The following is a 71,533-nucleotide window of genomic DNA, read 5'->3' as shown; positions in this document are numbered from 1 at the left end:
GCGCACGCGTCGCTGTGCAATTCTTCAAATCACGCGTACGCGTCAGTCACACACACGCATTGCCATGGAAAGCTCCAAATGATGCGCACGCGTCAGTCACGTGTACGCATCGTTCCTCGCTGCCATCTCCTTTGATTCTTGTGCTGCAGAAACTCCACCAAATCCAGCCGAATGCTACCTAAAATAAACAAAATTGCAAAAGACTCAAAGTAGCATCCATATTGGCTAAAAGATAATTAATTCTTTATTAAACTCAATAAATTAGATGCAAATTCACTAGGAAAAGATAGAAAAGATGCTCGCGCATCACAACACCAAACTTGAATTGTTGCTTGTCCTCAAGCAACCAAACTAATATAAGCTTAGGATGTGAATTTGCATGAGAATGAGAATTCGATTAAGCTCATGTCTCTTCTTATAGTGCGGTTTACAACTGCAATCCTGAATAATTTTGGCATCTCACTCTCCTTTGAATCAGAAGAATGTTACTGTCATCTGGAATTAGAATCCAGATAATATTATAAATTCTCTGATCTTTTGTAACTCAATTTTAATCCTTGAACACAGCAATTTTTTTCTTTGGTGCTTTGCACCTTGAGTCTAGCCGTGACTTTAAATGTTTTGTCTCAAGCTTTACTTGACACAGAAACACACAAGCACTTAATTGGGAAACTCTCTTTAAGTTTTAAATATTTTTATTATTTTTAAAAAAATTTTTATCCCCAGATAGTGGTGCTCAAAGCCTTTGGCGTACTCTGCAATTGATCTCGACTCTAAATGTTTTGTCTCAAGGATTACTTGACACAAGAACACCACAAGCATGTAACTAGGGAAACAACTCTTTGAGCTTTTAATCATGTCTAACCTCCCTAGTCATTGATGCTCAGAGCCTTGGACCTTGCTTTTATTTTTCTTTTGCTTCAAGGATTAAACTTTCATTAATTTCAGAGAAATCATAATAATTCTTTAAATTCCTGTTCCTTGTACATCAACATTCTTTGATTCAAATTTAAATATGCACTGTTCATGTCATGCATTCATAATTACAATTAATACCACCACATTTAAGTAAATAAGACTACTCTTCAATATAGACCCACTTTCTCATGCAATATGTCACTCCTGTATTTTTTTATTTGGATTCAAGCTCAGTGAGTAATACATGAGACATCTTTTCAGAATTTAAGCAATTAAGCGAAAACTAAACTAGACCTAGGATTCTAACTAATAAAGGAGCATGCAACAAACAAAGCAAAATAGCTGAAAACCGGAATATAGCATAGAAAAAAAGGGGAGAAATATAGAATGAAAGGAACTCAACCACCTTAGTTATCCTAGTGGTCGTTTTATTCTTCAGGTTGTGCTCCTCTGTGAAGATAATTCGCCTCCCTTTGGTGCCATAAGAATAAACAGAAAACTTCTAAGCGAAGCGTCAACACCAAACTTAAAGGTTTGCTTGTCCTCAAGCAAAGAAGAACTGAAAATAGAAAGAGACAAATATTATGATGAAAGAAAAAGAAAAGAATAAAAGAACAAGAGAGAATTAGGATTGGGAGAGGGGGAAAGAAAATTAAAACTGGGCGGCAAACTAGTGTAGTTGTGCGGCACAGGCGACGCGTACGCGTGGGTCGCGAATTTTTCTTAATGACGCGTGAGCGTCAAGCACACATCCGCGTGTCCTGGGTTTTGTGCAATTTGCGCGAAGCTAGCCGCGCGCACGCACAACTCTCTGTTCGCGTGGCTTGGTCACCAATATTTTTATACGACACGTGCGCGTCATGCACGTGCACGCGTGGATGAACATTTGTGCAAATGACGCGCATGCGTCAGAGACGCGTACGCGTGGTCAATTTTGTGCGTCTTGAACACTTCCAGCCCCAAACCAGCACAACTCTCTGCCCAAACACATATTTACGTCGAATTTCAAGGTCATGCATACGCGTCACTGACACGCACGCGTAGAAGGCAAAAAGTGCAAACGACGCGCACGCGTGGGTTACGCGTACGCGTGATGCGGCTTGTGCTTCCAGCATGCTTCCTGCGCTACTCCCGCTCAACTCTCTGTCAATTTTTATTTTTCACGCACATGCATATGACGCGTACGCGTCAGCGACGCTTGCGCAACATGTGCTCCTTCTCTCTTTTTTTTTGAATTATCCGGTTCCTGTTGAAATTATCGGGTTACTTCCCGACAAGCGCTTCTTTAACGTCACTAGCTTGACAGTTAGTTCTTCTAGTTCAGCAGATGAGTGGACCTCTGGCGATCAATATCGCCTCCAAGATAGTGCTTCAACCTCTGGCCATTCACTGTAAATTTCCTACCATAATTCTTTTCCTGTATTTCCACATGACAATATGGTGAAGCTCTAGCAACCACAAACGGTCCTAACCATCGAGATTCAGCTTCCCGGGAAAGAATTTGAGCCTTGAATTATATAGAAGCACTCTTTATCCTGGCTCAAAGACTCTGATGGAAATCTTCTTGTCATGCAGTAGCTTGGTTCTCTCCTTATAGAGCTTGGCATTCTTATAGGCTGAATATCTGAATTTATCAAGCTCATTCAACTGAAGCATTCGCTTGATTCCTGCAGCTTCTGAATCAAGATTCAGATATCGAATTGCCCAGTAAGCTTTATGCTCCAACTCAACTGGCAAGTGACAGGCTTTGCCATAGACTAACTGATAAGGGGACATGCCAATGGGAGTCTTGTATGTTGTCCGGTATGCCCTGAGAGCATCATCAAGCTTCCTAGACCAGTCCTTTCTTGAAACATTGACGGTCTTCTCTAGAATCCTCTTAAGTTCCCTATTGGAAACTTCAACCTGTTTACTTGTCTGAGGGTTATAGGGGGTTGCCACTTTATGATGGACTCCATATCTCTGCAGAAGAGAGTCCAGCTGTCTGTTACAGAAGTGGCTTCCACCATCACTAATGAGTGTCATTGGAACACCAAACCGGATAAAGATATATCTCTAAAGGAAGCTCATTACCACCTTGGCATCATTGGTGGGTAGAGCCACAGCTTCCACCCACTTGGACACATAATCAACTGCCACTATAATATAGTTGTTTGAATGTGAGGGTGGGAAAGGTCCCATGAAATCAATACCCCACACGTCAAACAACTCAACCTCAAGGATCCCCTGCTGTGGCATTTCATGGTTGGCAGGGAGATTTGTGGCTTTTTAACATCTGTTACAGTGTTTCACAAATACTCTTGAGTCTCTGAAGAGAGTCGGCCAGTAAAACCCGCTCTGAAGGACCTTTGTAGCTGTCCTTTCACCACCAAAGTGGCCTCCATACTTAGAACCATGACAGTGCCAAAGAATCTGCTATTTTTCTTTATCTGGGACTCATCTCCGGATGATTCCATCTGAACACCTTTTAAAAAGATATGGTTCCTCCTAAATGTAGTACTTTGCATCAGTCAATAGCTTCTTCACTTGTTGCCTACTATACTCCCTTGGGATAAAATTCATGGCCTTATAATTTTCAATGTCTGCAAACCATGAAGCCTGTTGAATGAGAAACAATTGCTCATCCGAAAATGTCTCAGTCACAGCTGTGGGTGGTTGTACTTCTACTTCAGGCTCAATTCTGGAAAGATGGTCAGCTACTTGATTCTCTGACCCATTCCTGTCTTTTATCTCAATATCAAACTCCTGAAGGAGCAACACCCATCTGATTAATCTTAGTTTAGAATCCTGTTTGGTTAGAAGGTACTTCAAAGCAGCATGATCAGTATAAATAATAACCTTAGAACCAAATAAATAGGACTTAAAACTTATCAACAGCATACACAACAGCTAATAATTCCTTTTCTGTAGTTGTGTAATTCTTTTGGGCATCATTTAATACACGACTAGCATAGTACATGACATGTACAAGCTTACCATGCCTCTGTCCTAAAATAGCTCCTATAGCAAAGTCACTAGCATCACACATTAATTAAAATGGTAGATCCCAGTCAGGGGGAGCTATAATGGGAGCAGAGGTAAGGTTTGCTTTCAGAGTTTCAAAAGCATGCAAACAATCAGAATCAAAGACAAAAAGAATATCAGCAACCAACATGTTGCTTAGAGGTTTATCAATTTTAGAAAAATTCTTTATAAATCTTCTATAAAATCCTGCATAACCCAAGAAACTCCTGACTACCTTAACACTAGTTGGTGGTGGTAATTTTTCAATTACCTCCACCTTTTTTCTATCAACCTCAATTCCCTTACTTGAAATCCAGTGGCCAAGAACAATACCTTCTATAACCATAAAATGACATTTTTTCCAATTTAAAACAAGGTTTGATTCTTGACACCGTTTCAAGATAAGAGATAAATGCTTAAGGCAGGATTCAAAAGAATTACCAAAAATAGAAAAGTCATCCATAAATACCTCAATAAACTTTTCAGCCATATTAGAAAAAATTGAAAGCATACACCTCTGAAAAATTGCTGGAGTATTGCAAAGTCCAAAAGGCATTCTTCTGTAGGCAAATACTCCAAAGGGGCATGTGAATGTTGTCTTCTCTTGATCTTGAGGGTCCACTGCAATTTGATTATATCCAGAATATCCATCTAGAAAATAATAAAATGCATGACCAGCTAACCTCTCAAGCATCTGATTAATGAAAGGTAGGGGAAATGATCCTTCCTTGTAGTAGTGTTGAGCCTCCTGTAGTCTATACACATCCTCCAACCTGTGACTGTTCTTATGGGAATAAGCTCATCCTTTTTCATTCTTGATCACTGTCATCCCTCCTTTCTTGGGAACTACCTGCACGGGACTTACGCAAGGACAGTAAAAAATGGGGTAAATAATTCATGCTTCCCACACTTTTATTACCTCGTTTTGGACCACCTCTTTCATGGTTGGATTGAGTCTCCTTTGTGGTTGCACAACTGGTTTAGCATCATCTTCAAGGAGGATCTTATGCATACACTTGGTTGGACTAATCCCCTTCAAGTCACTAATGGTCCACCCAAGAGCTGTTTTATGGCTCTTGAGCACTGAAATAAGCTCCTCTTCCTCTTCAGGCTTCAGGGAAGAGCTAATAATCTCTAGATGTGAGTCATTCTCACCCAAGAACACATATTTCAGAGAAGGAGGTAAGGATTTGAGCTCAAGCTTGGGGGCTTCCTCCTCTGCTTTAGGCGTGTGAACCATAGCCTTCTGGGGTAGTGAATTATCAATTTCAACTAATTCATACTCAGAGATAGGATCCAAAATGTCATCAAGCACCTCAGCTTTCAGTACCTCTTGAACAAGTTGTTCAATAACATCTATTTTCATACACCCTTCAAAATTATTAGGGTGCTTGAGAGCTTTAAGAACATGAAGGACCACCTGTTCTTCATTGACCCTCAGGGTCAATTCACCATTTTGTACATCAATCAGAGCTCTACCTGTAGCTAAAAAGGGTCTACCAAGTATAATAGAAGATTTTACCTCCTCTTCCATGTCTAATATAACAAAATCAACATGAAAGATGAATGGTCCTACTTTAACAAGTAAATTCTCAACAACACCCACAGGTAATTTAATAGAAAGATCAGCAAGTTGAAGAGAAATACGAGTGGGTTTTACCTCCTCAATTTGAAGCCTTTTCATCACTGAAAGTGGCATGAGATTGATGCTAGCTCTAAGGTCACATAAAGCTCTCTGAATGGTGACATCTCCAATGGTGCAAGAAATTACAAAGCTCCCTGGATCTGGCATCTTCTCAAAAAGGTTGTGTTGAATAATGGCACTGCATTCCTTGGTTAACACCAATGTTTCTTGTTCCTTCCAATTCCTCTTGTGGGTCAACAGTTCTTTCATAAATTTAGCATAAAGAGGAATTTGCTCAAGAGCCTCTGCAAAGGGAATGTTGATCTGTAGCTTCTTGAAGACATCTACAAATTTAGAGAACTACTTTTCTTTGGAAGCCTTCTGAAGTCTCTGAGGATATGACATTTTTGGCTTGTATTCAGGAGCCCTTGGCAATGTAGGATATGTGTCTAGAGAGTCAGGGAATGGGTTGTCTGCACGCTTTGGAGGGGCGTGCTCCACTTCTTCCTTTTTCTCCTATGGAGCTTTTTTTTCAACTGGTTCTTCATTGGCCCTTGTCTCAGAGCCAGCTGTTTTACCACTTCTCAATTGAATAACCTTGCAGTCTTCTCTTGGGTTCACCACTGTATCACCTGGAAATGTACTTGCAGACCTCTCAGGTATTTGCTTGCTCAGCTGGCCCATTTGCACTTCTAAGTTTCTAATGGAGGCTCTGGTTTCCTGCATAAAACTCCTCATCATCTCCCAATTAGAATCTTCCTTGGATTTAGAGTTAGCCTGCTGAGGCTGAGATTGACGGTTATTATAATTGTTCTGTTGGAAGCTGCCCTGAGAATTATTGTTGAAATTCTGAGGTCTCTGAGGTTGGTCTCTCCACCCAAAATTTGGGTGATTTCTCCATCCTTGATTGTATGTCTGAGAATAGGGGTCATTATTGGGATTTCTAAAACCACTCCCCATGTATTTGACCTATTTGGAAGAGGATTGAGCATAATCATAGTTATCATTTTGCACTAAATTTCCTGCCATGTCATAGGAGACCTCTTGAGGTGGATTTTGGGTGTTGATAGCTGAGACTTGCTTGCCACCCATGTGTTAAGTAAGTAGACTTATTTGCTGAGACATAAGCTTGTTCTGAGCAAGAATAGCATTAAGAGCTTCTACTTCCATGACACCCTTCCTCTGAGGAGCCTCAGAGTTCACATGATTTCGGTTAGATGAGTATAAATATTGGTTGCTACCAACCAATTCAATAAGCTCAATAGTCTCCTCCGGTGTCTTCTTCTTGTGCAACGAACCTCCTGCAGAATTGTCTAAGCACATCTTGGACATTTCACCCAAGCCTTCATAAAAGATATCTAGTTGAGTCCATTTGGAGAACATGTCCGGAGGGCATTGCCTAGTCAGTAGCTTGTATTGTAAGGCCCACATCAGTTGGGGAGGAGAACGAAGCATGCCTTATAAGGGTGTGGATACCTCTCCTAGCATGATGCGTTTTGACGAGTGAGTGTGGGGGGCTTTGGCTAGCATCCCTATCGTCAAAAGCAAAACCGTGAGGCCTTGTGTGCCAAAGCGGACAATATCGTGCTAGCAGGTGGTCTGGGCTGTTACATTATGGTATCAGAGTGGTCTTTCCTGTAGAGCTTGAGGAATGGACTGACTATACTTCAGTTGCATACTCTGAGCGTTTGTCATGTATTAAGTCTTATCGAATGACGAGAATTAGAGCTTTATGCACATGACGATCTATTGATTAACGCTGTTAGTCTTGCATTGCATAATTCTTGGTATTAAGTTTGGCCGTCTTAATACTAGTGAATTATGTATATGAAGGCACTGATGGGTTATTATAGATGATATACGAGTTTTGGGTAAAGCGAATCGCGGGTTTTGAGAACGTTAGAAACTTTTTCTCGAGGCTATTCAGTTGTGTGCCTTGAATTTAGTTTGAGTCGACCTGTTCTTTCACAGCCTAACTTGAGGTTCTTGTTTGCTAATCCTTTAGAAAGGTGGTTTGATTTTCCAACTCTATTCCTCTATTCATATGCATTCTTGTTTGATCTTAAAGTGCATGTGCTTGTTTGAAACCCTTGTTGTATCTATCTTTCTTTGTTTGAGTCCTTCTTGATTCATGTATTCCTTGCTATAGCTTTGAACATGTCCTAATGTGTTGTGCATTTTAACTCCGAATTCCTAGTCCATTATTTGAGAATTTGTTGATTCAGTCTTCCTTTTATTTGACAGTGATTACAACTAATTTTGAGATTTTTATAAAAATTGTTGTTGACTAGATATACACTTATCTATATGTGGAACTTTGAAGATTTCTTATACAGTTTAACAACTATTTATTTCTAATACTTCGCCTGTGCTTTTACTGGTTTATGGGACTGCACTTGCTTAAAATATAATTTGACTTTTTAGTAATTTTACTATAGTTCCAATGAGCATCTTCATTTGATTATGTATTTGGGTATTTTTAAAATTTTGAAAAGAAAGGATTTTTCGCTCTTACTCCGGTTGAGTTCCATTTGATAAACATCACTTGATTTATTTTTGAATTGAGTTTGATTTAGCATACCACATTGTTTGTGCCATTGCTGTTTCTTTTGAAAATGTTGGACTCATGGCTTTCTTCTTATGAACAGACTAAATTTTCTCTTAAGCCTACCATCTCCACAAATGTCATACTTGACTTTGCTTTTAACTAATCTTTTACATATTTTGAACATTACCATTGATCTTGGTTTTCCTTTTCTTGTGAATCTCATCCTTATATGAGTCAGCTTGATTTGTTTCAATTTTATGCATCGTTTATTCCCTCATGGTTTCTACAAGAGTTTTTAGTCAAGAATTTATCCTTGAAGATTTACTAATGATTGAGTTGTCTTTTCTTATGACTTTGTATTCTTTTGGATCAATTGAAATCTTGTTTGATGTCTTATGTCTAGTGAATCTTGTTTGAACTGTCTTGATTTAAGATCCTTTCTTGTATGGCTTAACTCTTTTTAAGTACATTCTAATCTTCTTGGATGTCCTTCTGAGATGGTGATTTCAAGAACACTTTTGGAGTCTTGTTCTGAACTTTTTAAAGAAGTTTTGAGTTCTCTTTGAAGAAATACTAGATGGAATTTATTTTCTGTTGCTTGGTTATGATTGAAACCATTGTTTAATTTTGACAAAGTTGATTCAAAGTTGGCATGCGCTATTTTAAATGAAGTTTTGAATAGCTTCGTTGTTTAATGGAAACCTGTCCGTTTGTAACGCACCACTTATTTCCTTTACCAAATTGTAAGCAAATTTTTACCTCGGAGTTCTTTTCTGAAAAGAGTTTGACTTCCTCTTTCGTCCTTGCTATACATGCTATACACGCTTGTTTGAATATGAACTTTGGGAATTTTTGAACAAGCATTTGATTTTTCTTCCAAGTCTTCTGAACTACTTTTGGTTAAGATTGTGCACCTAACCATCTTTCTGAAATATTTGAGGAAATATTTTAGCTCTTAGCCAAACTTGTGTGTATTTTGTTTTTAAAATTCTATGATCTACTTCAACATGAACTAGCATTAAAGCAAAGCCACGATTATGCTTTTGTTACTCTCTTGAAAGATGTTGTTACTTAACCTTTCTTTCAGACTGCAAGATGATTTTTCCACAAGTTTTCGATTCTTTTATGAACAATGTATTCGGAAGTATTTCAATTATGCTCTTGAGTTCTTTGAGCTTTGCCTTGGGTTTGAGATATTCTCTCCTGTAAACCTCATACTTTTTCGACTCAGCTTGAATTTGTTTCAAACCAATGCGCTGATTTTCTTCCTATGGATCCTATTGAATTTCTTTGATCCAAGGGTTATCTTTGAAGTTGTCAATTGAATTGTGTCTAGCAAACTTCATTGCTTGAGCATCCTTGTTTATCTGGAATTGGATACATTCTCTCAAATCTATGAGTACTATCCTTGACATTTGACTCTCCTTTCTAAATCTTGTATCCGTTTGAGTAGACTCGAGAATTGTTTTGATATCACGTGTGACTAGTAGACGTAGTAATGCGATGCGTTAGCTCTTTAAGACGTGATATGTGTATACGAAAGTTGAAGCAGTAGGTGTGCAGCGTTATGAGTTGTGGGTGTTTTGTCCCTTGCGAACAGGGCTTGTGGTCGTTAGGCTTATGATCGGTTATGGGGATTGAAAAGTGCTTGACGGAGTTGGAAAGTTGAAGCCTAGAGGTTGATATGAGATTGGTGTGCGAATGTTAAGCACGTCGTTTTAACCCCATCATGTTTTATAGCCTTCAATGCTTACTTTACTATCACATGTTTGAGCCATGTCATCTTTGCTTTGTGAAAGCCTATCTTGATTTGCACCTTATTTTGGCACCTCAAGTTTTTGTAAGGCCTTAAGATCATATGACCTTGTGTATTGAGCCTAGCTTGTAACGTTTGCTTTGCAATCACACCCCTACCTTTGTATCCTTATGCATACAACCATCCAAGTATTTGAAAACCGTATATATGTTTATATGTTGAGATATATTTTTGCTTCTTCCTTAAATGTGTTCAAGGGTGAACTGTTATGAAATTTCTTTCATTTTGTATCAATTTTTGAGGGCAAAAATTTTTATAAGGTGGGTAGAATGTAAGACCTAGAGCTTTTGAAAAAGGGCTATCATGAGCTAATTTCAAATTTAATATTTCTGTAGCTTTAATTTCAGAAATTTCTTTATTAAAGAAATTTAGAGCAAGTTTTGATTAATTGAATTTGAAATCAATTAAGATTATTATCCAATTTTATAATTATTGGATTATTTTCTATATTCAAATTATAAAATTGATAGTTGTGAAATAATAAGGATTTTATATGTTTTGGATTAAATAATTAATATTTTAAATATTAATACTGCTACTTTGGAAAATAAAGGATTTAATTATATTATTTCTAATTATTTGATTTGGACATTTCCTTGAAAATAATTTGTAAAAATAATGAGCAAATAGTATTTTCTATATACAATTAGTGTTAGATATAATTTGGGTTTCAATTACTACATTATTCCCAATTTTATTTGAAATTACCAAAGTACCCTTAACCCTAAGTTTCAAAAAATGAAACCTTAGTCATCCCCCTAAACACACATACAGCCGCAGCCTTCCCCAATTCAACCAGTAGCAACAGCTACGAAAATGGAAGAAAGAAAGAAATAGAGAGTGAAGGGAGAAACGGGATCCGTGGAGGAGAAGAAGGAGAGGAGGGGAGGAAAGAAACTGCGCCGCGTGCTGGGCTTCTCTGCCACCGCGCCGTCGTCTGGCCGAAGAGGAAGGAGAGCATCGTGTCGTACCATCGCGCCGCCTTGGAGTCCACCGTCAGGTTCGAGGCAAAGAGAGAGATAGAAACAGAGGGCTACGCGAGGAAGAGGGTGGTCGTGGGTCGCCTTTCTGCCTCGCCATCGCCACTGAAGCCACACCCAGTCCAGCGCGCCGCCGTCCCTGCACCGTCATAGAGCAAATCGGAGGTGAAGGAGAGGACCGCGAAGGGAAAAAAGGGGTCGCGCTGCCCAGTCGCCGGATTGCTCGCCGCCAGCGTCGCCGGTGCTGTCGCGTGGAAGAGAGGGGGAGCCCCACCGGAGGAGAATCGTCGTGGAGCTGTTCCTGCCGCTGCGCTCAGTTGCTGTTGCGGGCCTTGTCGCCACTCATGAGGGTGTGCTGGTAAGCCTCTGCCGCCAGAAATGTCGCTTCTGTCGCCGGAAGGCCTCGTTGATAAGGATTTTAAGCTGGTTCTCCTTTCCGTTGAGTTTTGGGAACCTCATTGTCACTACATGTTTTTCAGATCAACGCTGCCGCTTGAGGTGGCTGCCGGGCTGCTGCCAAACCAGTTCAGAGACCGCCGCTATTTCGGTTCAGCCGCTCTTTCTTCGGTTCGGTAAGCGTTTTGATTTGAAAGCCCTTTCGTTACTATCCTGTTATCTCACACTGAGGTTTGTGGAATTAATTATTATACGATTGAGTTTCGGTTGTTGTATGTTGGGATTAGAGTTGTTGAGACTGTTGTGAAAGTGGCTTGGAACTGAGATTTTGGCTGCCGGGATTTTGATTGTTGATTTCGGGTCGAGGCGGAAAGGATTCTGTGACGCGTTTGGGCTATGGTTTTGCGTTTTGAGGTAGGGGCACTTTTCAAAACTATACTTTATGTATTGGAATTATTACATATAGATACTGATGTGAGAAAATGTGTATTTGGTGATTGTATCGGCCTTATGTATTATTTGATTGTCTCGAAAGCTTATGAATGTTTATTTGGCTGAATTGTTGTGCGGCTTTATGAAATGTAATGTTTTGAAGTTGATTCTTTAAAGATTTGAAATATGAGTTTAATCCGTTGAGGATTGGTTTGAATTGAGTCAATTATTTTGATGATGTGAAAGATAGAATACTCTTGAAATTCAGCCTGGGTTGATTTAATTGATTTGGTTTTGATAAATGATTTATTCCTGAACCGATTCTTTTAAATTTTAGAAATGAGTTAAATCGGTTGATATTGAGTTGATTTTGAGATGGTTTCCTTGAGATATGCCACTGAGGCGACTGTTGGATTTAGCTTGCTTTTGAATTGATTTCTGGTTTTGAGCTGTTGAAAAGGAATGAGAAACTGTTTAGTTGGGACCCAAACCGGGTGGCAAAAGTCCAAGTTTTAGGGGAGGTGCTGCCGAAATTTCTATAAAATCCGAGTCTTTATTGAATGTTGTCTGGAAAAATGACGAGTTAAAGACTTCTACTATTTTATCTGAATTATCAAGAAAAGGATGATTTGTGCTTTTGAAATGAATTATTAAAGAGGAAATTGTGATTTAGTCTTGCTTCTTAAGAAAGGTATTGTATCTCTTTCAGGAGAAAGTTACTTAGATGAAACTTATGTTTTAAAGCTGTTTTAAATGTGACAAGGGCAATGCCTTTAAATTTGACTTGAGGGTTTCAATTAGAGGAGTTTCAATGACTTTGAAAGAACTTGAATGTCTTTTGACATGTTTCATTTTGAAATGTTTTGAGAAAGGTTTTAAGTACTCTTTGAATTCTGAATTCTTGCAAGACTAAAACAATTTTGAACAGTTGAAACGTTCTAGAATTTATCATGGGGGTTGAAGTTGGTTTTGCCTAAGTAAAGGAAACGGATTTGAAAGAAGTGAATGATTACGTGACTCGGTTTGGATTAGATCCCGTTTTATTACTCAAATTGGAAAGCCAAGGTTTTAATGATTTTAAATGAATTTGGCGAACTGAGCTATATTATTCTCCCCTAAAGACTTGAGACTCTGCTGAGAAACTTTTGTTATAAAATTCCCTTGTTGGATGGATGATTTTGAATGTTTCAAAATAAATCTTTAACTTGCCATGGTTATGGAAGTTGTGGAAAGAGGATGCCGAGAGTGGCATTGTTTTTAAAAGGGAAACTTACTTTGAGTAAAAGTGGCTTATGAGTCTGAGATGATTTGAGAAATGATATCTTTAAAGCCGAGGCTAAAAAGAGTTGAAACTTGATTTCAAAGTGAATGAATTGAGAAAAGTGATTTATGGCTTGAATGGCGATCTATGAATTTGATGATGTTGAGTGGTGGAGGTGCTATTTTGTTATGAGCCGGAATGGCTGTGTATGATATTGATTTATGGCTGATTGCTGAATGAGTTATGGGCCGTATGGCTGACTATAAATTATGAATTTAAGCTGGATGGCTGAGATGGATGTTGATCCATGGCTAGAACTGAATGAATATATGCTTGAGCTACCTGGGTAGTAGCAATGGTTGTGGTTCATCCCACTTGTTTCAGGTCAGAGACTGTGACGCCTGGTTAGTAGCGGTAGTAGTGGTGATTCCACTCGCTCCAGGTTGAGCTTTTAAACACCCGCCTGGGTAGTAGCTACAGTAGTGGTTATTCCACTGGCTCTAGGTTGAGCGAATAGTAGCAATGGGGTTGTAGCTCAAACCTACTTGCTCCACGATGGGTGTTTCTGTCCATGGTTAGCTACCAGGACGTGTCAGGTTGGCTGTATAACCGACAGATGATATCATCAGCTACTAGGACAGGCATGCATCATATGCATCTATGTGACATTGTTTGGGTGTGCATATTGTACATGGTTTTCCTTTGTGATTAACTGTTAATTGTTCTACTTACTGTAACTGTTTGTTTGTGCTTGAACTTCCTATCTGTGTTTGCATCTGGGACTCTATTGGATTGTGGGGATTGGTTGATGGTTAGATTGTTTGGGCCTAGGGCCGTGGTTGAAATGAGATGGACCGATGATTGGTTTTGGTTTTGTATTTTTGGTTTGAAAAAGTATGAAATGCTAATTTGGTTCAACATGGTTAAACCTTTTTGAAAGGCTTTTGAGTTTTTGAGAATTGAACGGTTCCTCTTTTAGAAAAGATTTCCGACTTTACTTTTATTGTAAAGCGTTGTTTTTGAAAAGAGGCATAAGACGGTTATTAATCACTGGTGCGGTTATCTTCACGTATCCTATTGCAGTAATTCCTAAAAACTCTCTACTGAGAACCCTTTTGAGGATGATGTTCTCACCCCCTACATTTTTTCCCTTTCAGGATATGGGCGCAGAAGTCACGAAGAGTTCATTTAGTTGTTGTTGAGATGCTCTGTATTGTTTTAGTTATGGGTTATTGTACGCTCGCCGTTATCTTGATATATTCTATAAGAGGGATCGGAATTATATTGATGACTGCTTATAGTATTATATATATATGTGTGTGTGTGTGTGTGTGTGTGTGTGTGTGCGTGCGTGCGTGCGTGCGTGCGTGCGTGCGTGCGTGTGTGTGTGTGGATGTACTCTTTATGAGTATTGTAAGTTGTATGGTATCTATGGATGTACGTTATCGAACAAAAGTTTTTTTTTTGGGAGCGGTATTACGGTTTAAAGTTTTAAACAGGCTCATATTTTAGTATTAAATAGTATAAGTGTCGTCGTAATGTCCGAGCTATCAGAGTTGCGCAGCCAGAAGCGTGAGCTTTGGTAGTTAGGGTGTTACATTATGATATCAGAGCCAGAACCCGGATCGATGTGCCAGCGAGGGCGCTGGGCTCCCTTAGGGGGTGGATTGTAAGGCCCACATCGGTTGGGGAGGAGAACAAAGCATGCCTTATAAGGGTGTGGATACATCTCCCTAGCATGACGCGTTTTGACGAATGAGTGTGGGAGGCTTCGGCTAGCATCCCTATCGTCAAAGGCAAAACCGTGAGGCCTTGTGTGCCAAAGCGGACAATATTGTGCTAGCGGGTGGTCTGGGCTGTTATATGTATATCTCCAAGCTTCATACAGAGTTTCACCATCCTTCTGTCTAAAGGTCTGAACTTTCACCCTAAGCTTAGTCAGCTTCTTTGGTGGGAAAAATTTAGTGAGAAACTCAGTAACCACCTTGTTCCAAGTATCCAAACTCTCCTTAGGTTGAGAATGTAGCCATAGCTTTGCTCCATCCATCAGAGCAAACGGGAAGAGCATGAGTTTGTACACCTCTGGGTTTACTCCATTTGTCTTCACAGTATCACAGATTTGAAGGAAACTAGAAATAAACTGATTTGGGTCTTCGTGGGGAAGACCATGATACTGGCAGTTCTGTTGTACCAGGGTGACCAGTTGTGGCTTCAACTCAATGTTGTTCGCAGCTATAGGAGGCACCACAATGCTTTTTCCATACAGATCTGCAGTAGGAGCAGAGTAAGAGCCAAGTACTCTTCTTTGTTGCTCATTCCCATTCAGATTTGCCACATTGGGATTAGCGGCATCATTAGAATCCATAATGGATTCTGCAGCCTTGTAAAGTCTTGCTTGTTGTAAACGTTGCCTGAGGGTCCTTTCAGGTTCAGGATCAAAGTCTAAGAGATGTTCTTTGTCTCTGTTCCTGCGCATAAACAAATAGAAGACAAGAAAATATGAAACTCTCTACGTCAGAGTGCAGAGAATTCCTAGTGAGGTAACCTGAACTAGGAAACACCAAACTTAATTTCAGAAATTACTAAAATTATTAGTGCTATTAAAATTTTTAATTTTTTTCTAAAATATTTAAAACAAATTTTAAATAAAAAATGAAAAAAAATAAAACGCCTAATCTAAGCAATCAAACAACTAATAGTTGTTAATCACTATCAATCCCCGGCAATGGCGCCAAAAACTTGATGCTATTTAACACCACAAACTAACCGGCAAGTGCATCGGGTCGTACCAAGTAATACCTCAGGTGAGTGAGGTTTGATCCCACGAGGATTGATGGATCAAGCAGCAATGGTTAAATGATTTACTTAGTTAGGCAAGTAGAAAATGGTTTTGAGATATTCAAAAGGTTTAAGAAGTAACTTCAAAATATCAGAAGGCAGGCACGCAAGTAATTAAGTTGAAAATAAAATATGGAAAAAAATAGTTAAAGCTTCGGAGTTATCTATTTTTCCGGATTAACTTTTCTTACTAACTATTTTAATCATGTAGGATTTAATTTATGGCAAATTATATGTGACTAGACCCTAATTCCTTAGACCTTTCTATTCTCTTCTAAAATTCATCGACTGCCAATGCCTTGGTCAATTAATTCCAATTAGAGGGTGAAGTTCAAATTCCAGTTTATATGCCACAAAAATTCTAATTACCCAAAAATAAGAGGATTATATGTCACGTATCCTGTTAAATCCAAATAATTAAAATTTAGGAGAATATGTTTTCAACCTGTTGTTCAAGTAAAGAGCTTTTCCAAGTTTTACAAGAACTCAAATAGAAAGAGGGTCATACTTCCGTTCCACCCAAATTCAAAAAATAAAGAGCGAAACAATTCTTAAATTATAAATCCATACATGAATTAAAATAGAAAAAGCAATAAATTCAATCCATACAAATAGACAGAGCTCCTAACTTTAACAATGGAGGATTAGTTGCTCATGGTAAAGAGAGAAAAGCTAGGATTGTGATAAAATGTACAGAGTTCCAATCTGATGGCCTCCTCAGTTAACTAATGGAATCCCTTTTTATAACTAATCCTAATTAATTTAAAATCTAATTATCTAAAATTAACAATGATATCTTTTCCTAAAAATAAGATTTGAATTTAAATCAGAATAATCAACAAGTCTTCAGTTAATGGGTAGGGACCACATGTTTTGTCCATTCTGCAGCTTCTAATTTGTGTTTTCTGGGCTGAAAACTGGGTCAAAACAGCCCAGAAATCGCCCCTAGCGTTTGTCTGCGTTTTCTGCACATGGCGTATGTCACGCGTACGCGTCGATGGTCTTTTTCGCAAGTCACGCGAACGCGTCGGTCACACACACGCGTCGCTGTGCAATTCTTCAAATCACGCGTACGCGTCAGTCATGCGCACGCGTTGCCATGGAAAGCTCAAAATCACGCGCACGCGTCAGTCACGTGTACGTGTCGCTCCTCGCTGCCATCTTCTTTGATTCTTGTGCTGCAGAAACTCCACCAAATCCAGCCGAATGCTACCTAAAATAAACAAAATTGCAAAAGACTCAAAGTAGCATCCATATTGGCTAAAAGATAATTAATTCTTTATTAAACTCAATAAATTAGATGCAAATTCACTAAGAAAAGATAGAAAAGATGCTCGCGCATCATCGGTCTGTGGATGATATGCAGAGGACATCTTCAAGGAGGTTCCAGCCTGTTTGAATACTTCGGACCAAAAGGCACTCATGAATATTTTGTCGCGGTCAGAGACAATGGAGGATGAAAACCCATGGAGGCGAACAACCTCCTTAATGAACAAGAGAGCAATGTCTTTTGCTGAGAAGGGTTGTGCAAGCCGGTAGAAATGAGCATATTTGGAAAGTCGATCAACGACTACCAAAATTGTGTCCATCCCTTTAGACCGTGGTAACCCTCCGATGAAGTCCATAGAAATGTCAGCCCATACGTTTGTGGGTATGGGAAGAGGTTGAAGTAGGCCTACCGGTTAAAGGGTGGAATGTTTATTTTTCTGACATACTTCACAATTTTTTATGAACTTCATCACATCCGACTTTATACCCTCCCAATAAAGAATGGAGGAAATTCTCTTGTTGGTTCTAAAAAAACCCAGAATGGCCCGCCAATTTGGAGCTGTGAAACTCCATCAAAGCTTAGGGATCCACTTGGAGGTCTTGGCAATCACCAACCACCCTTTATACATTAACTTGCCATTGATTAATTCAAATCCAGACACTGTCTCATCTCTTTGTAACAGCTTCTACATAATGGTCTTAACTTATCATCTTCCAAAACCTCGGTCTCTAGTTCCCCCCATTCAGCAGCTATGGGAAAAGAAAGAGACGAGAAGTGGAACTTTCTTGAAAGAGCATCCGCAGCTCGATTTTCAGTCCCAGCCTTGTAGCGGATGTCAAAATTATACCCCAATAGCTTGGATAACCATTTTTGCTGCCCTTCATCTGCAACTTTCTGGTCAATGAGGTATTTTAAAGATTTTTGGTCTGTGAATACTGTGAAATGCTGTCCGAGAAGATAGTTCCTCCATTTTTGGATGGCCAACACAATAGCCATTAATTCTCTTTCATACACGGATTTGTTTGACCTGTTGTAGAAAGTTTTTGGCTCATGAAAGCAATGGGGCACCCTTCTTGCATCAGAACTGCACCAACTCCCTTTCCCAATGCATCTGTCTCAATCTGGAAAGGTTTGGAGAAGCATGGGACTGCCAACACAGGTACTGAGACCATTGCTTGTTTAAGCTGCTGAAATGCACCTTCCGCCTCATCAGTCCAGTGGAAATAATCTTTCTTTAGTAGCTGGGTTAGTGGCCACACAATGCCACCATATCCTTTGACGAATCTTTGATAATATCCTATGAGGCCAAGAAAACCACGTAAACCTTTAAGGTCCTTGGGTTGCGGCCAATCTAACATAACCTGGAGTTTTTTGGGATCGGTTGCCACACCTTTTGATGATATGATATGGATCAAATACTCAATGCAAGATCTTTCAAAGTAGCATTTCTTTTTGTTGACCAACAATTTATTTTGTCGTAACAATTCCAACGCTTGCAGCAGATGTCTGCGAAGGTTGTCCACATCCTTGCTGTAAATTAGGATGTCATCAAAGAAAACCAATGTAAACTTACGCAGAAAGGGTCTGAGGATGTTGTTCATTAGTGCCTGAAAAGTAGATGGTGCGTTGCAAAGCCCAAATGGCATTACTAGAAATTCATAATGACCCTCGTGCGTGCGGAAAGCAGTCATGTGGATATCTTCCTCTTTCATCCGGATCTGATGGTATCTCGATTTCAAATAGAGTTTGGAGAAAACCGTAGCCCCCTCCAATTCTTCCAACAACTCTTTGATTATAGGAATCGGAAATTTGTTTGGAACGGTGATTTTGTTGAGCACTCGATAATCAACACAAAATCGCCATCTGCCATCCTTTTTCTTCACAAGAATTACTGGACTAGAGAATGGACTAGTCCTCGCCCTTACCGCCGCTGTTGTCTTGTCATAGTGACTTGCTTCATCTCTTCTGGCCTCGCCACCGCTGTTGGTGACCTCTGGGATGCTCACAGCGCGGGGTGGCTTCCTTACTCTGATTTCTTGATGACTTGGAATTATTTTTCCACCAATCTGGGTAACACACAATATTAAAGCAGTTTTCTTTGGTGTGTTTCTTCTTTCTTCTTCCACCAATTACATTTTTCATCAGAGTTGTCCATAATGGATAATCATATCCGTTTAGTTTGAAACAAATTGACAAATTGTCAAAATTGGTTTGTGATGATCGCATTCCAAAACTATTGCATAGCATATTTGTAATTTGTAAAGAAATGGTTGATTTTGAGTCCCTAGAACCTAACTCTGCCCTGATACCATGTTACCATGGTACAAAGAGTTTAGGAAAGAAACGAAGAATTATTTAGAGAAGTATTATTTTGAGTATATACCCACTTTGGTCCTCAGAATTTCAGATTGGACACTTTAGTCTCCAACTAAAATTAATTACTCGATTGGTCCCTAACAATTAATTCCGTCAGTCACTTAGATCCTTTACTCCATTAACTCTAACGGAGGACAAAATAGTCCCTGACAACTCTAATAGGGGACAAAATGGTCCCTGACAACTCTAACAAGTGACAAAATGATCCCTGACCCCTTTATTCGAAAACGACACTGTTCTTCCCCAATTTTTATCATATCTCGCATAATCCTAATATTCATACTCTCCTTCTTCACCTTCATAGTCTTCTTTTCCATTTTTTCCTTCCTCCTCTTTAGCTCCAAGATTAACACATGGTGTAATTGTCACACGTATCACACCTACCTCAACATGTCATGGACCACACACTTCCTAAATCTTTGTGACTGGTACATCCACCTCCTCTGCACTTCACCCACGAAAAGCATCCACTTCCACATCTTCAATAACATCACCTCCAACCCCGACACGTCCACAACATCCTCAAGACCAAGTTCAAGGGCACGCCTTTCTTCACTCTCCGGTAAGTAATATAGATTGTTGGACATTAGGACATCATGAGAAAATTCTCCTTCGACATCATATGCAAATTCTCATTTAAAATAGATACCGAGTGCTTCATTCTTTCTTTTCTAGAGTCCAAGTTGGTAGGCAGTTTCGACCTCACATCCAAGCTATCAGTACAATGAGCAATGTCGTCGTTCCCGCACATATAAAAACTAAAGCGATTACTGAACATTGGTTCGGAGAAAAAGCTGAAGAAAGCGATCGGAGTGGTGGACAATGTGGTCATAGAGATGATAGGGCAAAGGAGGAGGGAGATGGCAATGACGACGACGGGTCTTAGCAAATCAGACTTGCTGTCTAGATTCATGGGATCCATCGAAGACGATAACTAGTTAAAAGACATAGGCATTAGTTTCCTGAGTATGAATTGGTTGAGAACAAGTTGAGGATTTTGTTCTTGTGAACATTAAATTTATAAAGTGTTCATTGTGTAGTTTGAAGTTACAATGTTAAACTGCTAGTGTTATGCGAGATATGATGGAAATTGGGAGAGAACAATGTCATTTCTAAACAGAGGAGATCAGGGACCATTTGTCACCTGTTAGAGTTGTCGGGGACTATTTTGTCATCCGTTAGAGTTAACGGAGTAAAGGACCTAAGTGACTAACGGAATTAATTGTTAGGGACCAATCGAGTAATTAATTTTAGTTGGGGACTAAAGTGCCCAATCTAAAATTTTTTGAGGACCAAAATGGGTATATACTCTATTATTTTTGTTATTCATATTTTTCATTTGTAATTACAAGGTTCGTACGCTCGTTATGCAATAATATCCTAATAAATTACATTGATTTTTTTTAATCATTTTTGATATTTTCTTGATTTTGTTTTTTAGTTATGATTAATAAGTTCTTCCAATTTTTTCTTTGTTAAGTTTTGGGTTCGCACTTAAGAAAAAATTAATAAGTTTGGTTCAAGTTTAGTGGTAAAACATGCTTAATTTGAATATGTTGTATCAAATCTTGCATTACTAAAAATACGCTTAAAACCATCAGAATTACTGTGAAATTTTTTTTATGAAATTTATTATTAGAATTTCTATTAGATTGTCTGACGATAAGGTGAAAAATTAAATTTCTAAAAAATATTGACTCAATTTTATGGTTGGAGACTGATGCAAAATTCAACAATGCTAAGATCGTTGTGAGTTTAAAATTATATTTAAAAAGATCAATATTATTGTCGAAAATTTCTGCTAAAAAATCCAACGATAATTCAAACTCTTGAAATTCACTTGATTAGGGAGTTTGACTTAAACTCTTGGATTTTATCTCATCGGAATTTGTTGTTGTAATTGATAGTTATAGTAAAAATTTTATTATATTTGTAATAGAGATTAATTATAAATCTCATTGTACTTAAAAGCTGAACTACTAAGATATATAATTTTGTAAATCTTCTTTTCCTTCATTACTCTATTTAATTTTACGCAATTTATAAAATAAACAAAAATAATCTCTGTCATAATCTTATTTACTTCACTTTGGCCAAAAGAAGTAAAATTCTAAAACAATCTTTATTCAACTCTTTTTAGAATCTAAAAAAAAAACCAACAATATATAATATTTGCAAATATCTCATTTCGTTTTTGGTTTCAAAGTAGACAAGACAATAATAGTATAAATGAATTTTGAACTTTTTTCTTTTTTTTTTTCAAAAAAATTTCGAAAGTAGATCCTTATTATAATGAGATTATCTGTAATATATATAGAAAATTCTATGAGTTTATTATGAATACTTATATTTTAAAAAAATGTTAAACCCATAAAGAATAATTTAGGGGGAGATATATCATATAAAATTTAAGAAAACTCACTTAATGACTTAAGGCTGTATTTATTTCTGAAAACAGAATAAGATAAGATATTAAGAATAGGATATAATAATAGATAGAGATATAAAATTTTGTGTTTTTGTATTTTATTTAATAATAAATTAGAATAAATTATAAAAATTTAATTTATTTTTATTTTTTTCATTCAAAAAATTTGAGAAGAAAAATATAATTATAAAAAATAAAAAAATAATAAAAAAAATAAAAAAATAAATTGTGTTTTTTATTAATGTCTCTGTATCTTTTCTTTTAGGATAAACACAAAATATACTAATTTTATATTTCTTGACATAATATTTCTATTCATATCTCATCTATTAAATACGATTTTATATTTTTATGTCAATATCTCAATAATGTCTTAACCTTGTAAGCAAATCGTAATCTAAATGTACCGAAATGTATATGACACAATAATAAATGTTATATCGGTCATGCAAGATTATTATTTCATAAAGAAAAGTATGTGAAATGGCTAAACATGCGATTTTAAATGCAAAAGAATATGTGAAATGACTTGAGCCTTAGAATAAGCTAAGTTTTGTCACTTCATATGTTTAGATAGATAGAAATTCAGTCAATTAACTTGGCTTTGTTTTTCTTTTTCCTTCCTTCTTTTGTTTTTATTTTTCCTTTCATTTGTACAAAAAAAAAAAAAAAAGAGAACAGCTCAACTCAGTTCTCACTATATATATTAGGGCTCATTGCAGCCAACAACCAACATATCCACCATTCTTCTTAGAAGTGAAAAAAAGAAGAGCAGTTATGGCATTCATTAATGCCCATCATCTCCTTGGTGTTTTATTGCTTCTTAGCTTAACAACCATTGAAGCTGATGAAATTATATTCAACAGCACTCTTACTACTACTGAATATTTTGGCCGAACAAGTTTTCCACCTGATTTCATTTTTGGGTCAGGATCATCTGCATACCAGGTATGCAATGCATTCTATTTAAACAATTGTTTAATCTTCAGTGCTCTTCTGAAATTCATATATTATTGTATAATAATAGGTATGTTTTATTTACACTTGTTTAATGTATGAAATAATCATACATTTAATTACTACAACACATAGTGAAATTTTGGATAAAAAAAACTTTTAAAACATGCATTAAATAATATATTCTTAGATTACACAAGTATTTTTCAAATTTTATAATCCTATAAAAATTGAAATAATATGATAAATTAATTACAGTTTAATTCAATTATATACTCTATATTTAAATAAAATAGTAAAGAGATTTATATCTTAGATGTTGATCAATATGTATTTTATGTGATAATATATAAAAAAAGAATAGTTTACTCTTTAATTTTTGAAAGATACCGGAATAATTACCTCCATGATACATTTTTTCATGTGTTGTCATATATTTTAAGATGGTCTTAGCTTGGATCATACAATGATAAGAAAAAAAAAATCTGAATTTGATTTCTGCACTAGACATTATGAGAATCACTTTGTGGATGATCTATCAATTTTTTTTGTAAGTATTTAAAAAGGTGAAAAGTCAAGTGGAGGCGGCTACGTGAAGTCAATAACGGAAAGTAGTTAGATAATTTAATTGATTTGACTAAATTTTCATCTAACGGCTCTAAACTATCAACTTCACGTAAAGTTGACTGCACATGAGTTTTCACCATTTAAAAACTTAGAATTATCTGTGACTCTAATATAATTAACATAACTAGTGTTATTGTAACTTATTTAACATTTCATATATGTACTGAAGGGGGAAAAAATGTTTGAACGCACGTATTAATAGAATATATTTATGCACAATTTCAGGTTGAAGGCGCAGTAAATGAAGGTGGCAGAGGACCAAGTAATTGGGATAATTTCACTCATAGTTATCCAGGTTTTCTGATTTATTAGTTTGTAGCAATTTCAATGTCTTATGGCTTATGCGTTCAATTTTCTTTTCTTTTTTGTTTTTTGTGTGCATGTTTAATTAAAAAAGTGTCCTCTATTTTATTTATATAAAATTGTTTATTGTAAAAAAAGAAAAAGTGGCTGAGTTCCATTTTGCATGTGCTAAGTTGTGAATTACATTATGCTCAGCAATTACATTTTTTTGTTTAAATAAATTTATCAATTAAAAAAATATTATGAGTTATATGAGTTCTATCTTGCATGTGCTAAGTTATATATTAATTATTACATTGTGCTTAATACATGATAGATAAAATACAAGACAGAAGTAATGGAGATGTATCCGTCGATGAATATCATCGTTACAAGGTGCTGTAATAAATTGAACAACAAAAATATTAATCAAGAAAATAGGAGAGATTCTTTTCAAAATACTATTGATTATATATGCAGGAAGATCTTAAGCTCATGAAGGATATGAACATGGATGCTTATCGATTCTCCATCTCTTGGTCCAGGATACTACCAAGTAAAGTAACATATTACGTACAAAAAAAAAAAAACATTGTCGTTGTGTAAATTGAGTGTTATTAATTTAATTAAGTTAGATTAATTGGCTAATTAATTTCAGAGGGACGGGTTAGTGGAGGTGTGAACACAGAAGGAATCAACTATTACAATAACCTCATCAATGAGCTTAAAGACAAAGGTCATGGCCCTACATTACTATTTATATTTTAATTATGTAATTATTTGTTTTTGCACTAATTTATACTTAATGCAAGTATAGCAACTTTTGGTAACTCAATGCAGGTCTTAAACCCTTTGTGACCATTTTTCATTGGGACGTTCCTCAAACCTTGGAAGAAGAATATGGTGGCTTTTTAAGCCTTAAGATAGTGTAATTTACATATCTTTTACCTTACATTAAAAATATTCATCAACACGCCTTGAGTATTCATTTTATTTACGAGTTAATGATCAAATTCGTCTTTTAGCTGCCTTTGGTTTTAAGAATAAGACAAGACAATGACATTGAGAACAAGACACAGACATAAAAATTAATATTTTTATATTTTGTTTTATTTTTTTATTCAAAAAATTTGGGAAAAAAAATATAATAATATAAAATTAACAAAAATAATGAAAGAACTCGATTTTGTGTGTCTGTCTCAGTGTGTCTGTAAATAAACGCAATCTTAAAGATTACATGATCTCCAAATTTATATATCTCACATTATATAGGGACGATTTTCGAGACTATGCTAAGCTTTGCTTTGAGGAATTTGGAGACAGAGTGAAGCATTGGAGTACGTTGAACGAACCATGGACATTCAGCAAGCATGGCTATGCAAAAGGGAGTTATGCACCGGGAAGATGTTCACCTTGGCAGAACCTTAACTGCACCGGCGGAGATTCGGCGACCGAACCCTATAATGTGGCACACCATATGTTATTAGCTCATGCAGCTGCCGTTAACATCTACCAGACTAGATATCAGGTTTCATGATATATTTGTACGATGAAAATAAATAAGTTTGTGTCTTCATGTCCCTGTGATGGATCTCTCGAGATATTGGGACCAAAACTAACCTTCATTTCTTGTGTACACAGAGATTTCAGGGGGGCAAGATAGGAATTACACTAAATTGTCACTGGATGATGCCACTTAGTAATACTATATCGGATCGTAGTGCTGCACAGAGAAGCCTTGATTTCATGCTTGGATGGTATAAAATTATAATTATAAATGCTTTATGAAATGCAAACTCATTTGTGGAAGTTAACTATAATTTCTTGCTCTAATGTATTGGTTCTAACTAACACGTCACATGAGCTTTGTAGTGGTTATAAGATTCGTAAAGATGACTACAAAAATGAGTGGTTGAGAAAATAAAGAACATGACAAGTAATTAATGAATTAGAAATTAAAGCAATTTATTTTGTCATTAAATTCAGTGTACTATGAGAGCTTATTCAATGAATGAAATTGTAGGTTTATGGAGCCATTGACAACAGGACGTTACCCAAGTTCCATGGTGCATCTGGTGGGAAATCGATTACCAAAGTTCTCTTCATATGAATCAAGGCTTGTAAGAAGGTCCTTTGATTTTATTGGACTAAACTACTACACCTCCTATTATGCTACTAATGCTCCAGATATAAATGCCAACCCTAGCTACCTCACTGATTCTCTAGCTAATCTTACAAGTAAGAACATGTTTTACGAAATTATCATATCTTAAATTAATACCACTTCTTCCATTTTATACTCAAAACGACTATAAAATGGAAGGAATACTGTAATCAACGATGCTATCGTTCTCACACATTTATTAATTCTAACCCATTTGATTTTGAAGAAACATAGAACTCTACAATTGGTCAATTCATGATATTTATTTATAAATATTAAATGATGCAAGATTTTTTTTTTTTGTGACAGATAAGCGTCACGGAATACCTATAGGTCCACCTGTAAGTGAATTTATATTCACTTTATTTGCATTTGTAACAACATATCAATTCTTCACTTCAGTTATTATTCTGGCTAAATGAAGAAAACAAACCTCTTATATACAATCTCAGGCTGCTTCAAGCTGGTTGTCTGTTTATCCAAGAGGAATTCGTGAACTTCTGCTGTACATCAAGAAAAAGTACAACAACCCTGTGATCTACATCACTGAAAATGGTAATGCATATTAACAACACACTCATATTTTTAAAAAAAGTTATTTATAGTACAATTATGAAATATTCATGTCACATTAGTATTTGTTTCCTCATGTTTCTGGAAAACAATGGATCAATTTATGTAGGCATAGATGAAGTTAATGATCCAAAAATTCCACTTAAGGAAGCCCTTAAAGATGGGACTAGAATTGATTACTATGATGAACATCTCTACTATGTTCATAAGGCAATCAAGTAAGTGCTATAATATTAATTAGTAATAAGGTTTTTCAATTTTTCCTAACTAATCTGTTGTCTACATATGTTTAGTGTAGTATTATTTCTAATGTTGCTGGTTTTAAATATTGCAGGGAAGGGGTGAGGGTGAAAGGATTTTTTGCATGGTCATTTAGTGACAACTATGAATGGAATTATGGCTACACTGTGAGGTTTGGAATCTACTTTGTGGATTACAAAAATGGCCTCAAAAGATATCCAAAACTTTCGGCCACTTGGTTCAAGAATTTCCTGCAATTGAAAGTACCTACACATGGTGATTCGCGCTAAGGACATGAACAATTCACTAATCATGTGTCTTAGATAAAATATAAAATGTGATTACTGTGAGCAGTATAGCTCAACTATCATGCTTATTTCTATTCAATAAAGATGTAGACACACAAATGTAATTGGTGTTTATAACTCCAATTGCTGTGTTTTCTTGTTGAGTTTGAATTCTATATATATTTCTAAGAAAGAAAGAAACCTGTGATAAACACTTATGCAGACAACCAATTAGAAAACCATTATATGCATACTTGTTTTCAATAATTTATTGATTACTCGACACTTTATGAAGATTGGAGTATATAATACATCAAAATCTCAAAAATTGAAGGAGGGAAAAAAAAAACTCAAAGTGCATATCACTCAAAATCTAAAGAAATCAGCTATAAAATCACCCAAAGAGTATATTAACATTGACTTACCACAAGTTTGGATGCAATGCAGAAACTTTGATTTCATGCTCCACTATTCTGAGTGCCCTATTATTCTTTTTCAGAAAATTGCAAAGCTATCCAGTAACATTAACTCCAGGAGATGACATTATCTTTTTTCAGGCATTTCGTCAAACAGATGACGAGCAAAGAGTAAATCGTGGCAAAACCATACACCCATTGAGTAAACTATTTACCCAGCTTCTCAAAATCAAATGTAGCTACTCCAATATCCTCCCATTTGTGCTTGTTCTGTCTTTTTCAACTATGTAACTTAGAAGCAACTTGCTCTGCCAAACATTGTTGAAAGTTCTTCATCAACATAAAAGTTGATGAAATTTGTCTCCTTTATGGCAGGATTTTAAATTGTCAGTTAAACTAAAGCATGCAAGTTGGCTTTGTTGGGCCAACCGTGGGGAGCTCTCGACAACCGGGGAGAATTCGGGGAGGAATCGAGTGAGAAAACATAAGATGAGATGACACCACATCCAACTCAAAACCTTAAGGTGTCAAGTTAATGGGTCTCTCATCTTATAAACTCCTCACTCTTCCATGCTTTCTTTGATGTGGGACTAACTTTAACACTCCTCACACTTGCAATACTAACAATCTCCCCCTCAAGTGTGAGCCTCCACATCAAGCACTAACTCCCCCTCTTTCTAACTCCTCCACCACCACGAGTATTCGTCCATCACACCGCCGCAAAACACCGCGGGACACGCCGCCCGGACCACCTTTGCCGGGAAGACTTTCGATGCTTCACCTTGAATACTCCTTAAACCAGACCGATTAAACCATCGGCTCTGATACCACTTGTTGGGCCAACCGTGGGGAGCTCTCGACAACCGGGGAGAATTCGGGGAGGAATCGAGTGAGAAAACATAAGATGAGATGACACCACATCCAACTCAAAACCTTAGTTGGGTCGAACGTGGAGAGCTCTCGACAACCGGGGAGATTTCGGGGAGGAATCAAGCGAGAGAACATAAGATGAGAAGACACCACATCCAACTCAAAACCTTAAGGTATCATTCTCAAGCAAGGACTTCATTTCTTCTTGCATAGCTTCAAGCCATTGAGCTTTGCTTTCATCTTCAACAGCCTCTCCAAAGCATTCAGGTTCTCCCCCATCAGTCAACAAAACAAACTCATGTGGAGAATACCTTGACGAAGGCTTTCTCTCTCTTGTAGACCTTCTAAGTGCATTTGCAGGAATTTCTAAAGCTGGTTCTTCATCTTGATCATCATCACCAACTTCATCAAGTATTGGATCAACTGTTCCATCTTCACCTGCACTTGTATCATGCTCATTATTTTGAGCTTCAACTCTACCATCTTCTACCATAGGCATAGAGGGAGTAATATCCAAGTCAGAAAAATCATCACTAGGCTGAACCATTGGCTTTTCCGCATTATCAACATCCTTCAATGTTTGGTTTTCAACAAAGACAACATCTCTACTCCGAATCACCTTCTTGTTAACAGGATCATAAAACCTGTAACCAAACTCATCCATGCCATAGCCAATAAAAATACATTGCCTAGTCTTTACATCAAGCTTAGATCTCTCATCTTTAGGAATATGAACAAAAGCTTTACATCCAAAGACTCTTAAATGATCATAAAAAACATCTTTACCTGACCATACCTTCTCTGGCACTTCAAATTGCAAAGGAACACATGGTGTCCGGTTCAAGACATGAACAACAGTGCTCAAAGCTTCACCCCAAAAGGATTTTGCCAATCCAGACTGCGACAATAAGCACCTAACTCTTTCAACCAGTGTTCTGTTCATTCTTTCAGCCAAGCCATTCAACTGAGGAGTCTTCGGAGGAGTCTTCTGATGTCTTATACCATGCTCTTTACAATAAGCATCAAATGGACCTGAGTACTCACCACCATTGTCAGTACGAATGCATTTCAACTTCTTCCCAGTTTCTCTTTCAACAGAAGCTTGAAATTGCTTGAACACATTCAAAACTTGATCTTTGGTCTTCAAAGTGTAAACCCATAATTTTCTAGAATGATCATCAATAAAGGTTACAAAATAGATAGACCCTCCAAGTGTTCTTGTCTTCATCGGCCCACATACATCAGAATGTACCAAGTCAAGTATCTCCGGCTTCCTTGAAGGTGGATGGCTCTTAAAAGAAACCCTGTTTTGTTTCCCAGCAAAGCAATGGTTGCACTTTTGCAAAGCAACCTTACAACCAGATAAAAGATTTCTCTTGGATAACATATTCATACCCTTCTCACTCATATGACATAATCTCTTATGCCATAAATCAGTTTCATCAACAAACTCAGCAGCATTAACAACATCTTTCACAATCTTTGCTTGAGTTAAATAAAGAGTAGAGTGTCGAGTACCTCTAGCAACAACCATGGAACCCTTGGTGAGCTTCCAACTATCACGAGAAAATGAGCTATCCAAGTCTTCATCACACAACTTACCAACAGAAAGTAAGTTCAACCGAATATCTGGAACATGCTTCACACGCTTCAAAGTCAACTTGGTACCATTGGAGGTTTCTAAGCAAACCTGTCCAACACCAGCACATTTTGCAACACCTTGATGAGCCATTTTCACATCACCAAAATCACCAGGAGTATAGGACGTAAACAAATCCCTCCTAGATGTAACATGAATAGAAGCACCGCTATCAATCACCCAACTAGTGCTATTATCAACAAGGTTAACAGATTCAAACTCTTCAACAACAAGAAAATCATCATGAGTTACATTAACCTTGTCTTCATTACTACCATCATCTTTATTTTTGCTCTTGTCTTTACTTGCCTTGGCTTTCTCCTTCTTTAGCTGCCAACAAAATCTCTTCACATGTCCCTTTTGACCACAATGATGACACTCAATATTCTTATACTTTCCTCGAGACTTGCTTCTACTTTGATCTCTACCTTTAGGACCTCGACTTTTGCTTCTCCCCCTAGACTCAGAAACAAGAACATCTGAATGTGTAGTCGATGTACCTTGTGACTTTCTTCTCATCTCTTCATTCAAAACACTGCTCTTGGCAAGATCCATAGAGATTACACCATCAGGAGCAGAATTGGACAATGACATTCTGAGAATTTCCCACGAGTCTGGTAAGGAGCCAAGAAGTAACAATCCTTGAACCTCTTCATCAAACTTGATACCCATGGAAGATAACTGATTCATAATTCCTTGGAAATTATTCAAGTGATCTGTCATTGATGTCCCATCTGTATACTTCAAAGCCAACAACTGCTTAATCAAAAACATCTTGTTATTCCCAGTTTTTCGAGCATACAACTGTTCAAGCTTAATCCAAAGAGTCCGAGCATGTGTCTCTCCAATAATATGGTTCAACACATTATCGTCAACCCACTGCCTAATATATCCACAGACTTGTCTATGCAACAAAGTCCAATCATCATCAGATTTATCATTAGGCTTCTCTGTACCAAAAACTGGTTGATAAAAATTCTTGACATAAAGCAAATCTTCCATTTTTGACTTCCACAAATCATAATTAGGACCATTAAGAGTGATCATCCTACTAGTATTAGTATTAGCTTCCATTGTTCACAAACTCACAAGCCCAGAAAAATACCAACAAGCTCTGATGCCAGTATGATAGAGCCTAGCAGCGGAAACGACACAAATGTCCAACACAAAAACAATATGGAAGCACTCACAACACAATATGGCAACAACTATAACAAGCAAATATAGCAAGTAAAGCAATAATAAGAACACACCGAGATTTTAACGTGGAAAACCCCCTCAAGGTGAGAGGTAAAAACCACGAGTCGTCCAGACCAATGAAATAGCTCCACTATAATCAAATGAGGTACAAGAGAGTCTCAAACAAAGCACAAAAATGTGCATATAACCAGCCAAAACATCAAAGCACCAAAGCTCACAAATGAAAAGCAAGAAGATGAAATATACCCAAAAAACAGAGCTACTGTCGAAGCCAATTTCTCCCGCTGCAGACCTCCAATTAAAATCTCCACCGTCCAGAATGAAGAACAAGATGTGAAGAATCTACAGTTCAAATTTCACGTCGATCCAACGGTGAAAGAATGAGAAACTGCCGTTCCAAAATTGCTGCTCTGTGTAAAAACGGGAAACCTAATTTCTCTCTTGCGAAGCCAATTTCTCTCACTGCAAATCTCCAATCAACATCTCCACCGACCAGAATGAAGAACAAGATGATAAGAACATGCAGTTTAAATTTCAAGCCGATCCAACGGTGAACAACTGAGAAACTGATATTTGAAATTTACTGCTTTGGACAAAAACGGGAATTTTGTTTTTCCCCTTCTCTCTCACTTGGTGGCTACTCTCACTCACTCTCAATGACCCCAAAAATCTGAACTAGGGTTGTGGCACAATGGGTGCAAGAGACACCCTCAAAATGTTGGGCTTGGGCCTCACAAAGGAGAGAAAAACCCAACAGGCTTTTCTTAAAAATGATATTTAGGGTTACACAATATAAACAACAAAAATTAATTAATAATCAACCAATAAAAATTTCACAAATTTAAAAATTCAAAAATGATATCTAAAATTTAAAAACAAAAAGTAATGTATACTAACTACTAAGTTAAACATTAAAATAAAATTAGCAAAGTATTTCTCCTTTTAGATAAATTCTCCTTCTATGTTATTAGCTAATAGAAATACAATAGAAATTATAATAGTGATTAATCTTTCTCATTTCTTGAGTGCTTTGAGCATTTTACCGTTAAGAAGCAGCCTAGAAGAAAGTGGGAAACCAGAAAAGAACAAAACAAAACTGCCTCGCTAAAAGTAATTTTTTTTTCCTTTAATCAAATCAAAGTCTTCAAAAAGCAAAAAGCATAGAAGCTAATGAATAATGAGAGGAAATCATGGATCCAACCCCCACATGGCAATACCATTCCTTCAAAGGCATCCAAAGAATAATAACTAACAGAAGCGTGCCAGCGTCAATAAGCACTCACACTCACTAGTGTCAATTTTATTCAATTCAGTTCAATTTATCGAAACCCCGCACCTCACTTCTTCAGTTCTTCTTTTCTTATTCAACTTTCTTTCGAATCAAAAGAAAGAAAGAAACAGGGGAAATCAAACGGAAAGGGAAATGACGGAAATGGACGGCACCTCCAACAAACCGCCGCAAATTTCCGAGATGTTCCAGAAATTTGCACTCGCCTTCAAGACTAAAACCTTCGAATTCTTCTCCGACGAAAACGGCACCGTTCCTGATGACTCCGACGGTTTCTCCCTCCTCGACTCCGCCGAAGAAATCATCCCTGACCAGAAAGTCGTCGTCATCAAACCCGACCCAAACCCTTCGGATGAGTTCTCTCCGGAACCGGAAACCCCTCCGCCTCAATCTCCTCAGAAATCCCCGCCTACGCCGCCCTCGCCGCCGCCGCCTCCCCCGCCGTCACTCCCTCTTGTGCAGATCGCTACTCCTGTTGAAGTTTCCCCTCCCAAAACGACGCCGTTAACTGCGGCACAGATCAGAGAAACGACGCAGAACTTGGTTTCATCGATCTTCGCTACGGTTTCTGCTTTCGAAGCTTCGTACTTCCAATTGCAGAGCGCACATGTTCCTTTCGTGGAGGAGAGCGTGAAGAGCACGGACAGAGTCTTGGTTTCTCACCTCCACAGGCTCTCCGAGTTGAAGCGGTTCTACCGAGACTGGCGCCGCGAGCCGGAATCCGTGTCGGAGTTCCCAATCGGATCCTGCCTCGAAGCTCAAGTGGAAGAGAATCAGAGCAAGCTTCGGATTCTTCGAACCCTCTCGAACCGGTTGCAGTTGGAGCTTGAACAGAAGCACGACGAGGTCTCCGCTCGAAGGAGGGAGCTTGATGGAGTTCACAAGGGTAACATTAGGTTGTCTAAGAAGCTTTTGAATCCTTGCTGTGATGTGTTGTTAACTGTTAGAGTTTTTGATTCATTGTTGCACGATGCTTCAAGAGCGACACATAAGTTCACCAAGATTTTGATAGGGTTGATGAGGAAGGCACAATGGGATTTGGGATTGGTGGCGAATGCAGTCCATCCTGATGTTAAGTATGCTAAGAAAGGTCACAATCAGTATGCGTTATTGTCCTATGTCTGTTTGGGAATGTTTCAATGTTTTGATTCATTATGTTTTGGAGTTAGTTTGAAAGAAGGAGAAGAAGATCAAGATGCTTCTAATGGTTTAGATTTGGAAAAGGAGGACGGTTCGATGAAGCAATTGCTTGAGCATGTGTCTAGCAATCCAATGGATTTGCTGGGAATTCATCCTGGTTGCAGCTTTTCGAGATTTTGTGAGCACAAGTACGAGAGGCTTATCCATCCATCGATGGAGTCATCCATCTTCGTTGATCTAGATCAGAATGAAGCAGTTTTGAGGTCATGGAGGTCATTGAGTATATTCTATGAAGCGTTTGTTGGAATGGCAAGCTCCATATGGACATTGCATAAGCTGGCTCATGCTTTTGATCCTGCCGTTGAGATTTTTCAAGTCGAAAGGGGCGTGGAGTTCTCCATGATATACATGGAAGACATTACAAAGCGATTAGCTTGGCCAAACAAAGGGAGGGCAAAGGTTGGGTTCACAGTGGTTCCTGGTTTTAAAATTGGGAAGATAGTTATTCAATCACAGGTCTATTTAAGTAACTTAAGATGTACAGAGTAGTTTTCCCAGGGTATGCTTTTGCTCAATGCATGTGTGGGCACTGCATTCGGATGAAACTGTTTTCTGCATGTGCTAGCCGGTTATTGATTCTGATATACTATGCTTGGCTTGTTAGTCAGTTGAAGTTATCAGTTTTTCGGATTTTCCTGGAGCAACTACTATTGAGAAAGATGGGGTAATGCCCACATACTCATATATGCTTGAGGATAACGGATTCTTGCTACTATGCTGAGGTGGGAGTGGTTGTGATGGCATCAATTTACTTCCTATTTTGTGCCAACACTGAGGTTTGCTGGTTAATTTGCTGGTAATTTCCTCTTTTTGTTATTCTTTTCTGCCTCCCAGTTTTGCTTTATGCTTCTTTAGGCCACTTGTCAAGAAATAACTGTACAGAACAATCCTCCAATTCTGTGTATGCTAACAACAAATACGTCAGTTAATTCATAATTGTGTATGCTCTTCATATAACTTATTATATGTAACAAACAACAGTGGTTTCCTCACTAGCAACTTTTTATTCGATCAAGTATATATTATAATGACATTTTCTTGTTAAATTCCGTAGAGCTTAATATTCTTTTGCCATACAGATGGGTTCCACTGAGACTTGTGTAACTTCTACAAAATTTTAACACAATCTAGATCATTGATTTGGCAGAAAATCAACGTCTTACAATCTAAGACTTAAATGCTCACATACTTCTCATCACCGCTCCATTAACATTTCGACTCACCCTCCTTCATGCTTCTGTTTTGCATTCTGCTCTGTTGTCTGTTCTGCTTCTCCCTCCCTCCCGTGCTTTTTGTTAAACGTTTTTTCTTCCTCCAGCCATGCCCATTTTCCCGTTTTGGATACTTCTCTTTTGGATACTTCTCTCCCGTATTCATTAACATCAGTTTGTTTGCGGCCTAGTGCACAAAAGCACAATCAGAGTTTGGTGTCTAAGTGTTGTTGGGTTTCCTTGGGAAATTAACAATTGGATATTCGGGGGTAACTGTTTTCGCGTATTAATTATTGGAGTTATTCTTTTTGGCAATGCTTGCTGAAGGCAGAATGAATATCGTTAGGGACAGTATATAGACAAGAACACTTAAGCTGTAGGAATAGGACTCTTTTGGCCACACAATGTGTGATGCCGATTGTATCAATATTCATGGTTTTAATTTACACCTGAAAAATGTGCGGCAAATGAGAGAATATTTGTTTGATCCAATATACTTTCATTCTGTCTTAGTTTCTTAGGTAATTTGTAGATTATAGTTTACATGTATTCTATTGATCTGAAGAGAGGCAAGCTCAGTTAATTAGAGGACCTTATTGATACAGACATGCAATGATTTCTATGGTTGAAAGAAGTGCTAGCGAAACCAAAAGGTCAAAAGAATTGCTGTGATTATGGTTATTGCTCTTGCAGCCTGCTTCTGCAACCTGTATTATGCTGTGTATGCACCAAGCAGCGAAGCAGTCTAAGTTAACAAAAATGGGAGAGAAAAAGAAAAACAGGAAAAGGTGCAATAGCGGACAAAGACAAAGAAAGAGGCATCACTGAACAGAGCAGAAAAACACAAAACAGACTGGTGATGGGGTGAGTTGAACTACTAGCTAGTGGAGTGGTGATGACTATGACAGTGAAATAAGTGATATTATTTTGATGACAAAAGATTCCAAGTTTAAGAAAAAATGGGAATTAATACCTACGGCAAGGTCTTTGTGGGTTAGGCTTTTTGTTACCTTTTGGGAAATTTTCTTATTAAGATGTTTTTGCTCATGTAAAATAGCAAAGATTCTATTGCAGTTTTTGTAGTGCTGAGACATGTGGTTGGAAAGGAATTCCAGGATTTTTTTTAAAGGTACCTTTTCAACTTTGTGATAGGAATGATTTATTTGTTTATTTATTTTTCTGGCTTCTTTTTGGTGCTCATCAAAAAGTTTTGATAGTCTGTTTGTTGGAATTTCTTTAGCTGATAGTCACAGATTAGCATGTGTTTTTAGTAGCTAAGCATTTTAATTTTTATGTCTTCCTTACACCTTTGTGTATTTGTAGTCCGGAGATGACTTATCTTCTTTGGTAATTTTTTTCTCTTGTATAGTTGTATGTTAATGAAATTTCTTTTTCTATAAGGAAGAAAACCAGTGAGCATAACTAGATTGAATAATGTTACATATCTAAGTCTTTGTTAATTAAGTTAGTCTAACATAACAAAAATTAGTTATGACTAACATTATTATAAGTCTTATTATTTAACTTTATTGGATTTGGTTTATAAAAAGACTAGCTAATTAGTACCCAATATTTAAAAGATGATTGTCATCATTCATGAAAACAAATGGGGGCTAATAACATGAGTAACGGTGATGGAACACAGGCCGACAGTAATTTACCTTGTCTTGAACATAGCTGCATGGATGCAATTGAACCAACTCTGAGGTCGAATGTCGAAACCTACTTAGTCATATTTATAATTCAAAACGTGCAAGTGTTAGAAAGAGCAATGTCCACAAACCAATGCATGTTTCAAGGAGCAAGGGATGCTTCTTATGGAGTAATGGTTGGGTAGTACTATTGAGAGCATGATCATCATTATTCAAATCTCTTTTACATTTGTCTTGCGTCATAAGAAACCTCCGCATGATTCAATCCTTCTTCAAAATGTAGTGTGGTACAAGAATAATGTGGCTCCAGATTAAAAATAGATAATTGATCCTAAATGCAGAGCAGTAGTTTAGCATACATTATTAATTTAATATGAATAATGATGTCATCTACGTCGTTAATTAATTAAAAGGAAAGAAAACCTGATTGAGTAACACGCTTGTGCCCCTCGGACCCAAGCGCCGTGGAATCCCTCTAATCTCCCGAAGATGCTTTGCAATGATCCACTTTGAGGGGAAGTAGACAGCGAAATTCTTGAATGCATTCAGGAAAGGAATTCCAGGATTTTGCAATTGACTCAGGGAGTTGGGACCTCTTCGCAGCGATGCGCTCTATATGATACCTCCACATGATTCCATTCGATTTGTACTACAATACTTAAATATAATCTAGAAAAACAAAAATAAAGATAATAATATGAAATCAAATAAATAAATTTGAATTTAATATTTTCATAATTTTACTTAAAAGTCAAACTTATATATATTTTTAATTATATCATTATTAAATTTTAAATTAATTTATATATTTTATACCGTATATATTCATTTTTTTTTTCGTGCAACCCCGGGTCTAATTATTTAGATAGTAGTTCACAGCTTAGTTGCTCATTGTTGTAGAGCTAGTTACGGTTGTTAATTAATGAGAAGAAAATGTTCAGCCATTACTTTTTTTTAACTCTTCATGCCAGTCCTCTCTTTCTCTCTTCACCAAAAGACAAAAGTTCATCTTCTCTCCCAGTTTCTTTCTTCTTTGATCCTCAGACTCATTCAATAAAGTTTGAGAGAAGGTTCACCCTAATTCACTACTTCAACTTTTCTCTTCTTCTCTGGGTTCACATTCTTGATCAAGTTCTATCACCTCAGTTTAGCTTTTGTCATCTGCACACACAATAAGGCTGTCCCTCATTGCAAAATTATAATAGCATTTTTGAATATTGGATATATCTTTTTTATAAAATATTCAGTGAATTATTTTTAAAATTTTCTTTTGGTTATGTTTGGTTTGACATTGTACTGTGTTTGTAGGCTAAGCATGCTGGTTCGTTGGGTTCCACCATCCAAAGGGGCCATCAAACTCAATGTGGATGGAAGTTCAAGAGGAAATGCAGGAAGAGCAGGATGCGGCGGCTTGCTCAGAGATCAAGATGGCAACTGTATCGCCGGATTTGTCAGCTATATTGGCTTTGCCGGCAGTGTTGAAGCGGAACTAATAGCTATCCGGCATGGTTTGTGGTTGGCATGGCAATCTGGCTACAGAAAGGTGGAATGTGAAAGTGATTGCATGATGGCTCTGAAGATTATTCAAGACAATGCCGAAGACTTTCCAGAATTCGCACACATTGTTGAAGAAATCCATCGGTTCATGCTTCTTGAGTGGGACGTCACTATCTATCATATCATGAGGGAAGGAAATTCGTGTGCTGATTTTTTGGCAAAGATCGGTTCTTCTTCAAATTCTATGTTTTCTCTCATTATCAGCCCTCAGCCGGAACTCACTCCCCTTCTTGTTGCGGATTCCAAGGGTGTTCTTATTCTAGAGTTTAGTTATACGAGGATATAAAAGTTGTTGAGCTCTTTTTTATTATTCTTTAGATTATCCATGGTTGATGTACTCTTTTTCCTCTATTGGGTTTTTTTCCCAAGTTCCAGAGGTTTGGTCTATAGGAATTTTTTAACGAGGCATAACCTGCATAGGCTGAGTATCCATATAGTCTATACTAATCTCGGTGGAATAATGTACTATATATTCAGATGTAACATTCAATTTCAATGAAATTACAAAATTTCTGAAGAAAATATTATAGTTTACATATATTCTATTGATCTGAAAAGAGGCAAGCTCAGTTAATTTGAGGACGTTATTGATACAGACATGCAATGATTTCTATGGTTGAAAGAATTGCTAGCGAAACCAAAAGGTCAAAATGAAAAATTCATTTATTTCCCAACATATCATGCAACTTGGCTTTCATCTTAATGGTAACGTTGCCCAGTTAGTTATCCACCACAATCAGCAACTCTTTGCACACATATATCCCTATTGATAAAAGTAACAAGGAACTAAGAGGCAAACTTTGATTAGTTCCTTTGTTTAGCTACTCATATTTTTCCCAGTAACAATCTCTGCCCATGTTTGCTTGGGTTAGGCTTTATTAAGTTCAGATGTTTTTTCTCATGTAAAATAGCAAAGATTCTAAGGCCGTTTTTGTAGTGCTGGGACATGTGGTTGGAAAGGATTTCCAGGACTTTTTTAAAGGTACCTTTTCAACTTTGCGATAGGAATTATTTATTTGTTTATTTATTTTTCTGGCTTCTTTTTGGTGCTCAACAAAAAATCTAAGATAGTCTGTTTGTTGGAATTTATTAAACCGATAGTCACAGATAAGCATGTATTTTTAGTAGCTAAGCTTTTTTTGTCTTCCTTACACCTTGTGTATTCGTAGTCCCGGAAATCACTTATCCTCTTTCGTAATTTTTTCTCTTGTATAGTTGTATGTTAATGAAATATCCTTTTCTATAAGAAAACCAGTGGGCATAAATAGATTTGTGGTCTATTTAGTTTTATAACAGAAGATTACTAGGAGTGTAAAAAGGTCAGATAATTTATCAGGGTCTGTAGTTTGGTTTGTATTTAGTATGATTTAGTCTGATCTGTTATAAAATAAGCACAGGGCTCAGATTTTTATAAAAGTCTTATTATATTAATAGGTCGGGTTCAAACTCACTAATTAGTCTTATTGGCCTGTCGAACCTGTCTAGACCTGTTAATACATAATTACATATATAAATAATTTTTTTATTATTAACAAAATTATGAGATATTTTAAATTTATTATATTTAATTATAAATAGCTTTGTATATTTTAAATACTTTAAAATTTAAATTTTTTATAAATATTAAATATGACATATTACATATAAATATATTTATTAAAAAATATTTTTTTAAATAATATTTTTATTTTTATAAAAAAAATTTATCAGACCTTTTAACAAATTTTAAACCAAATAGGCTAAGCTTAGTACTTAAAAAAAAAGCTTATAACAAATTACAGGACAAATTTAAAACATAATAATCCAAATCCGTTATAAACAAAATCTAATCTATCTTGATCTGGCGTGTTTCCACCCCTAAAAATTACTCTAATACTCTCGAGAACATATGTGACAAAATAAAGTGGGACAATCAACTATCGAAGCATTGTTATTTATATTCACATTTGCATGCACATATAGAGCTGCATTCTGTAACGGAAAAGCTCTGCATACAAGCCATTAGGGCTTGTATGCTTTACAAGTTTATTAAACAATAAATTTAAAATACGCGCTCCTCCACGTACGTTGATTACACGCGCTATATAATATCCCGCGTATATCTAACTTCCAAATTTAAAATATTTGTTTCCTTCTTCGTTTTCGTTATTTTGAGATTTGGTTGTTCTTCTTCTCGCGCGTCTTCCCTCATTCTTCTCCATCGATCTTTTCCTCTCCTTTTCTCACTGGTATGTTCTTCGTTTACGTTATCTTTTTCTCTCTCTGCAACTCGAGCTTCGTTTTCTCTTTTGATTTGTTGTTTTCTGAAATCAAAGTTTGAACTTGTTTTGAAGATAATGGATCCTTCAAGCTCAGATTGTGTGCTGAATCCAGGCGAAGTGGATTATGAATTTGAATCTAACGAAGTTCCTGATGTTTGATTTACAGTAATTTGTATAGCATTGTGTAGTTTAAAAATTGCTCAACATTGTTTAATTACCTGGAATTTATAGCAGACGCTCGGGTGTAGATCAATTCTTCTTTGGGTGTATTTTAGCTATAAGTGTGGGTGTATATACACTTTACTGGTTTTTTGTTATTTTTAATTGAGTTGTTGTTGTTCAGGTGTATTTTATCAGACATGATTGGGTGTGTTTTTAGTTTTTGACATGGTGTATTCTGCAGCCTGTGTATTGACAGTTTATGGCTTTAAAGGTCATTCTGTAGTTGAGTTGTTTCGGTTCGGGTGTATCATATTAGACATGATTGGGTGTATTTGTATCATATCTATGGGTGTATTCACAGTTCTGACACGGTGTATTGTGCAGCCTCTCTCGGTTGTTGATGACGAGCTTGTTCCGAAGGTCGGAATGACCTTTACCACCCTTGAAGATGCCGGAAAATTTTACAGGAACTACGCCAAGGCTGCAGGTTTCTCTACAAGAGTTCGGTGCACAAATAGGAAGGGAAACGAGATTAAGAATCAACTAATTACATGTAGCAGAGAGGGAAAATGAAAATCTAAAATATCTCCAACCGAGAAGACCAATCCGACAGCCGGTTTAAACTGTCCTGCAAGAATTTATATACACACATTGAAGGATGTTGGTTCTTGGATCATTTCAAAGGTTGTGCTGGATCATTCACACCCCTGCTGTCCAAGCAAAGCAGAGATGCTCAAACAGCACAGGAAACTAAGCATGTCCATTCGTCGTACGATAGAGAATAACGACGAGGCCGGTATCAGACCAAGCAAAACCTACCAATCATTTGTTGCGGCTGCCGGGGGTCACCGCGAGTTAAATTTTATCGAAAAGGACGTGAGGAATTACATTACTAGGGAAGTGCGGAATGTTTCCGAACAAGAAGATGCAAAGGAATTCGGGAAATATTTCTTAAGAATGAAAGAGAAGAATCCGAATTTCTTTTTTGAGCTCGAACTCGAGGAGGATCAATCAATTAAGCTGGCTTTTTGGGCCGATGCAAGAAGCAGAGCCGCCTTTGAGTATTTCGGAGACGTCATTTCATTCGACACCACCTACAATACAAACAGGTAACAAACTGTCCCTGTTTATGATGCTAAATTAATTTATTTTTACGAATCCGCAGCAGAGGTGTATATTGGCTGTGTCATTGGGTGTATTCGAACCATTTGTTAGGGTGTACCTAATGATTTTGCATTCTGGACCATGGTAATTCGTTTCAGGTATAATTTGGTCTGTGGTTCTTTTGTCGGGGTGAATCACCACAGTCAGTCAACACTTCTCGGATGCTCTTTGATGAAGAACGAAGAAATTGAATCATTCAAATGGTTATTTCAATGCTGGATTCGTTGCATGGGAGGAAACGCTCCGAAAAGGTTTCTCACCGATCAGTGCGCATCAATGAAAAGGGCTTTAGAGGCCTGTATGCCAACAACAGTTCACCGCTGGTGTATTTGGCACATCATGAAGAAGATTCCAAGCAAATTAAACGGGTACAAGGGACATGCCGATATCGAACAACAAATGAGCCATGTTGTTTGGAACTCTCATAGCAAAGACTCATTCGATAGGAATTGGAACGATTTTCTGGTGAATTTTGGTCTTGCGGACAATAAGTGGCTTTCAGGTAATGTGTTTTTAAAATCTGCAGCAGAGGTGTAAATTGTACGATCTCTCAGGTGTATTTTACAGTGTGTGTTTGGGTGTATTATGCAGATCTGTACGAAGACCGTCACATATGGGTTCCTATCTATCTGGACCACCACTTCTGGGCAGGGATGAGAAGCACACAAAGGAGCGAGAGCATGCATTCATTTTTTAACAAGTACATCACCCGGAACAGCTCGCTCATTCAGTTCGTCAAACAGTACGATAATTGCCTCGGAAGCAGGGAGCAAGCAGAGAGAGAATCAGATGCTGCAGATTTTCATACGGTCATACCGTGTGCAACCAAATCCTCCATCGAAGCTCAGTTTCAAGATGCGTACACTCACGCAAAGTTTAGGGAAGTCCAAGCCCAATTCAGAGGAAAGGCGAATTGCGTCACCAGATTAAAGAATTCCGCTCTAGGCTATTCAGTATACGAAGTCGGAGAACAAGTTTCCAGCTCAATATTCGACAAGTTCGTGGTTACCTACGACTCAGTTGCAGCCGAGGTAAAATGCCAATGCTTATTATTCGAGTCGAGAGGGATACTGTGCCGTCACGCACTAAGCGTGTTAAGCTTCGAACAAGTAAGCCAAGTGTCCCCTAGATACATACTGGAACGATGGAGCAAGAAGGTAAAGAGGCAACACACACACATCAAGAGCAGCCACGACGAGCCACTAATGGAGCCAAGAAGCAAGAGGTTCGACCAATTGGTTTTTCGTTCGCAAAATATTTGCGAATTTACCTCTGAATCGGAGGAGCTGACTGCAATTCTGCACCGTGCGTACGATAACGTCATGGCCGAGATGGAAGCATTAAAAGCCAAAAGGAAGGGGACATCTTCTTTATCCCACGAAGACGCCAACTTGGAATCCGTTAACGAGCTTCAAAGCCCGCCAAGGATTCGAACAAGAGGACGTCCAAAAAACAGGCTAAGTTCAAAGCTCGAGAAACAGATTGCAAATACCACAAAGAAGAAGAAGACGAAAGTTTTAAGCGAGGTAAATGTAATGTTCTTTAAATTTGTGGCGATTGAGTTTATTTTTCTAGTTAATAGTTTAGCTAATGCGGGAGTGTTATATTCAGATAAACCTGTTTGATGCTGCATCAGCGGCGCATTCAAATTGCAGCCAATATCAGGGACAAGTTATAAATTATCAGTTCAGGGTACCAGCAGCAGGGGATAACTCTTTGGGTGTATAGTTATAAAGAGTATGGGTGTAAAAGCTCTGTTTCTTTTGGGTGTATTTTTGTTAATTGACAATTTACATATAGACACATATATAGATACATATAGAACAAAAGCTGTAAAAATTCACAGGTTATGGGCGTATATTTCAGTTGATGTTTTTCTTCATATTTTAGTACATGTAATTCATTCATTTTGAATACAACACAGACAGTTGGGTGTATATTTTATTCAACCTCGGGTGTATTATTAGACTTGCATTGGGTGTAACAGTTTATAATTTACGTTTATATATGCCTTTATTTTTTCTTCATATTTTACCACCTGTAATACAGCTTTTGAATACATCACAGGCAGTTTACCATCACAGATAGTTTAACTATCGGAAAAAATATACATCGAATAGAAGTTGTTGATAAATGGCAAATATTTACATCATTTGTTCAATTTACAAACTACCCAGCAGTTGGATTACCCAGTTTCTATATCAGCAGAATTAATCTGACAAAACGGACTCAATAATACAGAGGATGGCTTCGACAGCCTTATAGCACTACTCTCTCTAATTGCCCGATCTCTCTGTTTATTCATCTCACTGAATAGTATCCGGGAAGCATACTCGACTCTATAGTGGTCCACCTCCTCCTACAATTAAAAAGTATGTTATGTTTAAACAGAAATATTAATTCAGTAAAGTAATACAGAGTTATATAGTTCTAAAGACAGTTACCTGTGTCCAATTATCCCATTCATACTTCCCCTTTTTAATGTTTTCCGGCTCAATTAACTCAAGCCACTTCATTACGTAGATAGCGCAGTCATAGCTGAAAACGAAGAAAATAAATTACAAATCTCATTTAGGAAAGTTTAATGTTCAGAGTCACAAATCTATACCTTGTTTTTTGGCCTGATATTTTAACATATGATGCTTTAATTTCCTTCTCCTTCTCACCTTTCTCGAGAGGTTTCCCGCCGGCATATGTTATCAATCTTGAAAATACATATCCCTTAAATACCAAAACAAATCAGTAATACACCCGAATGAATGGACAAGATACACCCAACTGAATATGGAATATACACCCAACTCAACCTTCAAAATAGACCTATCTATTAAAGTAAAGAAGACAGAGGCAACTTACAGTGAATTTATTAATGTCCTTTCTCTCATCGCTTGGAGCTTTTTTGTGTAGCGGGTCAAGTATTTGACATTTCCGCTTTCTTGTATTTATCAGCCATAACCACCAATGTCCCGAGTGGCAAACAGGAGCAAAAATCTGAAGGATTGCCACATTTCAACAGTCTGTTATTTTATTTGGCATATAAGTAAATAAGCGTACTAACAAATTTACGAAACGAAAACTTACATATGGATGCGAACTTAATTTTTTTCTATCTATGAAGTGAATGAAACTCGGGTAGGCTTCCACCCTGAATTCTTTTTTCGTTTTCGGGGATATGAATTCCCCCTTGGGTGATCCGAAAGTTCCATGCTCTGCAAGAATTGCGATACAAGAAATGAAATACTGAAAATACACAACTTACACCCAATCTAAGCTAAAAAATACACCCAAATCAATGCATAAAATACACCCAAAGTTCGTAGAAGTAACACTTACCACAATATCGGGGGGGGGGGAGACAGTATATTTGTTCCTGAAACCTCTTTTCATTTTTCTGGTTTAGGATGAGGCAGATGGCAGATACAATCTAGAAATCAATTTTAAATTAATAAACATTGCAGTTGACTTTGGTGTAAAAACGTTAATGTTAGTCTAGAATTACCTGAGATTCTATATCACTTTTTGCCTGGAGGGATGCAAGGTGCGTTCTCATCAAAATGTATTCTCCTTGGCCAATCAGAGTGCATATCTCCTCATACTCGTCAGTATCGCCTTTTGCATCTTCCTTCAGTCTCGTCCCCCAGATGTAGCACTTTTGTTTCATATCATCCGGAATTTGATTTATTCCCCCAGGAGTTTCAAACTTTGCAGAACTTTCTCCCCCAGTCTCCCTCTGAATTTGTGGACTTTCGTCTTTTTCCTTTGCCGCACTGCTTGCTAATTTTTGGACCAAACTGTCTAATTGTTCTAGCATAGTTGCAGTTTCTGGAGATTTTTCCCTTTCTGTCTCTTGCGTTGATGCCCCCTCCTGGCTTGAATCTGTCAATCCGAGGCTGAATGATGGCATCCCCGGATCTGTTTTAGGAACATAGCTTGCTGTCCGTGCCATCATCAACAGGGCAGCAGCGTCCTCTGCGTCTGGATGACTGCGTCATTATGTATAAGAATAAGAGTAAGAATAAGAATATACGGATGATAAGCAAAGATTGATTTTAGTCTAATGAACTTACATTTTTGTTGGAGCTGGGGGAAGCTTGGGTGTTGTTTCTTGAAGTTTTTTGGGGGTTTCAGGAGTGCTGCACAGTTACACAAAATTAATCATGGCGTAAAAAAAAATTGATCAGGAAGAATATACACCCAAACTGTTAGCAAATATACACCCAAACCCTAAATAAATATACACCCAATACTATTTTCTTACGTTTCTCTAGCCCCTTCAATCTGTAGCATAGGGGTTGGTTCGAAATCTGCGTCAGTGGTTGTTTGTTGGGATGCCGGCACAAAAAACTGGATCGGGACTCTAAACAAGAATAAAAATGAAAGGTTAACAACGTATTTGAAAATAATAAGGTTATAAGGTTGAAATATTCTTGGAAAACTCACATTGCAAGCGCTTCCGACGGTGTTTGTTCCCTAACAACCATCATATTCGAATCAGTCGGAGTCAACCTAAAATACACCCAAAGAAGGTCAAAAAATACACCTGAACAATTCAAAAAGAAGACGGGCTTTATTTTTTGAGAACTTACATACTTGCAGTTTTTGCTTTTTTTTTGCTGCCTTTTTTTTCTTGAATAAAATAATAAAGGGCTTTTTTTTTCTAAAAAAAATATATACAGAATTAGAAGTAGAAGTTATTAGAAGAACAAAAGTAACGGTTATTTGAAAGAGAAATTACATGCTCTGAGACGGCTGGTTTACACTACTCTGTTCTGTGCGTCCTTGAGAGGAAGGATCATCACTTCCCAAGTTCACAGCCAGTAGTCTAAACAGATTTCATGTTATTCAAACGAAATATACATCCAACTTAGTAAACAAGATACACCCAACTTGATCCACAAAATACACCCAAATTGTTTCACAGAATACATCCAAATCATGATAACACGATTTTATTAAATAATAAAGCTTCTTACGTTTCAGAGGACACATAGCGACCTTCTGTCGATCGCAGGTCAGCTTGGTTCTCCCTGCGAAACAAGATACAATTATTAGCAAACAAAAGACACCAAAATCTCAAATACACAGCCCAGCAAGACATACCCCTCTGCAGCAGATTTATCAACGTTTTCCCTTAGCCATTCATCGAGTTCGTCACTTGATATTTCATATCTCTCACTACATTCATAAAATAAGACGTTAACAAAAATAATTACGATGATAGACCGTAGTATAGCTTACCAGGTACTGTACCCGTCAAAGTATTGATCTTCTTCAGGAGGTGAATCCTCCACAACAACTTTTTTCTTTTTTTGTTGTGTTCTGGGTGGAAAAAAAAACAGTACCAATCAGAAATAAAAAATTAATTTTATCACAGAATTTTATCCAAAGAATTGCTTACTTTTTTGGAGTTGTTTTTGTTTCTTTCTTTTTTTTCTCCTTCTCCGCAGGCGATGATTCTTCGCTCCTATAAGTTAATAATAGACACTTCAGTTAATACACGAAATCTTTATAACGAAGCCAAAAGAAAGGAGTATTAATTTCAGAACATTACTCATCACTTGGTTCAGATTCTGATTCTGAATCAGAATCTGACTCGTCTTGCCTCTGCTTTCTTTTTCTTGAGTCCATTTTGGAAGGCAAACAATTGTCATTTAGAACATACTAAAAATACACCCAAATGAATTCACGAGATACACCCAACTAAATATACAATATACACCCAACGCAGCAAACGAAACACACCCTGCTTAATAAGCTACATACACCCAACGTGGACAAATAAAATACACCCAAACCGAAAAAGAAATTACACCCAAGTATGGTACTTACTTTTTCCCCTTTTTGCCGGGGTGTTTTCTTCCCGAATCCTCTGAGTCTTCTTGAGCCTCAGACTCAGAGGTAGAAGTGTCACTGTTAGTAGTTTCTGTCTCCGAAGACGATGTTGGGCTCGCCTTCCTTTTTTTTGTTTTTTTTATTTCTTGTTTTTTTTGTTTTTTTTTCTTTTTTTTCTCATTTTTTCTCTTGTCTCTGCCATCTTCACAATCCCCTGAAACATGAGATATTTTAGTTAGCACCATTCGGGTAAATAAAATACACCAACTTATTATGATTACTCACCAAAATTTCCTCTCTTTCTGCATTCATTCTTTCCACCAACTGCTCCTTAGTCCAGTTGGCAATCCATGGCTTTTGTGGTCTTTCAGCCCTGTTCTTGCTTTTGTTTTTTGAAAGATGAAAGTAGATTATCATCAGGGCGAAGAGGCAGCCATTGATTGCCTTCTTCTTCTTCTTCTCTTGATAGTCTGTGATGCCCTTGACCATGAAGGTCAAAACATGCCCCCCAGTTTCTCTCCGATATGCCGTCCATCTTAAAAATTGGGGCCAGGTGCACGAGCGATATTTTGTTTATCGTCGTTGGCAAAAGGAACGCCAACTGTATGTAGAGGATGAATATCCTCTTGAACATCAGGCGTTCCTCTTCGTTGCCAACACCGATTTCCATCATTTCATCGGTAAGACTTTTGAGGGTCTTACCCTGGAATCTTCTATAAATTATTTTGTCATCATCAGAAAGTTTCTTATAGTCAACTTTCTCAGGAAATAGATCTCCTACAAAAAGGAAGACAACAAAGCATCCAAGTCGGTTCAAATACACCCAAGCATCAGGTTAATATACACCCAAGCAACAACTTAATATACACCTATAATTTTGAGCTAATTACCTGTTGCATTGATGCCAAGCGCATCACCTATTTTTTTTGGGGTTATTTGGAAAGAACCATATCCTGTCTTCAGTCTGTTCTCCCCAAGTTTGAAGTTGTTTGCCAGCTCCCTTAAGAGTTGGTGATCCACCCTCAGTGGTGGGATGTGCATCAACCCACCGAATCCAAGATCCCTCACAATCCCCTTCTTCTCCTCAGTCATGTTTCTGAACTTATCATTCAGGAGATGTGCGGCACATTTAAGGTCTTTTGTTTGGTTTCTTGCTGCCATTTTCTCTGAAACTAAAAATACACCCAAAGATATCAGTAATATACACCCATATATATATGACTCAGATACACCCATTGATAACAGTAAGATACACCCATATATATGAGTCAGATACACCCAAAGATATTAACAAGATACACCCATTGATAACAGTAAGATACACCCATATATATGAGTCAGATACACCCAAAGATATCAACAAGATACACCCATTGATTACAGTGAGATACACCCATAGATATTATTCAGATACATCCATATAGATATCAGTCAGATATCACTCAACCATGCTTCAATATCAAGCCACATTACAAGGTTAAGCAGTTTACACCCCCGAATCTACGGAATAAACCCCCAAAAATCAACAAAAATAGCAGGAGAACTTAGAATAACAACGTAGAACGACATAGAACTTAGAAGAACGACGTAGAACTTAGAACAGTGTAACAAAGAAGCAAGAGTAATAGTAAACCCTAGAAGAATGACGTAGAAGAAAAGTAAAATATACAGTATTTTAATGGACTTACGTTGAGTATTGTTGCTTTGTTTTTTCTTCAGATTCTTCACGGAGAGTTTGATGGTGTTTTGATGCAGTTTTCGAACTACGATTTCTATATTTTGAACTTTGATTTTCGCTCGAAAATGGGAGGGTTTCGTTGTTTTGAAAGCGCCTTGAGAAATGGAAGAAGTGGAAGAAGTGGAAGAGTCTGCCATACGTAACCGTTCGAATGTTGAGCGCGTGATTTTGACGCGCCATGTTATCTCTCTTCATGCGCGTGATTTCTGTTTGGGTTGGGCCAACTTGTATGCTTGTAGGCTTGTATGTGTAGCAGGCCCGATTCTGTAATCCGTCTCCTAATCCCTACTACGCTAGTGATTGGTGGCTAAATATAAGTTTAGCGCTTAAAAATGATTTTCTTTTATATTTTTATTTTGAAACATCAAAGTGACAAACAAGCCACATGGCTTAATATTCGGCTATGTTATTTTACAATGGCACCAAACAAAAACACCGATTGAAAGCAACCTGGTACATTGTTGAGTATCCAAGAAATGTGGTGTTGATGTGATAACTCTTTACAGAGGCCACCTACTCTCTAAATTTCAGTCTATTACTGAAATATCTTCTTGAATCATTCTCCCAACCCTAAATCCATCTCTTGTCATTCAATGAAAAATCAAGGAATTTTTTGTATATCAAAACTGCTGAGGTAGGTAATTTGATTTCATTCCTAATGTCTTTCCTCCTGAGATATTTCCTTATTACACATTTTGTTTGGGGCTGTGATTAAGGAATTGGGTTAATTTTTTTATATATTGAAAAAATTTGGTTGTAATACTTAATCATTGGATTTTATGGTGTTTTTCGAAATTGTGGGAACAGTACAATACGTCCCCTTTGTATTGACAATACGCCCCCTTGTATTGTATATTTTAAATTTATTATATTTTACAGTTATAAATAATACAATAAATTTATAACCCCAATAATTAATTTATTAATTTCTATAAATAACTCATTAAATATAATAATCATCTATATTACAAATGTCATAATAATATTATTATTTTACGTTACAAATATTCAAATTACATACTATTGGAACTACTTATATAAGTTTCTTATTACTATTTCTTCAAAAAACATCAAATTTAGCACGATCTATTTTTAATATATAAAAGTAGATGGATAAGTTTTCCCATATTACTTTTAAAACATCTCTTTCTTCCTACTAATACCATATCAGCAACATCACTTGCTTGGCAAAACTTTAGAATTAACCACTCAATTTTTGCCAAATCAACTATTATTTCCAAATCAGCAAAAAAATAAAAGACATAAAAAATTATATTTACAAAATTACCAATGACAATAATTAAAAATTAATAGTGTCAAATTTTAGAATTAACCACTCAATTTTCGCCAAATCAACTATTATTTCCAAATCAGCAAAAAAAAATATATATATAAAAAAATTATATTTACAAAATTACTAATGACAATAATTAAAAATTAATAGTGTCTAACCAAATTTGTAACCTACAGAGACATTGAATCCATATCCCTATATTTATTATATTTTACCGTTATAAATAATACAATAAATTTATAATCCCAATAATTAATTTATTAATTTCTATAAATAACTCATTAAATGTAATAATCATCTATATTACAAATGTCATAATAATATTATTATTTTACGTTACGAATATTCAAATTCCATACTATTTGAACCACTTATATAAGTCTCTTATTACTAGTTCTTCAAATAACATCAAATTTAGAACAAAAAATTTATTTCTGAACTACACAACATCTCAAACTTAATCAATGGAGTATCATTCTTTGGACAATATAACCAAACAAACAGACAATTAGTTTATCAAAGTTTGCATGATTCGTCTATGGAAAACATTAACACTTACAAATGAAGAGGAGTCTCTTTGCTTAGAAATGATTATATTAGATGAAAAGGTACAAAACAAACATCTTTATTGTATTTTTAAATTGAATTTACAAAAAAATACTTTAATTATTTTTACTTTTTATACTTTTTATATAATACTTTATATATAATTCTCTTTTAATATCATTAAAATTATACTTCTTTTAATATGCTATTCATTGTTCTTTTTCTAATAACTTCAAAAAAAATAAATGTAATCAATTTTTTCACCTAATTATTAACTATGATTTACTAACACTGCAGGGAACACCTTTTCATGTAATTATAAAGAAAAATATGATGAACAAATTCAAACATTTGTTACCAGAAGAAAAAGTCTATACTATAAAAAAATTAAAAATAAAAGATGCAAATGACTTGAAAGCAAACTTTTTACTTATAATTATTGTGAAAGAAATTATAGATTCAATTTTGAACATTCTCCAATACTATTTTAAATTTGTATTACTTGAGACATTGTCTCCAGAATAGGTCAAAGAAAAATATTAACAGGTAATTTTACTTTATACTATTTCAATTATTCCTATTAAAAATAACTTATTAAAAAATTTCTACACATTTTTGGTCTTTTTTATTATAGATGTCATTGAAAAACTGTATGCATGCACATCAAGAGATTAAAGAGAAAGAAAACTATACAAATTCAAGACACATCTTCGGAAGAAGAACATACATGCAAAGATGGAACAAATAATACAATAGAAAGTACATATAACTCAACACATGCCTTCACAAGAACCTACAACAGAAAGAAGAAAGCAACAACTCTAACAATAACTTATAAAGAAAAAGGAGGACGAATGCCACATAAAAAGACCAAGTCCATTAAAATGATTAAATAAAACAAAAGCAAAAATCAAACCACCAAATAAAAATATCACTTTGTACAATTCCAACATCCAATTTTTTTTCTACTACAAATTTTTTTAAATAAAACACATTTCAAATTTAACTTTAGTTTACACATATTTAATTTAATTCTATAAAATATAGCAATTTTTAATATTTATTATATATTATTATTAATTTTCTGCCCTACGCATCACGCAGGTCTTATTCTAGTTTTTTACTTATAGCTGTTGTTAAAGATCCAGTTTTGAACATTCCTCAACACTATTTTAAATTTACATCACTTGAGATATGATGGGAATAAAACACAATTCTCTACTTGCAAGAATTAGAGGAGCAACAATATCCACTCACAACAAGTATTAACACTAGCACAATAATACCCAATAGCAGCGAAAAAATCACATAAACCAGAAATTAGAAACAAGCTAACACACCAATATTTTTAACGTGGAAAACCTCCTCAATGAGAGAAGTAAAAACCACGAGTCACCAAGATCAGGATATAGCTTCACTATAATGAAAAATAGGGTACAAGAGACTCACAAATTACTGATCAAAACGTGCATACAACAAACCAAACAACTCAAGCTTCAAAGCTTTCAAAACAAGAACAAGAAGATGAAAATACCACAAAAACAGAACTGCTGTGCATGGTCAATATCTCCAACTACAGATATCGAATTGAAGATCGGAACGGTGAAAACAAAGAACCAGATGTGTAGAACACACTGTCCAAATTTGAGCTTGATCCAATAGTTAACGAATCTGTAACAACCAATTTACAGAGACAGCTTTGTGTATGTGCAAAAATAACTTTCTCTCTTCTTTTCTCTCTAGTGTTTGATGTTCTCCTCTCAAAATGACCTCTCTTTCACTCAACCCTAACCCACCTCAGCTACTTCAACTATCCATGGGTTTGGATACTAGCATTTGGTCTTTTTCTCCACATAGGAAGGGAGCCCAAAAATCCAACAAATCTCTCCCCTTACGACTATGTGGAGGTAACCGCAAATCTGGTGATTAAGCAACAAACTTCAAACTTCCATTTTGGTAATGCCTTGGTCATCATATCAGAACCATTCTCATCAGTATGAAACTTTTCAAGTTCCAACAACTCAGCATCCAAAACATCACGTATCCAATGATATCTCACATCAATATGTTTGGATCGAGAATGAAAAGTAGAGTTTTTACCAAGATGTATAGCACTTTGACTATCACAAAACAACACATACCTCTCTTGAGTGAACCCGAGTTCCTTCAAGAATTTTTTCATCCAAAGCATCACCTTGCACGCTTCGGTAATGGCAATAAACTCGGCCTCCGTAGTAGACAAAGCAACACATTTTTGTAATTTTGATTGCCAAGACACAGCTCCACCTGTAAAGTTGATCAAGAAGTCTGAAATGGACCTTCTAGAATCAATATCTCCTGCCATGTCTGAGTCAGTGTAACCAACTAGAATAGGTTTATCACTTCCATAACACAACTTCATGTTAGAAGTACCACGAAGATATCTCATTATCTATTTTACAGCATTCCAATGCTCTTGATGAGTTTGGAAAACTCCAAATTAATATTTGTGATGAACAAATATTATTGAAATACTTAATTACAAAATTATTAATTTGATCTTCATTTAACATATGTTAATTAATAATTTTGTGATGCAGTTTTTTTAATTGGGCCGAAATAAAAGGAAAGATTCCAGGCTCAATAAATCAAAATTCAGCCCTATGTAATTCTTGTTCTGTGATTGCTGGCTGAAAAAGTTTTTATCATTTGGGCCAGAAATCTAACATTGCCATAAGCTCAATTAATTTGAATGAATCAAAACTTTATTGGGTCAAATTGGATTTTGTCACTACCAAGCCCAATTTAGTTTTGATGTATGATCCAATGCTTGATCCAAAATTCATCAGGAAAGCAAATGTTACTAATTGGGCCAGATTAATTTTGTTGCTACCAAGCCCAACATTAATTTTTGATGAATGTTTCCAAGCTTGGTCTGAAACCAAGTTTAAAAGGAAAGCAAATTGGCTTCATGCTTTCCAACAGATTCCATCTCTTGTTAAGGATGGATTTCAAAACTTAATAAGCTAGCATTGGAAACATGAGAGAGAACTTGACTTTGATTTGATGGGAATCATTATTATCAATGCAGCACGCCACTCAAGCAAGGGAAGTAAAAGCAATCCATCAATTTGGTTTATTTCAATTAATTGCTTATACTTTAACCTCACATTTTCTCTCTCATCTCTCTTTTTTCTCTTCGGTTATTACACAGGAAACAATGGATGCCATGAAAGCAAATGTAAGCTACCGAAATGAAGGAAGAACAAGCTACAAGACCATCGAACTAATGATGGCAAGAAAAAGAAAAAGAAAAGTATGTTGTGGCTAAGATTTGCATCACTTATGGTAAGATTCTGTGATGAGATCTTAGCTTCTTCATGCTCAAAAAGGAAGAAGAAGATTCGGCCAGCAAGGTGAAGATTCTTGGAAGCATGGCTTATCTCTGATTCTGCTCAACCACCACAGGAAGTAGCTAGAGTGGCGAAGTGATGGAAGAGGCAGAGATTGGAGCAGATGAAGTCATCATCATCATGAAGCATCAAGGGCCAGAAATCCATCTTGGAGAGGAAGCCAAGGATGGAGCACCCGGATTGATGAAGCATGATGACCAAGGAAGAACTAGAGGTACTTGCATGTTGGATTTTGCACGAGTTACCTCTTCTCTCTCTGTGGTCGAACCGGTTTTGTTTTGGAGGAAAAGAAGCTAAGTTCGGTTTTGTGTTTCAACTGTGAAGGCTTCACTTATCTATAAAAGGAGTGAACAATCATGGTTTGAAGCAAGGAGAAAATTTGAGAGTGCAAGGCACAGAATTCTCAGAGCTACCTGAGCTAACAGATTTCTCTTCTCCTTCAATGTATTTTGTTTTGTAATTTTTCTGTTTAATTTTTTCATGTCTTGAGTCTCATGGAAAAAGACAAACAGTGAGGTTTGTATGAAAAAGCCATAGAGCGGAAAAAGGCAGAGAGTGCAAAATTAAAAGAAAAAGCCATAGATGTCTTAGAGTTCCTTTGTTCATCTATGTTGTGTTTCATGATTCTGTGGGAATCCCCTTGTAAGTTGGGTAAGCACTTTACAATTCGTAATCTGGATGATTATAGTGAAATTCCATCATTGCTGTGATGGAGACTGGATGTAGGCTGCACTGCACTTAGCAGCTGAACCAGGATATATCTGGGTGTAATCTTCTCTCTCTACTTCTTCATTTCTATTTCTGCTGCACAGGAGCTAAATAAAAAATGTCTCGTGCCAAGTGACGAGACAAAAGTAAAAAGTCTCGTGGCTAGGGACGAGACAAAAACAGAAAAGTCTCCTCAAAGACCAGAAAGTGTAATCAAGAAAAAGGGGCTAAGATTCAACCCCCCATTCTCTTAGCCACTGAAACCATCAATTAGTATCAGAGCTTGGTCTCAAAGAGATCAAGCTTTGCAGCTTGGAGAAAAGATCCTCATGGCAGAAAGCAGTGGCTCAAATCTGGTATCGTACAATCTCACAGAAGGGCAGTCAAGCAACAGACCGCCTCTTTTCAATGGAAAAAACTATACCTATTGGAAGGAGAGAATGAAGATCTTTGTGCAAGCAGTAGACTACAGACTTTGGAAGATCATCCTAGAAGGACCACAGTTTCCTACTAACACTAGTGCTGAAAGAGTAGTCACTCTTAAACCAGAAGCAAACTGGACAGAGGAAGATAGGAAGAAAGTGGAGCTAAATGCCAAGGACATAAATCTACTCAACTGTGGTATCAGGTTCGAGGAGTACCGACGGGTATCACGATGCACAACGGCAAAGGAAATCTGGGATAAATTACAAATCACTCATGAAGGAACCACCATTGTAAAGAAGACCCGAATAGATATGTTAAACAGGGAATATGAAATGTTTACAATGAAGGAAGGAGAATCCATTGATAAACTGTTCGAACGGTTCAACACAATCACTGTTGGCTTGGACACTATGGGAGTAACACATTCTGATTCTGTGCTTGTGAGAACAGTGCTGAGATGTCTCACTAAAGAGTGGAAAACAAAAGCTTTAATTATTTCTGAGAGCAGTAATCTTGATTCTATGACACTTGATGATTTGAGAGGAAACCTTCTTTCTTTTGAATACACTTATTTAAAAAAGGAGTCAAAAAACAAAGGAATTGTATTTTCTTCTGTTACTAACCCTCTGGATGACGAATCCAGTGATAACTCATCTGAAAATGAATTTGTGTTGTTTGCCAAAAAATTCAGGAAAATGATGAAGTTCAAAGGCAAAGGCGGCAGCTCAAGAAAAGTGAAGAAAGACCTTAGCAAAGTGACGTGTTTCAACTGCAAGGAAATGGGGCATTACAAATCTGATTGTCCCAAGTTAAAAAGGGAGGAGAAGGAAAAAGGAGGAAAGAAGAAGGGTCTGATGGCATCATGGGAAGACTTAGAAAATGACTCGGATAGTGATGAAGAATCTGAGACTAAGTCACAGCCTTGTCTCATGGCAAATCATGTAGATCAGGTATTTTTTCAAAACCCTGACACTGAAGACCTTCATCTTATGATAGATCATCTTTCTGAAAAAAATAAGATGTTTTCTGACTGATAATCAAGATCTTGAACAACAAGTTTTCATTCTTAAAGCTGAAAATGATTTTCTCAAAGAAAAGCTAAGGGAGGCCGAAACTGCATGTGATCTTGTGGAAGAAAATAAGCAGTTGAAAGCCCAACTTAGAAGTTGTGAAAGTGATCACTCGATAGTTGCATATGTAAACTATTTTAAAGAAAATGAAAAGTTGCTGGAAAAGGTTAAAAATCTTGAAAATGACTTATCTAAATTTACTCAAAGTTCTAAAAATCTAAATCAAATTTTGGCTAGTCAAAAACCACTCTTTGATAAAGCTGGTGTGGAATTTTATAAATCTGATAAGAAACCTTCCTTTAAAGATAAAGCTTCTTCATCCAATGACACAAGGTTTCAAGATCCCACCTACTTTAACAAAATAGCAACTCCAAGGTTTTGTAGATTGTGTAACCGAAGTGGTCATTTTCCCGTTCAATGTTTCTTTGGTGAAAGAATGATTGGTGATAAAGTTTACAAGGTTGTTTTTTATTACAATGATTTGGGACATAAGAGATGGTTTAACGTGAAAGGATCCAAGAAAATTTGGATACCTAAGGTCACTTGAGCTTATTTTGTAGGTATGCCTAGCATCCAAGAGGAAGGAAAATATGTGGTATATGGACAGCGGAAGCTCTAGGCATATGACCAGAAAGACAACCTTTTTCATAAAGCTTGATGAATATGATGGAGGACTTGTCACTTTTGGTGATGATGGAAAAGGAAAGATAGTGGCTGTTGGAAAAGTTGGTAAAAACTTTTCATCTTGTATAAATGATGTTCTTCTTGTCAATGGCTTGAAACGTAATTTACTTAGTGTTAGTCAATTATGTGATTTGGGTTTTGAAGTTATTTTTAAGAAGTTTGTTTGTTTAGTTGTTTGTGAGAAAACTGGGGATGTTCTATTTGAAGCTAAAAGATGCAACAATGTGTATGGATTAACTCTTGAAGATTTAAAGGAACAAAATATAACATGCTTTACATCTCTTGAATCTGAAAAATGGCTTTGGCATAGAAAGTTGGGTCATGCTAGCATGTACCAAATTTCTAAGCTAGTCAAAAAGAATTTGGTTAGAGGAATTCCAAACATCAAGTTTGATAAGAATCTTACTTGTGATGCTTGCCAATTGGGCAAACAAGTAAAATCCTCTTTTAAATCAAAAGATGGAAGATCAACCAAAAGGCCATTGGAGATGTACATATTGATCTTTTTGGTCCTACTAGAACTCAAAGTTTAGGAGGTAAACACTATGGTCTTGTGGTGGTAGATGATTACTCTAGATTTGGTTGGGTGCTTTTTCTTGCTCATAAAAATGATGCTTTCCATGCTTTCTCAACCCTTTGCAAGAAAATTCAAAATGAAAAAGATTTAAAAGTAGCTCATTTGAGAAGTGATCACGGAAAAGAATTTGAAAACCAAGACTTTGAAAAATTATGTGATGACTTTGGAATTTCTCATAATTTTTCATGCCCTAGAACACCTCAATAAAATGGGGTTGTTGAAAGAAGGAATAGAAGCCTTCAAGAAATGACTAGGGCTATGTTATGTGAGAATGAAATTCCTAAATTTCTATGGGCTGAAGCTGTAAATACAGCATGTTATATTTTGAATAGAACAATAATTAGAAAAGGGTTGAAAAGAACTCCTTATGAGCTATGGAAAGGAACCCCTCCAAATCTTAAGTACTTTCATGTTTTTGGATGCAAATGCTTTGTACTTAACAATAAGGAAAACCTTGGAAAATTTGATCCAAAATCCTATGAAGGAATGTTTATCCAATCACAAGCAAGGCCTATAGAGTTTATCTCAAAGAGCATAGAATCATAGGGGAATCTATACATGTTAGTTTTTGTGATTCTAACTTAATTCCCAGTACTGTGAGAGATAATGATTCAGATGGTGAAGAAGCTGGAACAAGCAAAGAAAATCCCAAATCTGTACAAAATAAAGAATCTGCCAGTCCAGTTTTGTCTCGTCAGATTGGAGGAGACATTTCCATTTTGACTCCTAAGCAGGCACGAGCAACTGAAACAGTGAGACCACCAGAAGTTCATCAAAGCTCTACACCTGTCCGAAAGACTAGAGAATGGAAGTCTATGAGGGGTTATCCTCATGACTTAATCATTGGTGATCCCTCTCAAGGTGTAACAACAAGATCCTCCACCAAAAGGCAAACTAAACCTAGCAACTTTGCTCTCTTGTCACAAATGGAGCCCAACAATGTCAAACAAGCTCTTGAAGATCCATCATGGGTCAAGGCCATGCAAGAGGAGCTTGTTCAATTTGACAAGAATGAGGTTTGGACATTAGTACCTCATCCGGATGGTAAGAAGGTAACGGGTACTAAGTGGGTATTCAAAAATAAACTTGGTGAGGATGGACAAGTTGTTTGTAACAAGGCTAGATTAGTGGCCCAAGGTTACGATCAAGAAGAGGGAATAGATTTTGATGAGTCTTTTGCTCCGGTAGCTAGAATGGAAGCAATTAGGTTGCTTCTTGCCTATGCTACCCATAAGGGTTTTAAAATGTTTCAAATGGATGTCAAATGTGCTTTCCTTAATGGCTTTATTGATAGAGAAGTGTATGTGGCCCAACCCCCCGGTTTTGAACATAAAGATTTTCCAAATCATGTTTTCAAACTTTCAAAGGCTCTTTATGGCCTTAGGCAAGCTCCAAGAGCTTGGTATGAAAGGCTTAGTGCCTTCCTATTAGAAAATCAATTTCAAAGGGTTACCACGGACACAACTTTATTTATTAAAGCATCTAATGATGATATTCTTCTAGTTCAAGTTTATGTGGATGACATTGTGTTTGGTTTGGCCAATGAGTCCTTGTGTGAAGAGTTTGGAAAACTCATGACTAGCGAGTTTGAGATGAGTTTAATGGGAGAGCTTACTTTCTTTCTTGGCCTCCAAATTAAACAAACTCCTAGTGGTACTTTTATTCACCAAGGAAAGTATGCAAAAGAACTTATCAAAAAAATTTGGCCTAGAAAATTCTAAACCAATGGGAACACCAATGCATCCAAACAATAAACTTGAAAAGGATGATGATGGCAAAGATGTGGATGAAACACGGTATAGGGGAATGATTGGTTCATTAATGTATCTTACCTCCTCTAGACTAGATATTGTACAAAATGTGGGTGTATGTTCAAGATTTCAATCTCACCCAAAAGAATCCCATCTATCGGCTGTTAAACGCATCATTAGATATATTAAGGGAACATGTGATTATGGCTTATGGTATCCAAAATCTGATGATTTTTGTGCAGTAGGGTTTTGTGATGCAGATTATGCGGGAGATAGAGTGGATAGAAGGAGCACCTCCGGCATGTGTTGCTTCCTTGGAAGCTCACTCAACATGTGGTCAAGCAAGAAACAAGCTACAGTGGCTCTATCCACAGCTGAAGCTGAATATATATCCGCATCTGCTTGTTGTTCACAATTAATTTGGTTAAAAACTCAATTGGAAGATTACAAATTAAAGATCAATAGTATACCCTTATTTTGTGATAATATGAGTGCAATAAACATTTCAAAAAATCCTGTTTTACACTCAAGAACAAAGCAAATTAAAATCAAATATCATTTTATTAGAGAACATGTGCAAAAGAGTACTATTGATATTCAATTTGTAAAATCTGAAGAACAACTTGCTGATATTTTTACAAAACCCCTTTGTGAAGATAGATTCTGTTATTTAAGAAAGAGCTTGGGAATGCTTGATCTAAGTTTTATTGAAAATCTGTGAAATTCTAACTCTGCTCAGTTTTATCTCGTAGGAATGGACGAGATAAATTTCAAGCATGTTGGAGAAGCTATGATAAAGGGGGAGGCTGCGCAGACTCTGTTTCTCATGGGCCCCATAAAATCTTATTTGACCCCACCTTGATTTTTTTATTGATCCCTCATTTTATGATGATCAAAATCGTTTTGTTGTCATTTCAAATCCTTTTGGAAGTGGTTTTTGTCAAATCAAATCCCTCTCTCCATCTAATCCCTTGATTCTAGGAAACCAACTTTTTCAAAACCCTTGGTTAATAACTGCGCCATGTTGATCATTAACTTTCCTTTCCAATCAGCATTTAATGCACCACTAACCTCTCTCCACTCTCCACACTCTTCGGTCTTTTCTCCTTCTTCCATCTCCATATCTTCTCTTCATCATGAAGAAGAAAACGGCTTCTAGAAAAAGTGAACACATTTGGCTTTCTCAGAAAACTCCCTCTCCACAAACCCACACTTATATCCACAGTCATTCTACATCTTCTTCTTCTCCTTCACCACCATCCAAACGCACTTCCACCATGAGAAAGAAGTTGATTGCCAACAAAAGTTCAGGCCGAGGCAAAAACAAGGAGCCAAGTGTTGAGGAAGAATCATCTCACACTTCACCTATCACATCACCACCACCATCACCGAAGAAGGCCACACCTGGGAAGAGTGGTCAGAAATCAAAGGTCTAAACAACACCATAGAACCGGCCAATCTGGAATCCCTGGAGTTCAAAAATAAATTTGCCAAGAATCACTCCCACTCCGATCCTGCAAGATTCAACTCATGCACTTCCTATGAATTTCACAAGGAGGTCATACAAAAGCGTCATCTTTGTTTGACGTACCTTGTCAACCTTGAGAATCTCGCAAACAATGGAGTCAATGTCTCCCCACTCTTCGAATTGCTTCAATGGACTCCTCTGCTTCAAATCCAGAAACCAGTTTATCCAGGTCTGGTCCGTGAGTTCTACGCCAACATGCGTCTTATTGATGGCACCATCCATTCATATGTGAAAAGAGTTCACATTACTCTTGACGCTACCACCATTGGAACTGCCTTGGGCTACAAGGATGAAGGACCGAAAGCATATATGGCCGAACGGTGGGACTCACAAATCAGCGTCACTCATACCGTGGTTCTTCAGCACATATGTGAGAATCTCTCAGGCTTGGATGGAAATATTCCTACTCACAAAGCTTTAGGCTCTACCAATTCATTGCTCCATAGAATCATCACCCATATTCTCACTCCTCAAAGCGGGTCTCACAATAGAGAGCACCAAAAAGACAAATCTGCCCTATGGTATGTTCTTAACCAGTATCTTTGAATTTTTTAAAGTTGACCTCTTGAATGAGAAAGTAGAGAACAAAGTGTCAATGGTCAAAGGAGGCGGAGTAGTGAAAAGAACCAAAAGCAAAAAATCCATGGCTTCAGAAAGCGAGTTTGAGGGCAGACCTGAGTCCTCCAAGACCGCCAAGTCCATCAAAGAAATTCTCACAGAATTTTCAAACATATCAGAAGTCATGGTGCAATCTCATAAGGCTGCACGAAAATTGGCATATGAAACTGAAAAAGCATGGATGAGATGCAAAGATAGAGTGGGTCTAATGCTGGAAAACTTGGAGCATGATTTGGGAGTTGATAATGAAGATGATGAAGGAGATTCTGATCTCAATCTGTCTGATGATTAATTCTCTATCTTAAGTTTTATGATATTGGCTCCATTAGGCTCAATCTATTTTTTTTGTAGGAGCATGACTTGATACTCACTTCTCTATGATACTTTGATACACTCTTGTTACTTTATTATGGATATTTTTCTGTATTTTTCATATTTAGTGCAGGTACCCCTTGATGACAAAAGGGGGAGGAAAATTAGTTTCCAAAATTGAAATTGAAACTAATGAAACAGGGGAGGATCTGCTGAAACAGGGGATGAAATTTTCAATTGAAAATTTATGATCACCCTTGTTTAAAGAATGCATGTTGTTATTGCATTTGTTTCACTATGGTTACTACTGCTGAAAATGCATTTAGCATTTGGTAGTTTATGATGATGTTTGACAAATATATTATATTGATTATATGAATGCCTGGTTGTTGATTTATCTTGATGAACATGCTTTTATTGAAATAGGAATATTCTTATTCATCTTGGTAAACATGTTGGTTTGAAAACTTATTTTGGTAGTTCCTTTAAACTGTGATATCTAACAGCTGCCATGTTTTGATCATGTGTGATTCAAAAATATTTTCCTTACTTGAATAATATGGCTCTGATATCCTGACTGGAAAATATTTGAAATTTTTTGAACAACGTTGTTTTGTGCTCAGTTGATGTGTGTAAACATTGAGCAGAAAATCAGATTACTGATAACAAATGAGTTTTGATTATCATCCAACTCTGCTCATAAATCAAGCATTTAGCATCATGAATAAATATGCTAAATAACATTGTTACTTGAAGCTTCATTAAAATGTTACAGGTTAGTGCTTCCCTTGGAAAAAATGACATATATTAAGGGGGAGCCATGTGACATTTAGAAAGGGAGAGAAATTCAAATACAAACGGAGTATTCTTTACTCAATCTTTAAATTTCTTTCCATTTCAATTTTAATAATGTTTGTCATCAAGGGGGAGATTGATGAGTTTGGAAAACTCCAAATTAATATTTGTGATGAACAAACATTATTGAAATAGTTAATTGCAAAATTATTAATTTGATCTTCATTTAACATATGTTAATTAATAATTTTGTGATGCAGTTTTTTTTAATTGGGCCGAAATAAAAGGAAAGATTCCAAGCTCAATAAATCAAAATTCAGCCCTATGTAATTCTTGTTCTGTGATTGCTGGCTGAAAAAGTTTTTATCATTTGGGCCAGAAATCTAACATTGCCATAACCTCAATTAATTTGAATGAATCAAAACTTTATTGGGTCAAATTGAATTTTGTCACTACCAAGCCTAATTTAGTTTTGATGTATGATCCAATGCTTGATCCAAAACTCATAAGGAAAGCAAATGTTACTAATTGGACCAGATTAATTTTGTTGCTACCAAGCCCAACATTAATTTTTGATGAATGTTTCCAAGCTTGGTCCAAAACCAAGTTTAAAAGGAAAGCAAATTGGCTTCATGCTTTCCAACGGATTCCATCTCTTGTTAAGGATGGATTTCAAAACTTAATAAGCTAGCATTGAAAACATGAGAGAGAACTTGACTTTGATTTGATGGGAATCATTATTATCAATGCAGCACGCCACTCAAGCAAGGGAAGTAAAAGCAATCCATCAATTTGGTTCATTTCAATTAATTGCTTATATTTTAACCTCACATTTTCTCTCTCATCTCTCTTTCTTCTCTTCGGTTATTACACAGGAAACAATGGATGCCATGAAAGCAAATGTAAGCTACCGAAATGAAGGAAGAACAAGCTATAAGACCATCGAACTAATGATGGCAAGAAAAAGAAAAAGAAAAGTATGTTGTGGCTAAGATCTGCATCACTTATGGTAAGATTCTGTGATGAGATCTTGGCTTCTTCATGCTCAAAAAGGAAGAAGAAGATTCAGCCAGCAAGGTGAAGATTCTTGGAAGCATGGCTTGTCTCTGATTCTGCTCAACCACCACAGGAAGTAGCTAGAGTGGCGAAGTTTTTGATGGAAGAAGCAGAGATTGGAGCAGATGAAGTCATCATCATCATGAAGCATCAAGGGCCAGAAATCCATCTTGGAGAGGAAGCCAAGGATGGAGCGCCCGGATTGATGAAGCATGATGACCAAGGAAGAACTAGAGGTACTTCATGTTGGATTTTGCACGAGTTACCTCTTCTCTTTCTGTGGCCGAACCGGTTTTGTTTTGGAGGAAAAGAAGCTAAACTCAGTTTTGTGTTTCAACTGTGAAGGCTTCACTTCTCTATAAAAGGAGTGAACAGTCATGGTTTGAAGCAAGGAGAAAATTTGAGAGTGCAAGGCACAGAGTTCTCAGAGCTACCTGAACTAACAGATTTCTCTTCTCCTTCAATGTATTCTATTTTGTATTTTTTCTGTTTAATTTTGTCATGTCTTGAGTCTCATGGAAAAAGGCAAACAGTGAGGTTTGTATGAAAAAGCCATAGAGCAGAAAAAGGCAGAGAGTGCAAAATTAAAAGAAAAAGCCATAGATGTCTTAGAGTTTCTTTGTTCATCTATGTTGTGTTTCATGATTCTGTGGGAATCCCCTTGTAAGTTGGGTAAGCACTTTACAATTTGTAATTTGGATGATTATAGTGAAATTCCATCATTGTTGTGATGGAGACTGGATGTAGGCTGCACTGCACTTAGCAGCTGAACCAGGATATATCTGGGTGTAATATTCTCTCTCTCTACTTCTTCATTTCTGTTTCTGTTGCACAGGAGCTAAAATAAAAAATGTCTCGTGCCAAGTGACGAGACAAAAGTAAAAAGTCTCGTGGCTAGGGACGAGACAAAAACAGAAAAATCTCCTCAAAGACCAGAAAGTGTAATCAAGAAAAAGGGGCTAAGATTCAACCCTCCCTTCTCTTAGCCACTAAAACCATCAGCTCTCTTCTTAGATTTGAAACAAAACGGCTAACACAACCAACATCATGAGCTATATCTGGTCTTGTGCACACCATAGCATACATTAAACTACCCACGGCTGATGCATATGAAACTTTTTTCATGTCTTTCTTCTCTTCATCACTTGATAGACTTTGCTTGCAAATCAATTTGAAGTGTGTAGCAAAAGGAGCACTAACGGCCTTTTCTTTCTCCATTTAAAACCTGTGCAACATTGTCTCTATGTATTTCTCCTGTGAAAAACCAAAGTTTCTTCTCCTTTCTATCACGCTCGATTCTTATACCAAGAATCTCCTTTGCTGGCCCAGGGTCCTTCATTGCAAATGACATTACAAGTTGCTTCTTCAACATATCAATCTTAGAAGCATTCTGACCAACAATAAGCATGTCATCAACATATATCAAAAGGATAATAAAATCATTATTAGCAAACCGTTTAACAAATACACAATGATCAGAAGTAATCTTCTTGTAGCCTTGTTCTACTATATATAACAGACTCGAACTTCTTGTACCATTGTCTTGGAGCTTGCTTCAAGCCATACAAGCTCTTCTTCAGTTTGCAAACATGATCCTCTTTACCTTTTACCATGAAACCTTCAGGTTGTTCCATGTAAATTTCAACCTTAAGATCACCATGAAGAAAAGCAGTATTCACATCTATCTGCTCTATCTCTAAATCAAGACTTGCAACCAAACTAAAAACAGTCCTAATAGAAGATCTTCTCACAACTAGTGAAAAAATTTCATTATAATCAACTCCCTTTTTCTGTCTGTAGCCCTTGACCACCAATCTAGCCTTGTACCTTGGACACAGAATTTTCTTCATGTTTTAACCTATAAACCCACCTGTGTTTCAAAGCTTTCTTTCCTTTTGGCAACTTTACAAGCTCAAATGTTTGATTATCATACAAGGATTTCATTTTATCTTGCATTGCATCAAACCATTTCTTATTATCGTCACCTTCCATAGCTTTCGCATAACATTCAGGTTCTCCCCCACCAGTCAAGGTCACATATCCATCAGTAAATGTTACATACTCACTAGAAGGATACCTCGTTGAAGGTCATCGCTCTCTAGTAGACCTCCTAGGATAGAAATCTGGTGGATCTTCAGGTAGCTCAGGTTGATTATCAGCATCATCATCAACTGGAGCATCAATCGGATCTCCCATCTCCTGGTCATTAGGAACCAAAGTCTCATTTTGCTGTATATGCTCCTTATCTTGATTCTCTGCTAGTTCTGACGAAGGAGGTGGCTGAACTGGATCTACATCAGTCAAGTCACTGCTCTCTTATGGTTGACTCTTCTCTGTCTTATCAATGTCTCTAATGGTCTGATCTTCAACAAACTCTACATCACGGCTTCTTACAACCTTCTTTTCAACTGGATCATAAAGCCTGTAACCAAACTCACCTTGACCATACCCAATAAAAATGCACTACCTTGTCTTCACATCCAACTTGGACCTCTCATCCTTTGGAACATGAACAAATGCTTTGCATCCAAAGACTCTCAAGTGACCATACGAGACATGTTTGCCTGACCAAACATAATCCGGAACATCATTGTCCAAAGTAATTGTAGGACTCAGATTAATCAAATGAGCCGCTGTAAGTAGCACTTCACCCCAAAAGACTTTAGGTAGCTTAGCTTCAGTAGGCATACACCTAGCTCTTTCAATCAACGTTCTATTCATCCTTTCTGCCAAACCATTCAACTGAGGTGTTTTAGGAGGTGTCTTTTCATGCCTAATGCCTTGTTGATTGCAATACACATCAAATGGTCCACAATACTCACCACCATTATCAGTGTGAATACATTTAAGCTTTTTACCTGTTTGCCTCTCAACCAAAGTTTGGAATTGTTTGAACTTTTCCAAAGCTTGGTTCTTTATTTTCAAAGCATAAGTCCAAAGCTTTCTTGAATGATCATCAATAAAAGTAATAAAGTAAATAGCTCCACTAAAAGACCGTCCCTTCAAAGGACCACAAATATCAGAGTGCACCAATTCCAAGAAATCTGATTTTCTTGAAGGTTGATGCTTCTTGAAGGATAATCTTCTTTGTTTGCCAGCCATGCAATGAGAACATTTCTCCAACTTTGCATTCTTCAAACCTGAAAGAGCATCCTTTTGAGCCAAATAATTAAGTCCTTTTTCACTAATATGACCAAGTCGTCTGTGCCACAAGCTACAAACTTCTTTACTTTCAATCGCATTCACACTACCTTTTGCAATCATGGCATGCATCACATACAAACTTGAAGTACCTTTTTCTCGAGCCACCACTAAGTTGCCTTTAATAAGCTTCCATTGTCCAAAGCCGAAAGTGTTTACAAAGTCTTCATTATCAAGCCTTTTAACTGAAACCAAATTCAAGCGAACATCTGGAGCGTGCCTTACATCTTTGAGTAGTAGCTTCATTCCCATATTAGTCTCAAGACAAACACCTCCTACTCCAATAACCTTGGCCAAGCCATCATTACTGATGAGCGGATAATTTATACGCTTTTTGGCATTGTTTTTAGGTAGTTTTTAGTATGATTTAGTTAGTTTTTAGTATATAATTATTAGTTTTTATGAAAAAATCACATTTCTGGACTTTACTATGAGTTTGTGTGTTTTTCTGTAATTTCATGTATTTTCTTGCTGAAATTGAGGGACCTGAGCAAAAATCTGATTCAGAGGCTGAAAAAGGACTGCAGATGCTGTTGGATTCTGACCTTCCTGCACTCGAAATGAATTTTCTGGAGCTACAGAAGCCCAATTGACGCGCTCTCAATTGCGTTGGAAAGTAGACATCTTGGGCTTTTCAGCAATATTTAATAGACAATACTTTGCCGGAGATTTGATGGCCCAAATTGGCATCAAAACACCGGTCAAAGACCCTTTTCTAGCGTTAAACGCCAGAACTGGCATAAAAGCTGGAGTTAAATGCCCAAACTGGCACTAGAGTTGGTGTTTAACTCCAAGAGAAGCCTATGCACGTGAAAGCTTCAATGCTCAGCCCAAGCACACACCAAGTGGGCCCTGGAAGTGGATTTCTGCATCATTTACTTTTTTCTGTAAACCCTAGGTTACTAGTTCACTATAAATAGGACCTTTTACTATTGTATTTTCATCTTTTGATCATCTTTGATCTTGGGATCAGGTCTTTGAACCCTTTTTCGTTTGTTTCATGCTATTTGGGAGGCATGACCTTGTTCTTATGTATTTTCAACGGTGGAGTTTCTACACATCATAGATTAAGGTGTGGAGCTCTGCTGTTCCTCATGAATTAATGCCATTACTACTATTTTCTATTCAATTCAAGCTTATTCTTGTTCTAAGATATTCACTCGTACTTCAACCTAATAGATGTGATGATCCGTGACACTCATCATCATCCTCCCTTATGAACGTGTGCCTGACAACCACCTCCGTTCTATCTGCGAGAGCTTGAGTGTGTATCTCTTGGCCTCCTGGTCCACGACGCATGGTTGCCTCTCCTAACAATAGAGCCTTCCATTCCGTGTGATCAGAGTCTTCGTGGTATAAGCTAGAATCAATTGACAGCATTCTTGAGATCCAGAAAGTCTAAACCTTGTTTGTGGTATCCCGAGTAGGATCTGGGATGGGATGATTGTGACGAGCTTCAAACTCGCGACTGTGGGGCGCAGTGATAGTGTGCAAAAGGATCAATGGATCTTATTCCAACACGATCGAGAACCGACAGCTGATTAGCCATGCGGGAAACCGTAGAGGACCATTTTCACTGAGAGGATAGATGTAGCCATTGACAACGGTGATCTACCTACATACAGCTTGCCATGGAAAGGAGTATGAATGATTGGATGAAGACAATAGGAAAGCAGAGGCTCAGAGGGAACAAAGCATCTTCATACGCTTATCTGAAATTTCCACCAATGAATTGCATAAGTATTTCTATCCTATTTTATGTTTTATTTCTCTTTTAATTATTAAAACCTCATAACCATTTGAATCCGCCTGACTGATATTTACAAGATGACCATAGCTTGCTTCAAGCCGACAATCTCCGTGGGATCAACCCTTACTACGTAAGGTATTACTTGGACGACCCAGTGCACTTGCTGGTCAGCTGCATGAAGTTGTGTATCACGATTTCGTGTACCAAGTTTTTGGCACCGTTGCCAGGGATTGTTCGAGTTTGGACAACTGACGGTTCATCTTGTTGCTTAGATTAGGTATTTTTCTTTTTATTTTGTTCTTCAAAATTTTTAAGAATAAATTCTAGAGTTTCAGATGATGCTTTTATCATCACAGGAGCTAGTTGATTCCCATCAATTTGGCTGTTGTATGTAATGTCCTGCTGAAGCTTGCCCTGTCTAATCTTTTTAGACTGAAGCTTTAGACTAACATTGCATGATTCCTGTAATTCTTGTTAAAAATTTTGAGTTTCTTGTTTTCTTTTTCAAAAAAAATTATAAAATCATAAAAACAAAATTTTTTATGTTTCTTGTTTGAGTCTAGTGTCAAATTTTAAGTTTGGTGTCAATTGCATGTTTTTATTTTTCTTGCATTTTTTGAAAACTCATGCATTGTGTTCTTCATTGATCTTCAAGTTGTTCTTGATGATTTTCTTTGTCTGATCTTTAAATTCTCTTATTTTGTGTCTTTTGTTGTTTCTCATGTACATTCTCAAATTGTTAGTGTCTCTAGTATGAACATTTCTAAGTTTGGTGTCTTGCATGTCTTTCTTTTCTTAAAAATTTTCAAAAAATATGTTCTTGATGTTCATCTTGGAATTCAAAGTGTTCTTGCATGCATTATTTATTTGATCTTAGTTTTTCATGATTAGTTTCATTTTGTTGTTTTTCTCTCTCATCATTAAAAATTCAAAAAAAATTCAAAATTTTGTCTTTTCAAGTCAATAATACAGAGAATTGAAGATTCAGAACATACAGCAGAGGAATCACAGAGAAAAAGCTGGGCATTCGAAATGCCTAGTGAAGAAGGAATTCTGGCGTTTAAACGCCAGTTAGGGTACCTGGCAGGGCGTTTAACGCCCAAGGAGGTAGACAAGTGGGCGTTAAACACCAGAATGGATGTCATTCTGGGCGTTTAACGGCAGGATAGCACCAAGGAGGTAGCTTTGTTTTCAATTCAAATCTTTTTCAAAATTTCAAGTTTTAAAACTAATTTTTCAAAATCTTATCTTTTTCATATCCTCTCTTATCAATCATATCTTTTTCAAAATCAGATCTTTTTCATTTTTTTATATTTTCAAAAATCCTTGCTAACAATTAATGTTGTGATTAAAAAAATTTCAAGTTTGTTACTTTCTTATTAAGAAAGGTTCAATATTTGAATTTTAGAATCATATATTCTAATTTCTTGTTAGTCAAGTCATCAATTTTAAAAATTAAATCTTTCTTTTTAAAATTTTTTCAATCATATCTTTTCAATCATATCTTTTTAAAATCATATCTTTTTAAAAATCAAATTTTTTCAATCATATCTCTTTTAATTTGATTTCAAATTTCTTTTCTAACTTCTTATCTTTTCAAAATTATCTTCAAATCTTTTTCAACTAATCACTATTTCTTATCTTTTTCAAAACCATCTAACCGCTTTTCCACTCCCAATTTTCAAAAATCACTAACCATTTTTTCAAAAATTCTTTTAATTTTCGAATTTCTTCTCTCTCCCATCTCTTTCTATTTAATTACTAACACTCATCCTCTTTTGATAATTTGGACTCCCTCTCTCTCTATAAGTTTAAATTCCTCTCTCTACCTCATCCTTCTATTCTTCTTTTTCTCTGACACATCAAGAAATCTCTATACTGTGACATAGAAGATTTCATACTTTCTTTGTTTTCTTCTCTTTCATATGAGTAGGAACAAAGATAAAGGCATTCTTATTGAAACTGATCCTGAACCTGAAAGGACTCTGAAGAGGAAGTTAAGAGAGGCTAAAGCACAACTCTTTGGAGAGGACCTGACAGAAATTTTCAAAAAGGAAGAATCTGGTAGAGTATTTAGCAACCACAATCCTTGAACCTCATCTTCAAACTTGATTCCCATGCTTGACAACCGATCCAGAACTCCTTGAAATTTATTCAAGTGATCTAATACTTGTGACCCCTCCTTATATCTCAAATTTATCAACATATTCAACAAGTACAATTTATTATTGCCAGACTTGGAAGCATACAAGGATTCAATTCGATTCCACAAAGTCCTACCATGAGTCTCATTAGCAATGTTATTATAAACATTATCATCCACCCATTGCCTAATAAAACCACAAATTTGTTGGTGTTCAAACTCTCATTCTTCATCTGTTTTAGATTCTGATTTTTGTGTAGAAAATACGGGTAAATGTAGATTTTTGACAAACAACAAATCTTTCATTTTTCCCTTCCATAGATGGTAATTAGTGCCATTCAAACTTATCAACCACTTCAACTATTCATGGGTTTGGATACTAGCATTTGGGCTTTTTCTCCACATAGGAAGGGAGTCCAAAAACTCAACAAGATATTACCTGACAAAGTGGGTAAAAAAATATTAATAGATA

The 71,533-nt window shown here is 36.7% G+C and overlaps 2 protein-coding genes and 1 long non-coding RNA gene across 5 annotated transcripts; 2 read left to right on the top strand and 1 right to left on the bottom strand.

Moving 5' to 3' along the window:
* Positions 1–22,610: 22,610 nt before the first annotated feature.
* LOC112801838 (cyanogenic beta-glucosidase) lies at positions 22,611–27,184 on the top strand. 2 transcript variants are annotated; one of them, XM_025844781.3, is made up of 13 exons: positions 22,611–22,838; positions 23,700–23,769; positions 24,094–24,152; positions 24,237–24,312; positions 24,415–24,492; positions 24,597–24,684; positions 25,029–25,284; positions 25,398–25,513; positions 25,780–25,994; positions 26,230–26,261; positions 26,373–26,475; positions 26,603–26,711; positions 26,828–27,184. In XM_025844781.3, exons 1-13 carry the CDS (start codon positions 22,668–22,670, stop codon positions 27,021–27,023), a joined length of 1,569 nt encoding a protein of 522 aa, XP_025700566.1. In that variant the 5' UTR covers positions 22,611–22,667; the 3' UTR covers positions 27,024–27,184. The 2 variants fall into 2 exon arrangements, with proteins under 2 accessions (XP_025700566.1, XP_029154250.1); XM_029298417.2 differs by lacking the exon at positions 24,094–24,152 and having other exon boundaries at positions 22,700–22,838.
* On the bottom strand, positions 25,028–27,850 carry LOC112801840 (uncharacterized). The gene is made up of 3 exons (XR_003202117.3): positions 27,446–27,850; positions 26,354–26,466; positions 25,028–25,214 (listed from the first exon to the last, which is right to left on the bottom strand). It is a non-coding gene; the product is annotated as an uncharacterized lncRNA (long non-coding RNA).
* A 4,374-nt stretch (positions 27,851–32,224) lies between these two features.
* Positions 32,225–35,972, top strand: LOC112801837 (protein GRAVITROPIC IN THE LIGHT 1). 2 transcript variants are annotated; one of them, XM_025844780.3, is made up of 2 exons: positions 32,225–34,429; positions 35,450–35,972. In XM_025844780.3, the coding sequence occupies exon 1, from the start codon at positions 32,569–32,571 to the stop codon at positions 34,120–34,122; it is 1,554 nt and encodes a 517-aa protein (XP_025700565.1). In that variant the 5' UTR covers positions 32,225–32,568; the 3' UTR covers positions 34,123–34,429; positions 35,450–35,972. The 2 variants fall into 2 exon arrangements, with proteins under 2 accessions (XP_025700565.1, XP_025700564.1); XM_025844779.3 differs by having other exon boundaries at positions 32,292–34,429; positions 35,538–35,972.
* Positions 35,973–71,533: the final 35,561 nt, after the last annotated feature.

This window comes from Arachis hypogaea, chromosome 5, assembly GCF_003086295.3.
Source record: "Arachis hypogaea cultivar Tifrunner chromosome 5, arahy.Tifrunner.gnm2.J5K5, whole genome shotgun sequence".
NCBI classification, from domain to species: Eukaryota; Viridiplantae; Streptophyta; class Magnoliopsida; order Fabales; family Fabaceae; genus Arachis; species Arachis hypogaea.
The sequence above is the reverse complement of the archived record's forward strand: the minus strand, read 5'-3'. Positions and strand labels throughout refer to the sequence as shown.

What these genes read in the sequence shown, in the direction of transcription:
- LOC112801838 (XM_025844781.3), top strand. Translation starts at nt 22,668, where the DNA reads ATGGCATTCATTAATGCCCATCATCTCCTTGGTGTTTTATTGCTTCTT. An exon ending in CAGGATCATCTGCATACCAG is followed by an intron (nt 22,839 to 23,699) that starts GTATGCAATGCA and finishes GCACAATTTCAG; the next exon opens with GTTGAAGGCGCAGTAAATGA. An exon ending in TATGTTCATAAGGCAATCAA is followed by an intron (nt 26,712 to 26,827) that starts GTAAGTGCTATA and finishes TAAATATTGCAG; the next exon opens with GGAAGGGGTGAGGGTGAAAG.
- LOC112801837 (XM_025844780.3), top strand. Translation starts at nt 32,569, where the DNA reads ATGACGGAAATGGACGGCACCTCCAACAAACCGCCGCAAATTTCCGAG.